The sequence below is a fragment of the Meleagris gallopavo genome, chromosome 1 (genome assembly GCF_000146605.3).
Source record: "Meleagris gallopavo isolate NT-WF06-2002-E0010 breed Aviagen turkey brand Nicholas breeding stock chromosome 1, Turkey_5.1, whole genome shotgun sequence".
Taxonomy (NCBI): Eukaryota; Metazoa; Chordata; class Aves; order Galliformes; family Phasianidae; genus Meleagris; species Meleagris gallopavo.
In genome coordinates, this window is record NC_015011.2 from 107,911,657 (window position 1) to 107,983,745 (window position 72,089).

At 40.3% G+C, this 72,089-nt stretch overlaps 2 protein-coding genes across 2 annotated transcripts; both read right to left on the reverse strand.

Annotated features, from left to right (window-relative positions):
• Nucleotides 1–539: 539 nt before the first annotated feature.
• Nucleotides 540–24,204, reverse strand: LOC104914487 (V-set domain-containing T-cell activation inhibitor 1-like). Its single transcript, XM_010724182.3, has 4 exons — nucleotides 24,053–24,204; nucleotides 6,462–6,536; nucleotides 5,998–6,047; nucleotides 540–1,810 (listed from the first exon to the last, which is right to left on the reverse strand). The coding sequence occupies exons 2-4, from the start codon at nucleotides 6,467–6,469 to the stop codon at nucleotides 1,446–1,448; spliced, it is 423 nt and encodes a 140-aa protein (XP_010722484.1). The 5' UTR covers nucleotides 6,470–6,536; nucleotides 24,053–24,204; the 3' UTR covers nucleotides 540–1,445.
• Nucleotides 24,205–35,332: 11,128 nt separating this feature from the next.
• LOC100539282 (ICOS ligand) lies at nucleotides 35,333–47,256 on the reverse strand. Its single transcript, XM_010724172.3, has 6 exons — nucleotides 47,044–47,256; nucleotides 45,016–45,056; nucleotides 42,892–43,254; nucleotides 42,025–42,309; nucleotides 40,820–40,996; nucleotides 35,333–37,784 (listed from the first exon to the last, which is right to left on the reverse strand). The coding sequence occupies exons 1-6, from the start codon at nucleotides 47,055–47,057 to the stop codon at nucleotides 37,774–37,776; spliced, it is 891 nt and encodes a 296-aa protein (XP_010722474.1). The 5' UTR covers nucleotides 47,058–47,256; the 3' UTR covers nucleotides 35,333–37,773.
• Nucleotides 47,257–72,089: the final 24,833 nt, after the last annotated feature.

Consider the following 72,089-nt stretch of genomic DNA (forward strand, 5'->3'; position numbering starts at 1 on the left):
GTGTCCCTATTCATTGCAGGGGAATTGGGTTAAATGGCCATTAAGGTTCCCTTCCCACTCAATGTTATGACTTTATGGAGACCACTGGCACTTCAGTATGTTTGTTTCTGTGGTCTCCCTCTGTGTTAGTGGTGAAGATGTTTTTCCCTGTTCAAGGAGCTGTACCTAAGTTTGTATTTTGTTTGATGTGTCTTGGACTTTCTCTATTCAGCACAGCTTATCTCTCTCTCAAATTCAAATTCAAATAATTTAATTGATTAAAGCTAATTGCTTAGGCACTTAGCAGGTAAAGGATTATTGCCTTACTGGAAGACTGATGTTTCTCCTCAATGCTAGGTGAGTCTGGGAAAAACAACCCACAATAATCAAAGTTATTTGTTTTAGCTTAGGAAATAGGACCAGTAATCAATTTAAGGGTTAGTATTTCTTCTGAGAAAGAACATTTGTCAAACAAAAGCTTAAATTTGGTTACAAAATTAAATCAGAGGAAAAGATGCTTTACAGCTCCCAAAAATGAATTGATGAAAACAGTTTGGTTCTGCATTTTCAAATAAATAAATAAAATAAAATAAAATAAAAATAAAAAATTAATTTTGAAAGATGTAGCACATTAATTTTGCTAGTATTTCAGTTTACATTTCTAAAACATTTGTCTCTTGAGAATTACATGCTTTAAAACAAGGATATTAAAGAGTTCATATTGCTTGAAACCAAGTCTTTGTTTCAAGCTGAATGAAATGCGTGGTTGACCGCAACGAAGGTTTCCAGCTGATCTCTTCAAGCAACCTTAACAGACAAGGATTTATTTTGATTTTTATCCCCTTTCTTAATTTGCTTTTTTTAGTCAGTCAGCTGGTCAAACCAAATAGCCCACCATTCACTGGCTACACGTGTAGGCAATGCAAGCAAATTGCTTGAGTTGCTTGGCATTGTTTAAGCACGTGTTGTGGTCTTGGTTGCTTTCCTAGGAAGAAAAATAATATCCTCATGGTAGGAGTCCAGCCTTGCAATCAGATCCAGGCCTTCCAGACCAGGGAAAAGGTAATTAGCAACCGTCTTGTTTGGAACGTGGACTTTGGATTGCCAGCAATCTGCTTCACAGATGCAAGAACAAATAATGAAATAAACTTTGCATTTCTCTGGGGACAAAATGAATCCTGGGCAGTACAGAGCCTTCAGTAACCAAATGCTTACAAGTCTGGGAGAGCTCATTAAAGTATCTAGGGAGGAGGAGGAGCCAGGCAGCGTGGAGTCCTTGGGAATCCTGCTACTTCTGCAGACATTTTGTGCTGATGCATATCAAAGATGCTTTATTCAATTCCCTTTACATTTTTTTCCAAGAAAAGGAAGGAATAGAGAGAAGCTGAGTGAAGATTTGCTTTAAAAGTTGAGCCAAATCAATTGCTGTATGTGGCTTGTCAGCAAGAAATGCTGCCCTCAGCTCCTTACCTCCGAATTAAGAAAAAATTCTTACCTGATACTTCGAGCTTAATTTTAAATTTCTGTGTTTGATGCCCAGACTGGCTGTAGATGCAACTATACACAGCTTCATCCTGTGGCTGGACGTTGGAGAGCTTTAAGGAAAAGTTGCCGTGCTTCACCTCACTTGAAAAAAGACTGGTTCTGCCTTCGTATTGCTTATCCTGAAACTTCAGATCATTGCACCCTTCATGAAAGAAATGCACTAAGTCATCCTCTTTCTGCCAGTAGAGCTTCGAGTAGGAAATGTTCAGCTCTTCTGGAGGGGTGATGCTGCAAGGCAACACAACAGTTTCTCCCACAAATGCATGGCATGTCACATCTGGTTGACCTGGAATACAAACAGACAACTTCCTTATCACAGAGCAGTGCTAGGGACACTGAGTTTCCTATAACTTGGCTTCCTCGTGTTGTTACAGCCTCTCTTTCCCCTTTCTGACAGTGTCCTGCTCCCAGCCAGACAGGAGGGAACACGGACTGCATCAGGACTAAGGGCCCTCTGTGCTCAGTGCCCAGCTGAAGAGAAGTGCAGAGGATGGGTGCTGCTTGACTCTGTCTGCTTAGCTGACGATTTTTCTCTTGGCTTCTGGGAACAGTAATCTTTGACTTTAACTGTAAGACAGTTTAAATCAATCAGCTCAAAAGGGCAGAAAGTGATGCAGGGAAGTGGAGACAGGATAAAGTGGTTAAACAACTTTTGGGTAGGGAGGAAGTCTGTCTGAACAAAAAAGGAGAAATATGAAAAGGATGTTGCACTGTCAATAGGAAAGTTCTGGAAGAGTCTGATCCTCTCTGCTACCCTCAGTGCATCTGCTCGTGGCTCTGGATTCATAAGTAAGGTGCAGGCTCTGGCTTGGAGGACCTGACATAATGAAGATAGCCTGACAGAACAAAGCTGCTTTTTGTAAGTCTATGCGCAAGCAATCAAGGCTGCTACTGACACTTGTGTCCTGGCTTCTCCTACTCTTCGGTGTATTTATTCTCCCAGCATCCCTAAGAGATTCCCCCAGTAGCTAAATGAATTTTGCAAGAACTCAGGGAGATGCAGCCTTAAGGCTGCTCTCAATAAGTTCTCCCAGTGTGTATAGATATGTGGGATTGCCCTGACCCAGCTGCAGCACCTTGCGCTTGGCCTTGTTGAACCTTATGAAGTTCACATGGGCCCACTTCTCAGGCCTATAATGTTGAACAACTTATTAGGCTTACAAAACCTGACTAGATTTTAGTGTTATATTTTCAGGTAATAACATTGCAGGTTGGAAAAAGGCAATGCATAGTTAGCTTTTTTTGTTGTTTTGTTTTTTTTTTTAATAAAACCAAGATTTTCAAGACATGGACAACAAGGTATTTACAGCATAGAGTGAAATTAATGCTTTGACCGAACCTATTTCATAAAACAACGTTGTGAATTAAAACACAGATTAATTTGAATGGGAAGCTTCCATCTCCAGCAGGGAGCTAAAACAAAATCAGCAGGAGTTTGGGATTGTGGCAGGAATAAAAGTTAAATCTCACTGTGAAAGAACTCAGTCTGCTTTCATGGCCAAAATACTGTGAAGCATATGGGGTAATTATCAGACTAAATACAGAAATAAATGTTTTCTTGGTGGCATTGTTGCCATTCTTGTGTAGGCCTGTAAACACACGAGATTGCTACATATATTGGGCTAAAGACTAAAATGAGTCCCAGTTCTCTCTTCAAGTCGCTGATGCCAGCCAGAGCTTTGCTGGTTACACACCCAGGCCTCTGTTTTTATAATTATTTGTATCTGTTTTGAAGCCTGCTTGTTTTTAGAGCGTGTACATTGAGACAGATATAAAAGCAGAAGGAAAACTATCATTCAGATTGCTAAATGGCCAGGATAAGTATCTTCCATTAAACCTTTCTACTCAACATATGCTTTCCTTAGGTTTGCAAATTTTTCAGCTGAAAATCCCAGTCCTCTTTCACCCAGCAATTTAAACCTCTAGCTGGTAAAAACACATATCCCTAGAGCTACTTCTATTTGTAATTGCAAAGAGATTCCTCCTGTTGTGCAGAAAGCTTAATTGCTTTCTGATTGCATCAAGTCATTGATGACATTCTTAATTGGGACCCAAATTACAGTAATATAATATCATCACAGAATGGCTCACATTGAAGGAACCTTAAAGTTCACCTATTTCCAATCCTGTGTCATGGGCAGGGTTGCCCTCCCCCCAGCTCAGGCTGCCCAGGGTCCCATCCAACCTGGCCTTGAGCACCTCCAGGGATGGAGCACCACAGCTTCTCTGGGCAGCTGTGCCAGCACCTCACTGCCCTCTGAACGAAGAATTTCCTCCTAACATCTAACCTAAATCTTCCTTCTTTCAGTTTAAATACATGGGGGACCTCATCCTATCACTACCTGAGTAAGAAGTTGGTCTCCCAAATAATGGCCATAATATTTTATTCTTAATAAAGTCCAGCACCCACTACACACTTTCTGTTAGAGCAAACCTTACCCCGTATGCCCCAAGGGGATTGCCTCCACCCTGTGATTAGCAGCTTTCCCCAGTGCTATATTGGCTGTATCCTGCACACCTGGAAGAGCTGAAGGAGGGAAAGGGTGAGAAAGAGAGCAGCCTCAGCTCTGAAGAGCCTCTCCTATCTATCTCCAGACTGTGATCACTTCTAAATTTGATAAGTACTTCAGCTTTCCTTTTGTCTCTTCAGCTTCTTTTTGAATGCTGAGAACAGCATACGTGAGCCTAGCATAGCTCTTCCTTTCACGTGTGATGCAGAATGCACACCTCATAACGCTTCCAGCGAGTGTATGAACACGAGGGCTCCAATCCACCTTGCCCTACTCTTCCAGCTGATGAAATCAGGGCAGCAAGAAGCTGTAAGAAGTGGCTTTGTTGCCACCAAGAACAGGTGGCTGAAATTTGGCTTTAATGAACCAATTAACAGAGCCTACAGGTCTGTGAGATCTTTATTAGGTGGGAAAAGCAGGCCCAGATGTAAATTGAGTGTGAAAGCCACCCTTGAGAAGGAGGTAGATGTTACTGGTGAGATGGTGTTTTGTTAAGCTTCTTGTAAAGATCCTCACTACAGCAGAAGATGTGGATGTAGAGCATTCAGTAGTCCAGAGGCTGAAACTCTTTTGAGGTGAACATCAGGGCCGCTGGAATCCTGCTGCTGGGGCATGTGGAGTATGGTGAGTAGTGCTCATCTGATCTGCCTGTGAAGCTCTGTGTGGGGTTTTGGGCAAAAATGCTTTCTGGTACACAGCTTGTACCTGTAGGTAGAAGACTCATGTGTAACATGTGGCTTGGGCTTGTTTTATGTCTCTGTTCTTTTAAAAGCACCTTGCTTTAAATACTGGCAAAAACAAACAAACAAAAAACCATGACCAAAATGCTGAGATGATCAATGTGAATTAGAGTGATAATCTAACCAATTAATGTGATTTCTATAACAAATAGGTACTGTTGCTTCCGCAACAGTGTGATACAGAGGTGCTTGTAAGGACTGGGCTTTCTTGTTGTTCTCTCCTCCCACTCCTGGGGATGATATGAGGTAACTGGTTGTACTGAAGGGAAATGCAGTACCAGTAGGAGATCTACAGTTTGCGCCTTGTGGAAAAGGGCCTGGTGGATGGAAAGCTCTTGTATCTCTCTCTCTCTCTCTCCTCTTCTCACTGATAATACTACTGTGTTTCTGATATTAAATGAAAGAAGCTTCAGAAGTAATGGGTTAAGTAGAGAAATACTGAACTTGAACTTCCTTATTTACAGGGACAAAAATGAGTCAAAGCTCAAAATGCTTGCAGGTGTGTTCATCTTTAGTTGCCATAGGCTTTTCATGAAGTATATGTTTTGCATGTAAGAATGAGACACCTTTAGATAAATAGAGAAACCTTAACTCTGTGTAGAGTTCTTAATATTGTTAAGTTTCATCTTCAGAAGGAGAAATTACAGGAAGTTGTCCCTATGGCTTGTAGAAAACTTTCTTATTGATATGAACTTCTTCTATAAGAAAGATTGTGATAACTAGTCTATGTAATTCCAAAAGTCAAACTGCTAGAACTAGGCAGCAAATGTGCCAAGGCTCAGGGAAAGAGAGGGATCTTGGGCTGTGGTCCATTTGTTTACCTGGTTACTCCCGTGGATTCATTACACTCCTGAATTTCTAAGTTAACTTCAAAAGGGATACAAGGTGGTCAGGATTGCAGAGAATAAGATTCCAACCCATCCTTAATTTTATGGAAATGGCAGAGTGTTTTAAGGATATGGCTCAGATAATCTTTACAGGTGGAGGTTTGTGGGCTGGAAACGCCTACACCTCAAAAACCCTTATTTCAGATATAGTTTATCTCAAAGTTATTGCCTCCACTTGTAAGTCTTGGACTGTGATGAAATAAATTCAGAGCAAAACACAGCACACACTTGTTTGTTTTGCTTGAAGGTTCTTAGTGAATCGTTATCATAAGTGTTTATGTATTCGTGTGTAAATATTTCCACAACTCTTGGATGTGTGTATTATTGTATATTTACCTCTGGTTAGAGATGTAATCAGCAAGCAAGCAAACATCCAGACAGTCACCCTAGTAAAGTGAGAGAAATAGAAATTCTGAGTACTTCATCAGAAGGCTAGAGCAGAGGTCATAAACATGAAATGGGGCACAAGTTCTGCTAGAGAAAATAACTTCCTCATCTTTGAAGAGAATTTGGATACAAAAGTGAATGGCTTATCGTTCCTGGCTTGATTTGTCATCTTGTCTTGGTGTGGGGTGTAAGTCCTGCCTGTAGACCTAAGCTTTCTTGGTGGTCATGATGGGATGAGTTTCAGTCACAAGTGCAAGACCCATACTTCCCTCTTGCGTTCTCATGTGGGCAAAGTTAATGGCATACGTGTAGCCATAATTTTCTCCTTGGGATTATTTTCTTTTGGCAATTAAAAGAAATTCCCTCTGCCAACAAGCTTCAGCTGTTTTGCAATACAAGAAAACGTAGCTTACCATTTCATTTTTTAGGTTTGCTGGCCCTTAGGAATCCTTCCACGTTGCTGACTTCACGTGGTGCTCCTTTGGTCTCTAGAAAACCAAAAGAATGAAAGATATTCTAATGTTTGCTGCCATAAGCATTTCTATAGATGGGAATAAGGTATTTTTATTGCTCAGTTTTTGGTGGTTCAATCTCTATTTTTACACTCTGTGTGTACAATACCAGGAACTTATTTTCATGGGTGGGATGGGTGTGAGTCATTACCCATGCTGTTGCAGTTCCTGAGCTTTCAGTCTACTGTTGGGAATTCTTGCTCTGTAGCTAATGGAGATCAGAGAAGGTGGTGAAACCTAGAGGGTGTTGTGTTGATGAAGAGGTGTAAATACTGTATCTCAGACTCTACCAAACATGACTCCCGTTGGCATATCTACCAGCAAAACACAGCTCTAGATAATAAGCTGTAGGAGAAATACTGGTTGAAAGAGCTTTTTTGAGGAGGCTGTTAAATCAGATACTTTATTTTTTTTTTAATCTCGCTGAGAAAGGATAAAACAAATGGGTTTTTGGGCTTCCTCTTGCCATCCTTTCAGCATCTTGTAACTTAGGAAATACAAACAAGTGAGTAGTGGCTTCTCCCCGTTGTGCTTCAGAGATGATGCTAATGGTGAAAGTAGTGGTTTAACCGCGGTAGTCATCTTTTCAGAGTTAGTTCTGTGTGGGAAGGGAGAAAGTTCTGCCTACCATTTTTGGTGAAATGGTGCTGCTTGGGGTAAGCGAGGCCCCCAAATGGTGGGGAGCCCACTAGTCCCTCAAGGGCTGAAGCTTGTGCACTCGTTCTCTAAATCTAGTAACAGAGCTGGATTTCTGTGCTCTTCCGTTATGGTCAAGCTCTGCTTAATTTACCAGCCCCTTTCTGATACTCAGTGCAAGTCTTTGTTGAGAGCAGGAACTGAATGCCAGCTGGGATTCCTGTCCTGGTCCTACATCCTCCTCCTTCCTGCTATGGTGCTGTGGCTGGACTGGGAAAGGTTGAATTTGAGCTATTACATTGTGATGGATGTCTTCTGTGTTGGAAAGCTCAGTCATCTCCCAGACTGGTCAGTATAAGCCGTGTGTAATGCAAGAGTTAAACTCAGCATGTGTGACTGATGTTTGAGAGCTGGTGGAAGGCTGCTGGTGGGCTGTTCTGTGGTGGCTTGAGATGAGCAAGCAGGGGATGTGTTCTGGTTGATGTAACTGATGTAGGGAAGGATTTGGTTCAGAAGAGAAACTATCGAGAATTACTTGCTTGTTTGAATTTTCTCATAGATCCTAACCAGAATAGTCTGCACGTCTGACAAACTTCCACTGTGGTTGCCAAGCCCAGGGGAGAAGTCCTGAAATCAGACCTAAATATCAAATTGTATCTGAATTGCATGAGAACCTTTATATTTCTTGCCACCCACGTGATTTTGCTACTTCCCCACTGAAACTTAAACTTATGCCTAAAAATTAGCAAGGAAGGTGTTGTTTGATATGAAGAACAAGACATAAAACTACAGGATTGTTCTAGCTGGAACACCTGGCCCTTAATTTATCTTACCAGGATGAGATTCTGCTGGAGTAACATTTTCTGAATTAAGCTGACACTGCTTGAAATGTCAATGTCTATGCAGAACCTCCACCAGGATTGTTCTTGGTATGCTAAAGGAGACCTGTTTCAGTCTGTGCAGTGCAGCCCATATGTTTCAGTCACCAGACAGAAAAGCATTCAAAGCTATTACTTTGTTCAGTCTTTCACATCTTTATTTTAACTTTTTTTTTTGAAGTGCTGGCTTAAATGAAACGGAAGCTGAGGAAACTACTGCATTTCAAACTTAAGAATTAATCCACTATCCATTAATGTGATGAAGTAATTATTAAGACATTGCTTTGAGATGCTAGAACGATTAACTGAGTAAGACTTTTTAATGAAGAATCATTTCTAGAAGAATTACAACACTAAGTACCGCTTCTTTTTAGCACACTAACTTACTTGAAGTAGTTAAGGCACGCACAGTGATTAAAGCATATGATTAAATTGCAAAATTTGAACTTCTTGGCAATATCTTTGTCATGATGCAGACGTCAAATGGGTGTGAAGCTACTTACTGAACATGTTCATTCAGCCTGCAACATAATGCAATCAACCAAGAAGGAAAGCAACCAAATGTTCCAAGCACGTGCAGACTAGGGGGGCTTGGAAACAGAGAAAACAGATTCACATTCTTTCTTTCCATGGAGTGAGAATGGCACTGTTACTTTTGAAGGCTTTTTCCCCCTTGCAGGACTGATATGCTTCTTGTAAAGTGAGTTAGAATGGTATTTTCCAAGAGTGATCCGTTAACCCTGGAGATAATGTTGTTGCAGTGCATTAAGGATGCTGGTCAGGATAACTGGGAGAGCAGGAGGGGAAAATGCTTTTACTGTTAGAGGTATCCCTTACCTGTGCAGTGGAGCTGTGGAACTAGATGGTCTTTAAGGTCCCTTCCAATACAGACTATCTATGATTCTATGAATTGGTTGGTCTACTGAGCAATCTTTTCATTTGACTCGCTAACCTCCACTGCTGGCTCAGTATTATGTAATGGGAATCGAATGAATGGTGGCACAGGCTGGAGAAGGCACGTGTAGTTTAGAAAGGGCTGGCCCAAAGCATTTAGCAGATGAATGAAGGCCACTGTCAAGAAGGAAACAACTTGTTATGCACCTGGCAAAGCTTTGCAGCTTAGTCACTGATTGCTTCTTCAAGTGTGTATCCTACGTGACTTTCTTTACCTTATATGAACAAATCTGTGCTAACTGGCTCTTGTTAGTGAGAGGAGGGATGGGGAAGGAAAACTTTCTCCCCAGTTTAGTGAAACCCTGAGAGCATGTTCAGCAGAGTAATGTCATCTGTACTATTCCTTGTCCACACCATGGTAATTTTTTGTCATTTCTTTACATGCCCTCTGCCCGTGTAACTGCGCTGTCCTTTTATCTTTGCTAACAGAAGGCTTATGAGTTTGCAAGTGGAAGTTACTGCCTTCCTGGAGAGTGCTCTTATGGTGCAAGAATCTCTATCGAAACTGGGTAATGAACTCCAATCTGAAAGAAAGCTGTAATCAAACTGAGGTGTCAGTTAGACAGCTGTCCCATCATTTCTTTTAAGAAAAGAGTTTTAATGACATCAAGTGAGGGATAAGGTTGTCATACACCCAGATATGACCACGTCTTTCTCCTTCAAGGAGTTAAGGTAACTTACTTCAAAAGCTAATTTAGAAGTAATGTTCTGGGGATTTGTGAGCAATGACAATTAGTATTTTCATAAATGAACTGTTGGATAATCAATTCTCTCTGCTCAAGGTAGGCTGGGGGAGGGAAGATGCCCTTTGCCACATGGGGAGTGTCCCAATCCTCAGGCTGCAAATTGTGTTAGAGTAACAGCTGAGTTCTGAGCAAGACTTCTTCAGGTGCATTGTAGTGAACTTCCAGCACTGGTGAGAAGGGCTGGAGGCTGGCCTTGTTTCAAGGATTGTTTGGTTTAGTCATTTATAGCTGTTTGGAACTCCTGTACCTTGTCCTTTTCTCCCCGTGTACTCTGTTCGCACTTGCCCTCTTCCATCCCATGCTTTGGTCACACCACCTATGTGGTGGGGGTGGCACATAGTGGATAGAGTGCTGGATTTGGGCTTGCTCATGTTTTCCTATTCTGCTGGAATTTCCTGCTGCCTATATGAAGCACGTCAGGCTCTGGGGGCTGAATGTTTGTTATCGACTGCGTTATCTACTCTGCCAAGTCCTTCCTTCATGAGGTTAAAGAATGGAAGTGGTGGCATGTGATCTGTTCCCAGAGGAAAGCTGTATCCAAAGCAGAGTCCTACAGCAGAAAACCGCATCCATTCCCCTGACTTTGTATAAGCAGTGCTGGTAAGAAGAAATTTATCCATATGCATGGAAATAAAACAGGAATTAAGGTTATATCTAATTGTAGTATGCAGGATTCAAACTCACGTGCACCTTCCCAAAGACTTGGAGCAACATAGCTGAAGTCTGGTTATGCCTGGCCAAAAAGGGAACATATCCAAGTTAGCACTTTGCATGAGTGTTCTGGTTTCTAGACTTAATTCTTGATTTCAGAATAACCTAATATCTCTCAGACTGAAGTTGTTCTTGGCTTTGCAAGATAGGACAGTTTGGGTGGCCTAGCGGGGGACTGATGCTAAATATGGCACGTTTCATTTCAAGTTTCAGAAGGAAGGAAGCATGCTCTCAGTATGTGTGTCAGTAAATCTCAACACTGATCAAATATTGCTCCTATCTTGTGGTTATTGGGCAGTTTCATTTTATATTGGGTCTGAGTGAATTCTCAGGCAACTAAGATCCCTGTGATCCATGTTTCCAGACCTCACTTGAGAGGAGTTTCAATGGTTCCCTCAGCTGAAGGGCCAATGCAGGGACTGGAAGGACCAATAAAAGGACCAGGTGGATGTCTGGAGATCTTTGAGATATTTTAGGCTGCTGCCTGTGGGGTCTGTCAGACAAGTCAACTGCCAGTAATGTTTGATAGTGTGAATGTATCCCGTTCTCTTGAAGCACGTTCTGTCCTTTAAGTATTGTGACTTTTGTGCTAGATTTAGCAATGAGGTTTGCAAGAAATACAGCTGCCCTACAGAATGTCAGGGCAGTGCCTGTCATTTGTCTTGCATCTGAGGGCAAAGGCTTGATTTAGGGAGCCACTTCTGTGCTCTTAATCCTGAAGAAATCTTCTCAGTCTCACCAATCCCCATCTTGCACATCCTAAGTTCTGTTGGGTTTCTGAATGTTGTAGATTCAAATCTCTTTGGGTGGAAGCTCAGAAAGCATAGCCCAACTAGTACCCGGTGTGTCCTGATCTTTGCCTGCTTTGCATTTGCTGGGTGAGGCTTATTCCCTGTGACTGGTGATGTATGGTGGTCTCATGCCCTTTTATGAAACTTATGAAGACAGACCAAGAAGTTGCTGTTCCTTTTTGTGAGGAAGCTGCCAGAGAGACACCGCAAGTTCCTCTTTCTCCCAATTTCTTTGTCGTCTTCTGAGAGTTTCCACTGCTCTTTGACCATTCCAATAAAATGTCTCTTTTGATGAATACATTCTTAAGAAGAATAAAGAACTGCTCTTCCAAGAGATTGCAGTTACATGAGACAGGCAGATGTGCTTCTACGTTTTGTTCTAGAAAACCTAAGCTTTAAAGAACTGATGCAGAAAGAAGTGAAAGGATTCAGCATTGTATATTTTTCTTCCTTTTTTCTGTCTCCAAAGATAACTACTGTCTGAATAAATGGTTCCAGTTGTCCCTGCCCGTCATCTTGTTTTACTGTTGTATAAACTTTGAAGATAGAGGTATTCTGAAATAAAGTGTTAACATGGAACAAGGATTTTCATTTTTGATTCTTCGCTTGATTTTTTCTTTTTTTTTTTCCTTCTGATATTTGCTTAAACTGATGGTGGAATCAGTGTCATTATCTGATTCTGGAGCACTCTGTTCAATGGCAGCTGATGCTGAGGCACATCTGTGTGAGGAGTCCTGAAGGTATTAATTGAAGTCAGTAAAACTATTTCTTGGACTCCCACTGACTGACAATAATAGTAGTATGCTGGGTGGTCTGAAGGTTTTTTTTTTTTTTAGGAAAATGAGACTTGGTTTTGAAGAGAGATGATCTGAGCTGTGTTACTGCTACCTCTTAAGAGTAAGGAGCTCAACTTCTACAAAGATGATTCTTAATGGGTGTCTAGTTATTGCCATTATCTTTTTTTCTTATTATATCTTACAGTTTAGTCAACTCATACTGCCTGAGAATGTGTATGAGTTCAATGTTTTTGCTGGTCATAAGCAGAGGAGAAATGTCTGCAGGCTATGTTGGGGGGGGTTCAAAAAAAAAGAGGGAAATGAAGTTTTCTCACTGCCTTTCCTCCCAGGTACTTAAATTACTTTTTTTCCTTTAGGCAGTATGTCAAATGATGTGAATTCTTCTATGTAGTTTCTCATTAAATGGACGTGGCCAAGGATAACTGAGATGGATCGAAATATGGGGGAGGTTCTTGGACTTTATGGGTGTGGCTTTCAGGTATTTCTCCTTGGTCTTTGATATCTCTCTTGTGTGGCATTTCCCTCCCACTGTTGGTATAACTTATTTTATAGGTGTGAGCTTTGCGCACACCTTGAGCTGGGCCTGCTCTCTGCTGACACAGGGGTGTGGTCTGACCTCACATTTGTCCTACCAGGCCTTGGTTTCACCACCTGCTCACAGCTGATAAGCCTCTCAAGAAGATCTGTGCTTATGAGCATTATCTTTGTTCTCCATATCACCTGTATGATGTCTTGAGAGAGCACAGCGGAACGAACACAGATCTTAAAGGGATATAACAAGAACTGAACTGCTGAACCTGAAGGAAGAACTTAACTGAGCTTTTCATACTGGAAAGCACCAAAGCAGGAAATAACAATTTTGTGCAAGTTTGGGGTGATAGCCTTAGCTGTGTCTTGTTCAACTTATCATCTATTTACAAGGATTTTTATTCCTCTTCAGTCAGCAGTTATCTCTCACAATAAGGTCAGATTATTTAAAAAAGAAAAAAAAAAACCCTTAAGAAATGTCATTGGTCTGAAGAAGGGAAGAGGAAAAATCCCTCCCTTTTGAACTTTCAGATTCGTGGAGTGGATAAAGCCCAGTCACAAGAGATAGGGAGAAAGGGAAATTCTGAGGGACTTTCTTAGGAAGCAGAAGGGAAACTGTTTCAGGCTCAGAGGGTTGCTTTGAGTGAATAGCTTAGTCAATAAATTGTCCTTGGTTTTGTTTGATGTCTTGGGTAGGAGGAAGTGCAATGCAGTATCTCCAGAGAATTTCCATTCTCCAAAGCTGCTGCCTACTTTGGCACTGAAACAGCTTTGGAAAATCCTGCCCTTTAGATTTTTTTTTTTTCTGGCAACTGTTGCTAACAACAGGCTCATGGGACTGTAGAGGCTGCCCATTGCTTTTCTGGGCATGAGTCTTCTCTCTGACTTTAATTCACGTATTGTAGAAACCACTTTTCTTCAAGACACGCTGGTGTTATTAGTGATATGCACACACAATTTCACATAGGTATACTAGTTAGCTTTCTCTTTTATGTCAGACCTGTTCCTAGAGTACATGTTTCCTTCCCAGACTGTGACACTACAGTCTATTGGATCGATGCTTCCCAATAGGTGAGATCAGGAGGGAAAGTGTAGAGCAGATGAAATTCAGTATTTACAGCGAAGCTTTGAGCTTTAGAGGTAAAAGAGACCAATTGGTTGCTATTGTGTTTCCTATATTGGGCATGTAGATGCTGAGAATAGCGCGTATGAAAATGAAAGATCAGAATACCAGGATAAGAGGAGAAAAATTAAACTGAGATTAGCCTAGGTTTGCATAGCATGTTATGGCTCTTCCTGGGAACATAGCATTGCTTTGACTGAACTGGCCGAGCTTAGTGCTGGGCACCTCTCAGAGGCCATAAATGTCCAGAGAATGAACTCTGTGGTAATAGCTCTTCCAAGTGAGAGGAACCACTGAATCACATCCTGGTTTATTTTCCTAAGCTATATAATGCAACTCATTGAACATACTTAGAAGCAACTGTTCATCGTAAAGCTTTTATAGTGCCAGAACAAATCTGGAGATCAACTGAAGGTATTAACTCACTGATGTCTGTCACTAATCCCAAAGGAGCTAGTCTGAGCTGTTGTCTTGTTTGCTAAGGAAACTGAAGTTCTGTGGGTTTCATTTGATGATTCTTCAGTTTTTTTTTAATTGTTGCTGCAGTTCACATGAGAACTCTTCTGGGGAGGGAGAAGTGGTTTACAGAACAAATTCCCCAGGACTAATTCACATCATGTACACCTTTGTCATAACAAAGGATATTCCTACAGGCTCTAGTGGCAACTTTCTTTCCCCAAAAGGCAATTGAGTGCAGTGAATGCAAATAACTAACAAAGAGGAGACTTTTTCCCTTTTGCAGGAATCGCTACTGGTCTTCTTCATAGTTACCCAATAAAATGCACAGAGCGCTTGTGAAGTGTAAACTTCATTCTAGTAAAATCATTAAGGCCTAATGGTTCAAGGGCTCTTGAACCAGTGACAAAAATAAAGCTGGCAGTTGCCAAATACTACGAGCTTAGAAAATAAAACAATTGCCTACCCAGTGCCTGGACTGTTTTTACAAGGGTAAGTCTACAGCCTTCTACACTTTCTTTGGTATGGGAACTGAATGTTTCTCTTTAGATATGGCTCAGTTACAAATGTAAGAATTCTGATGTCTGATTAACTCCATTCCATCAGAGATGGGCACACAAAACAAACAAAAAACAACCACAAACCATTTCAAACAGGGTTGTCTAGCAATGCTTGAGAATGCTTGTGCTCATTTTTCTAAGCTATAAATAATCATTCTAAGTGAGATGAAACTTATGCGCATCCTATTAATTCAACATACAATATTGGTATCTAAAGGGGGGCTACAGAAAAGGAAGAGATGGATGCTTTAGCAGGATCTCTTGTAATAAGACAAAGGGAAATAGCTTCAAACTAAGAGAGGGAAGACTTGGAGATTGGATGTAAGACTTCTTATTTTTACAATAAGAGTGTTGATGCACTGGCACAGATTGCCCAGAGAAGTGGTGGATGTCCTGTCCCTGGAGAAACTGAGATCAGGCTGAATGGAGCTCTGAGCAACCTGATGTAGCTGTAGGGTGTCCCTGTCATTGCAGGGTAATTGGGCCAGATGATCTTTAAGGGTCTCTTCCAACTCAAACAATTCTATGCAACATAAGCGTTTTTTTTCCTATTCATATAATGGAGTCATAAGCACTTCCTGCAAGCCCTCTACTCTGGAATATTTCTCAGTTTTTCTTAAAGCTTTAAGACTTAGTTGTTAATGGTTAGTTTAGATCCAGTTCAACTGAATCATTTTACAACAGTCTTTCAAGTATTGTGAACATGATCAGATACTGCCTCTTTTCTGTCCCCAAAGTGCCTGTGTCTGTTATCAGTAATATTACTTTTTTTCCTATCTCTAGTCATGATGATACAAGAAGTTGCTGGATTCTTTTCAAAGAAGCAAGATTGGGGTTTGAATTATACACAAGGAAAGATAACTAGGACAGAGTTCTAGGGAAATAAAGCTGATGTTACTACAACAGCAGTACAGGTTACATTACAGAAGTTGCCCAAGGAACAGCTACCAGCAGTCAAGTTAGGAATACAACATCCAATGCAAAAATTAGTTGGTACTTACATCTCTGGGCTGTGAGAGAAAAGATTAGCTAGTTCTTTGAATTTATGAAATAGAAATTGGGAACCCAATATGCAAAATAAGGGTCCCAAGAACTATGTGGGAGGATTTAAGTCCTGAAAGTTGCTGACAAGGGGAGGAGCAGTCCTTAGTCTGCTCTTCTATAATGGTATATCTCAGTGATAATGGAGCTCTGTTAGTAAGTTGTTTCATTTCCTCAAGTGAGTCTTGCTTCATTTGTGGTGACAAAATCCTTTCACCAGTTACCGTGTTTAATACAACAGAGCATGATATTTGTCATCTGGAAGTAGGCCACAGGTGAAAGCAAGCAGGTGTTGTCAAGTGTGTGAATGCTACCCAGATGTCTTGTGTTGCAGTGGCATATGATTGTCTAATAGCAGACCAGGAGGGCATCCTGAGCATTTTAACAGAGACTACTTCAGATGTGGCTCTGGCCCCAAATGCCTTAGTAATGAGTCATTGGATCAACACTGTACAATTCTGCTATAAATGAAGCTTGCTGGTGAGGTAGTCAAATATGACATATATTAGTAGAGCAGTGTGCAGGGAGTTAGCCCTTCTCAATGTCAGAGATGCTGAACAAAACTTTAAGTTTATGCTGTTTTAAACATGAAGGTAAATAGTGACTTCAAAAGAAAGAGGAGCAGTTTGCACCAAGTCACCAGTTTTCATGCTGTGAAAGGCCAACCTGACCTCTCTGTGGTTCTACACTTTCATTATAGGAAATCCCCTGTGAAAGTTGGGTAAACCTAACTTTACTGTGTATTTCCAACCAGCCATAAACTGAAAGTTGAGGATATGAAAAGCACATCCTAAATAAGGCCTGCAATTTTGGCAGTGTGTAACATGACCTATTGTTTGCTCTATAGGCCTCACCTTTCTCCATTAGGTAAATTCTGTGGTTAAATGAGATTATCATCCATAGCAGGTGGGAATTACAGGTACTGTCAAATATATTTGTAATCAGTGAGTTGATTTAAAGTAAAATCATCTCAAATGTTGAAGGGATATAGTTTGTATGCTTCTACAGTTCTGCCAACAGCAGCTTCCTTCCTATGCAGGAGGCAGGCACCCAGCGCACTCTTTGAGAAGTGGCTGGAGTCCGAGGAAGGAGCCACCAACTAGTGAGGATTGGCAGCTGCTGTTCTGGGAGCTGGAGGCAGCTTCTCCATGGTTTCTTTACCCCTTCTTACCTCTTCCCAGCCCTTCTTCCTCTCTGTTTCACAGCAGTAAGAGTGACTGAGCCCCTCTCATCTCTGATCATGTCATGGCATAACTCTGCATCTTTTAATATCTTTTCTGATACTGTCAGCCAATATATATTATTCAGGAGGTTACCCAAAATCCAGGCTGATTTTGTAGTTCTAGGGCCAGCATTCTCAAATGTTTCTGTCTACATATCCTAAAGATGTTGGGCATCCCAGCTGTGGTATTTCTTAAGAAAAAAACAAACCTGTGCACACTTGTATCTTCTGACTGTGTCTACTTCAGTCATCTCCTAAGGTGTATTTAACCAAATAAAGTGAGCATGTTATAACACCTTGTCTGTGTTAATCATGTGCATTCTGAGGACTGCAGACATCAGCAAACAGCCCTGCTCTCCGTAAGCAAGTGCAAGACAAGAAACATGCTATTTGAAGAGATAAGTGTTTGTGTCATTTGTTTTTGTGTTATTTAGAGAGAATTTTGTGGTTTATTCAGGTTTCTCTAACTAAAAACTCCCGGTACTCTTCTGAAAGAAATTAATTTCCTTAATTCAGTCCTTGTGAAAGACTCATTTAAAATCATTGGCCAAATCCTTTAAGTTGCATTTATCCATGCACAAAATGCAGAGGTAGGCTGTATCTGGAGTGGGTCTCTGACACCTTGTAGTATGCCCTAGTTACTTTGTTAGGATTGAAAGCTTGTCTAGTCTTGCACATATCAAAGAACTTTTGAGTGTTTTTGGGATACAGTCAAAACCTCTGAAAACACAGAATTCTACCTACAGCTGTTAGAGCTAGAGTAAATGCTTGCTTCTCTGTTTTGTCATCAGATTTTAGGGAGATTTTAGGGGTTTCTATGGTGATGACTAACAAAGCTGTATCCAGGTGTGCTTTTGTTATTTTAGTAGAACACTTGGTTTGGTGCTGAGCCTTTCTCCTGCTGTTGGCAAGAGATGTGTGCCCCAGGTGTCCCCTGGACTGCTGCTTGAATTCACGTCCTCTCTAACCAGTGATGATTAGTGAATACCCATCTTCTGGAGGTGGCCAAAACCTAAGTTCTGGGTATTCGTTGTAATATAAGACGCAACTTGAGGACTCACTGAAATGTCTGAACTTGTAGTCAGAACTTCACAGAAAAACTGATTTGGAAAGTCAGGATTCCTCCCATTTGTGTTTGCATCATAGTAAAAAGAGACAACGTATTCAGTGAGAACTTCAAGTCGGATATCAGGACAAATTTCTTCTCGGCCTGTTCCAGTGACTCACAGCTCCATCCTGGGAGATGGTGGAGTTGCTGTCCTCTGAGGTTTTTAAGGAAAGGGAATAGATGTAGTACTTAGGGATATGGTTTAGTGGGTAATATTGATGGCAGGTGAATGGGTGGACTAGTAATCCTAGAGGTCTTTTCCGACCTTTATGATTCTATGAACTTGAGTTGTTTAATTTGTGATGATGATAGGGAGGCTGCCTACTGCTTAACCAAGCTGTGTCTTGTTATTTCATGTGGGAAAGTGAGAAGTGTTTAATCGAACTCTGGCAGATGCATTTCTACCTCTGACAGGAAAAAGGTTGTGATGGCCTTGGACATGAAAGTACAAAGTTTAAGTTGTTATGGCACTGTACTGACTTCACTGACAGCTGCCATCTGTCTCTAAAGATCCAAATGAAGTATTTCTTCCTTGAGCACCTTTAAATATCATTAAACATCATTGCTGCCCTTTTTGTAGACACAAATGTCTGTTATCTCTGAGATTGTTATGGAATGAACGATCCTTTTCCCCTGCCCTTGCTGACATGCTAGTGAAAGCAAGCTAGCAATGATTTGATCTAATTGGTACTGTGCCCTCTGTTTTAACTGAGTGCATGCTTATGCGTTTAAACAGGAAAAATCACTCATAGAAAGCAGTAAAACTATGTAAACTTCAGATGGGTTAGTTTTGAAGACTTCCTCTGAGCACTTATGAAAATCTTCAGAAGTTTAATACTGATCTCATGCTTCCATATCAAAGCTCTTGGATCCCTGTCTTCCCGCTGGTTAGGATTTGAAGAATCTCACTTTGTTGCTCATATATCTTACAGTCTCCTGATTTCTGAGGTCCTCAGAGCTGATCTTGGCACATCTGTGACTGTTTAAGTAGAGGACTAGACTAAGAATGCTATGTGTTGGTCTTTCATAACCCTTAATTCGAGCTGTAAACAGTCATTTAGGAGATTAAATTGAAATGGCAGCTGGAGAAGGACTGTGGGCTCTTTAGAGCCACTCTAAAAGTGGAAGCCAGAGCTCTTAGGAACTGAAGAAATCTTATTTGTAAACAGTAGTTCAGGGCAGGCAAAATGTCTGAGTACACCACTTGCAACCTCTCAGACACCAGAGCCATCTGACCCTGGTCTAAATGGGGTAAGTGAGCTGATGGTGGGCTTGGCTATGGCTTGTACTGCTTCAGCCCTTAAAGCTGTTCCTCCTAAACTCTCCTGCAATTCAGGCTGCAAATGCAAGGGGGTCTGGAGCTAAAGTAGTATGGTAACATCTATACGTCTATCAGCGGTTGCTCTTGACAAGGAATTTATGGATAGGCTCTGTTTTATTCCTCTCAACGTAGAAAAGAAGCAAGGGTGGGGGGAAATGATAATAAAACTAAATGATCAAGGCTATTCAAACTTGAATCCTTCTCTGCCTTCTGACATGTGAAACAGTGTGTAGCTTGGATGAAGTAGGGCCGGTAGAACTGTATGTCACTTTTGAATCTGAATCAAGATGTTCAGCTATAGCTATGAAACCATTCAGAAGATGCATTTAAATTGATGTGATGATTTCATACCATGACTACTACGAAACATGCAGCTATACTGAAGTCCTCAAAGGGTGAAATGAATTGTATGGAGGTAATCTTTGAGGGCAAAAGTATTTTTCTTGTCTTTGAGGAAATTGGAATCCCCCAGGCCAATGAGCCATGAAACACTGTTAGCTCTTTAATTAGGTAGTTTTACTTTTAATTTGAGAATAGGCTTTCATCTAAGGTGTGGTTCAGCCAGATGGTGCCATAAATTGACTGTGTTTACCAAGGCATTGCTACACTTCTTGGTCTTAATATGTCTATGTTGTGGGCCAAAGAGTTTTTATGGAATTAAGTTTCCCTGGAGTATACTTACTGAGTGGATGACAATGAAAATCAATGTGCTCTTTTTTGCTTTCTTCCCCAGTGAGGAGGGAAGAAATAGGGAAGATAGTAGTCAAAATAGGAAAGAAGTTGTAATTACTTGAGGAAGTGTTGAGCTCCTGCTTGCTAGCTTGGCACAGCTATAAGAAAAACTGTCTTACAGATGAGACTCTTTCAGAGAAACCTTTTACCTTCAAAATTATTTTTTTTCCCCTCTCTCCCAGCAGGACACTGGGAAAATAAGAGATGTGCATAACATGGGCACCTCAAGGGGCTTTCATTCCTATCTTCTCAACTGACTGTAGTGGTCTTTTGTCAAGAAAGAGTCTTTACTTACCTCATTGGGGTGGGGGTAAGAAGCAAACAATGAAATGAAACAGACTCTGCGAAAGAATATTTTGCTGTAGAAGCCATTAAAGGGTATTCTAAGTTCTGCTGAGCTATGTATTCATGACACTGTCTTCAAAAACCTATTGGAAACATAACTCCAGTGCAGTTGCTACAAGATGTGCAGATGTCTGAGACAGTATTCTTACCAGTGTTGTGTGTTTTGCTAATGGACTGGTACTGTGTGGTTGCATGCTGTGTGTGTGCTTATCCTGTACCCAATGCTGAGCTGCCCCAGGCAGCAGTGTTGCTAACTAGCTGTAACTGCCAGCTGCCAGGAAAACAATGCTTGCAGCTCAGGCAGACAGGGAGCATTAATGACTGTGAGGAGTGTATGGGAGTGAACTAGGGTAACATCCTGGCTCTTGTTGGTGTGTGGTAGAGCTGGAGAAGCAGAGACGCTCCCTATTGCAATTTCTTCTCATCTCTGGGATTTCACAAATGTTTCTGGGCATCTTTACCCCTCCTTTCACCTCCCTGCTGCTTTTGAACCCTTGAACAGGTATTTCTGGCAGAGGATGTGGAGATGAGAACAGTGAAGATTAGGCACTGTTCAAGGCCTTTCCTTGAATAGGTAATAAGAGTACATGGTAACCACAAAATCCATGTGTTTTGCGTACAGGTCATTGCTGTTTGTCTGCTACAATCGGAAATAACATCAGCTCTGGCTAAGCTGAGTACCTAAAACACACCAGTTCTGCTGATGTATACAATAATAAATTTGCATGTACACAAAGATACGGAAAGCAAAACACAATAATTCCCTGCAAGCCCTGGAAATCTTAAAGGAATCTTTAAGGAAACAACCTTAGTTCAAACTTGGTTGCATCAGCAAGGGAAATCTAAAGAGTTTTGGATGCTCTTCCCTTTCCTGAGGTCAAGAAAAAGTAATCCTTTCTTCTTAGATGTGCTGGCAAGGATTGATTTGGCTCTGACTCCAGAAGCTCTCTAACCATGGTGGCAACTGACATTGCCCTGGCAAGGTTGCTTAGATGGGAGCTTGAAAGCAAGCTTGCTGTTACAAACAGCTGTTGGCTCTAATCTTAAGCACTTGGCAATTCATAACATGGGAAACTCAGAGGTTGGGAAATAACATCTGGGAAGCCAGAGGAGAAGAGACTACTCTGCCTTCAAACATACTTAGCTGAGAAATAATTAGTTGCTAAGTCCAACTGTAATTTGATTCATAAACTTGAGAAAGCAAGCAAAGAGCTGTCCCCTTAAACCCATTGTGCTTGGCGCTTATGGCAAGCTTGCAGGAAAATGGAACGTGTGTGTGGGGGGAGAGGGGGAAATAAGCTGAAACTTAATATATGCACAAGAAGGCATTGGAAGGCAAAGGGTGGGGTGGTGATGTGGGAGGAGGAAATATCTGCAAAATTAAGTTGTAGAAATAATTTAAAGCAACTCAAAAACTAGTATCTTCTAGGTGAAATAATTTCTGGTGTTAGCTCTTGAGGCTTCTATATCTGTAGGGATGGCTTCTCCCTACCATCTGCAAAGAGATGTACACTGTGGCAGTGACTGAACTGAAGCAGCATCTGTTGCCAGAGATGCTGTTATGCTCCAATCAGAAAAGTTATGTTGGGTTGAGCTTTTCTGATTTGCATGTGGGGAATTTTTTTCTGTGACCACTTCTAAAGCAAAAACAAGCGGTAACCCACAGATGGGAATGAAAACCTTCTGTCTTGAAGAAGGTTAGCTCTGGGATGTTGGGACTTCTTAGGAAGTCCAAATTGAACTTTGAATGCAGTTACATCCTAGTAAGAGGTTGTGTAATTCAACATGCACGAAGCCAAATCTTCCATGCCTGGAGATGGTCTAGCTCAGAGTTCTTGAGCTCTCTATATAATTATTTTTCTTAAATTGTTCATGCTGGAGGAAGACAGGATTATTCTGAGCAATCTGTATTCTTAAAGATCAGTAGGTACACTGAGACTTTTGCACTTCAGGACTTGTGTTCTAGTCCTTCTAGAATAGACAGATAATGACTGAAGGATACATGCTTCTTTCAGTCTTACTAGGGCATGCAGCCAGAGACCCTGTCTCACAAGCAGCAGTTTATTACATCTGACTTCAAGTAATATGGGGACAGACTGTATAGAAGGACACATCTGTGCTGATCTCTGCCTTTACATTGCTTACACCTCTGCTATCAAGTTAAACTGAAAACATTAGCAAGCTTTGGCTGCGCTAAATGATCTTAAAGCTCTTTTCTAATCTTAATTGTTCTATAATTCTTTTTGTTTTGATGAAGACCAAAATCTATTGTTGTATAGTTTCACTGTGCCCTCAGGATTCAGTTTTAGTCAGTTGGTGAAATACTTCTGTCAGTTTAGTCTTCACAAAGGCGAAACTGTCTGGCTCAAGCTGGCTCTAAAGTTTCCCTAATTCCATGTTCACACAGACCTGGGAGAAATTTGACCTCGTGGCATCAGTTGCTTTGTATTTTTCCAGTATTTATCTTCTACCTTATTCTCTCCCTGCATTGCCTTTGGGGAGTACTGTCCCTTCTCCAGAAGGGACAAGCTACCAAGAATACAAGAAGATTATAAAGAAAAAAGATAGTCCTAAATGCCCTCCCGTGTGGTATTCTGTATGCATCTGTGGTTCCATTTCTTCATATTAACTGAACTTTAAAAACTTTTCATCAAAATGAAATGGTAACAAGCTCTTCTGAGTCCTGCATGTAGTGCAGTATCTTATCTTACTTTCCAAAGTTCATAAATGCTCACCATAAAAACCATGGTCACTTATAACAGGCAAGGCTTTGCCTACATCATTTGTTCACACTGTTTCTTGTACTTTTATTCTTGCACGTGATTTCTTTGGCAGCTGCAAACTGATATGTCATAGTGTAGTGTTGTGCATGTGTACGTGCAGCTCAGTGCAATGGGACTTGTTTCCCTCCTTGGGTAATAGCACCTTAATAGCTCCATATGCTGCCAGCTTGTAAACAAAGTATTTCCAGAACCTGAAAAGTTACAATGGATTTCATTTTTGGTGTGACTAATACACTGGAAGTCTTGTTTGAGCCTTTTCTTTCTTGGATGATGCCTTGAGGTATTGTGTGATTACGTGCAGCCTAGCTTTCATTTTCTTCACTAAACTAGAACTGCTCAGTCACTCCTGCCGGTATGTTGCTTTTTTGACTGAGGATAATAAAAGACAAAGAGCAGCAACAAAGGCAAAACTGTGCCAGTTGACTAAATTAATTTGAGATACCTTTTGGGGTGTTAGGTGACAGCTATGAAAGCTGCTGTTTGTTTTACCCATAACGTTAGACTCACTTTTCATCTTTGCATAATGCACAAGGGTACTCCAGCTGCCAGCAGCTGAAGGGAGTGAAGCTGCAGAGCAGGAAAGCTTAAACCAGAAACCATTCAAACTGTATTGTCTCCAGCAAGCTGCTATTTTACAACAAGGAAAAAGGTGTTTTCTCCCTGTGTCCGCATTGTCTGAAGCAATTATAAAAGACATGAGCCAAAAAGGCATAGCTACTGCAGTTCTAATACAAGTCAGAAAACCTGGTATCTTACTTACATGGGATTTCTTGCTGTCCTCTTTGAAGTGGCTGGAATTTCAATCTGCTGCTCCGAGGAGCTTCTGCTTTAGATAAGGAAGTGCTGAAGCAAGGCAGGATGTGAAGCAGTGACTCAGATATGTAGGCTGAGTCTCTTGGCTGCTGAGGAAGGAAGGGAATTACTGAGGGTGCTCACTGTGGCAAGCTCAGCTGATGTCAGTCTTGTTAGCTACCACTGCACCAGAATAATCAAAGCTCTGGAGCGTTGTTCCACCTTTCCTCTTTTCATTGCAACATAGGGCTTGTGGTAGGCCATGGTAAGAAAGCATTCCTGAAGATCACAAGTCTTGAGATGTGGCATACAGAGAGAGAGGATCCATAAAATATGACATAAGTCTCAAATGTAGTGACGTGACTACTGAAGATCAATCTGCACCCTTTTGATGGTGTGGAGTTGTCCTGAGACTTAATTAATTTAAAATACAGGATGAGGGAGTACGTGATAGGAAAACATTGAGTGAGTTGTTCTTAGTGGCACATATTTCATGATTTCACTTAATGGACAGGAACATCAGCTGCCTGTGCAATGTTTTGGTATTGCAGCATTTTCTAGAAGGACTATCTACCTCTTGTCCTCTGAAATGTGCATCTATACCAAGAAGCATTTATTTTCAAGAACGTGTTGCTAGAGCATGCTTAGGTAAGGATTTTGGTAATGCTTCTGAAAACAGCCCTTGCTACTTAGTTCAGGTACTTGAGACGTTGGTTCTTTACATAAGGAAAAGAAAATATTTTCTTGTTTGTTTTTTCTGGTTTTGAAAATAAATGAACATAACAGTTATCTGGCAATTGGTGTTAAATATATTTCTGTCCAGTACACCTGAACTCAGTTTCCAGGCATGCCTTTCAATCATAGTAAAAAATTAAATGAATAAAAGATACACAACTATAATAGTCTATCTCTTACTCTGAAGATGAGCCCTGTTTCAATGGCTTTCAACTTTCAACGTACAAGCACCAAGCATTGACTAGTTCTTATTTTCTCAGCAAATCTTGGTTTTAAAAAATAAGGAGACAGACTTTTTATTTTTGAGGGATCTCCTGTTTGTCTTGCTGGGCTGCCATCCTTGATGGGGGTACTTAGTGCTCTCTGCTGTGTTATTTCATGATGGGTTTTAAGTTTTCCTTTGTGATTGCTAACACAGCTATCACTCACTGAGGTTTCTGTTGCACATAACTATGTTATTGTACAATTCAGCACTTCAAAAATGAAAAAATGGATTAGAGTCTCTTTAGTTATCCTCTCTGCAGATTTCTGGGTATTCTTACCATTGAATTTAGTCCTTCTGGCATCTCCCTTTGTCTATTTTAAAGCCTCTACACTCTGATATAGGTGTTTGCACATGCACCCAATAATGTACTGCTAGCGTTGAACTTCACATTGTGTAAATGTTCTGTAAAAGGCATACAAACTGATTTGAAATGACTAGCATTCCAGACAGTGTTCTCCTCCTTCATTTCAGATCCTTTTCCATTTAGACTAAGCAAAGAGTTTACTGGTGCTGGATGAAATTAAATATCAGTATTCAACTCTCATACGCTAAAGTTTAAGCAGCTTTTTTGTACAAGTCTGTCTTTTTTTTTGTTTTTTTTTTTTTAGTATCAAGCTGTCTTTGATTATTTAACTTCTGGCTTGATACTAAAAAAAAGAAACTCTAGGAGGTCATGTTTCCTTGTGTTAGAAAGCCAAAACAAACAAACAAACAACCCAAATCATGCCCTACTTAATGGTTTGATAAGTAATACTTGATAAATAAGTCAACTTCATGATAGTATTCCAGTAATTATGCTGTAGAGGAATAACTTATTCTCTTTTATATTGCTGATGATTGTAAGTATTTCACTTTTGGAAAGCTTTGAATGGCTGATACATCTTGCATTAGCAGAAAGTGCTAAGACAACTCAGAGGAAAATTCTTCTGAGTGCATTCAAGTTTGGCACTGAAGCACAACACTAGAATACTTCTGAGAATAAAATTCTGATAAATCATGAAAACATCTATAGTTGTGTTCATGTAATGAGAAAAATACTATTTTTTTTTTCTTGCTCTTCTGAAGCTTATTTTGTCATGGAAAAATACTCTGAGAGCTCTTATGTGAAACAAGCAGAAGTGTTGTCCATGTTAACAAAACTGCTGAAATCAGTCTCTCAGGCAAGTCCAACTCCAAGTAAAAGAAAATCATTCCATAAACAAGTTCAAGATTTTGGAGTGTTTCTTATATTAATTCCTTCCTTGTGTGCTTGAAACATTTCTGAGATATTATGCAACCAAACGTAACCTTATAACATCAGCTGAACTAAGACTTTATGTGCTCATTGACTTCAGTAGCCTTTTTTTCAGTACATACCCTATCAAGTCCTATTTCAGTAAATACTCTGTTTTTCTTGAATTTGGTCTTTGAAGAAGTGTACTAACATTGTGATGAAGAATAAAGCACGAAAGTTTTCTAGCACAAAAATCCTGAGAACTGAAATCTGCTGTGTTCTAGCATTGTGTCTCAATATCCTGTCTCTTCTATTTCACCACTTGCTCACTTAATTGATGCACTTCTATCTTGCATAAATAGGCAGCAGATCATAGAATAAAAATGGTTTGGGTTGGAAGGTACCTTAAAGATCATCTAGTTCCAATCCCTCTGTCATGGGCGAAGTTACCAACCACTAAATCTGGCAGTAGGTCAGGCTGCTCAGATCTGGATTGTCAATGCATTCTCTCTCAAAACTGTTCAATATATGAAAGGTGTCCTAAATATGTGTCTTCCAATGGTCTGAAATGAAGGCTATGTGGCAGGTGGGCATGGACACATGCCTATTACTTAATTTGATTTTTCGGTGATTAAGTTGAAGTGCTTACAAGGATAAGCCATGCTGGTATATACAACGTTTTTTGAAGCTTGTAAATTCCTGTTAAAAAAAGGTGTATTGCAATTGTTTGGTGTTGCACAGTGCCACAGTGAGCATAGTTAAGTATGAAATTAAAAGTTTAGTTGGCAAGAATGTAGAATTGGTTTATAACTATTTATTTTGACAGAGGACTGAATTACTGAATGAGGATGATTTTTCTTGTTTAACTTTTTTTTTTTAACTTTCAATTCTCTCTCTTCAATACAGTCCCATTAAACTTAGCATGAATTGAGTTACTTGAAGGAGATTGCTGTTATGGTTGAACAATTCATTGAAGTTCTCTAAAAATCCAACCATTAGTCTTCCAGGATCACAGGATAGTTGATATTGAAAGTCTCTGATGCAACCTCTTTGTTCTGAAAACACTTGAACTGGTTGTTCAAATGACTTTTGAATACCTCCGAGGAAGAAGACTCCAAAGTCTCTCTGGGAAACCTGTGCCAGTGTTTGATTATCTGCACAGAAAATGTTTCCTTGTATTCACGTGGAACCTCCTGTGTTCCTATTTGTCTTATTCTTGGAATTAAGCACCCATGAAAAAAGCCTGACTCCAGCCTCTTTGCTACCTTCCTTCAGGTATTTATAGACTTCGACATAATTCTCCCTTAAACTCTTCTTCTCCAGCCTGAACAGCTCTCTTCTTTTTCTAACAGAAAAGGTACTCCAGTCCATTAATTACTCTACTGGCCACTCACTGGACTCTTCAGTATGTCCATGTCTGTCTTGTTCTAGGAATCACAGAACTGGACCCAGTATTCAGAGTGTGGCCTCACCAGTGCTGAGTAGAAGGGAAGGATTACCTCCCTCAACATGTTGGCAACACGTGTACTGGTGTCTGATATTATTTCTCTCCAGATGCAAGATTTTCCACTCTTTGAAATTTGAGGTACCTTTCAGCCCATTCCTTTAGTGTGAAGTTCTTTATAGACATCAGCATGCCCATCTAATGTGTATCAACCATTCCTATTGGTTCTGTTCCTTCAACCAATATGCTGAAGGAATACTCTTCCTCATTATTCAGATCATTAATGTAGATGTTGAAAAGGACTGGGCCTAATATTAACCTAATATTAACCCTGAGGTACTCCACTTGTTACTGACGAATTTGTTCCTTAATCCTCCAGCCCTGACCTCAACAGCCTGTCTATGAGATGATGGGAAATTGTTTAGTCTTACTCAAGTTATGGCAGACACTATCCATTGGTTTCCTATTGTTTACCAGGCCTCTCACTTCATTTTAGATGGCTATCAGATTAGTCAAGTATGACTTCCCTTTGTGAATCCACACTGACTACTACTAATGGCTTCACCTGGAAATGGTTTCCAGAACTAGCAGCTCCATTATCTTCCCAAGGATGGAGGTGAAACTGGCTGGCCTGTAGTTTCCTGAGTCCTATTTCTTGCTCTTCTTGAAGACAGTAGCGCCAATTTTTTTCCCCTCAGTCACCAGGTACTTTTTCTCAATAACTATGACTGTTTAAGGGTGACCTCAAAGAGATATCAGCCAGCTCTCTCAGCGCTTGTGAGTGAATTCTATCAGGGCCTATGGACTTATAAACCACCAGTTTGCATAGGTATTCCTTAACCTGATGCTCTTCCATCAGGGGCACTTCTTCCTTAGTCTGGATTTTTCCTCTGATCTCTGGGGCCTAGAATTCCTGAAAGCTGGCCTTGATGGTACAAACTGAAGCAAAGAAGGTGTATTTAGTACCTCAATATTTTTCATGTCCCTTATAACCAGATCTCTTGTCTCCTTTGGCAGTGGGCCCACATTTTTCTTTTCCTTGAATTTTTTTTTTTTTTTACCTAATGTACTTGAAGTTGTTGTTGTCTTTGATATCTGTGGTTATAATTAATTTAATAATGGCATTTGGCTTATCTAATTTCATCCTTACATGCTTGAACAATGTCTCTTGTCTTCCTCACAGGCTACTCATCCTTCTTTCTGCCCTCTGTAGGCTTCCTTTTTTGTTATGAGTTTTGACATAAGCTTTTTGATCATGCATGCAGGTCTCTTGGCTCTTTTGCCTGACTTTGTTCTTGTTGGGATGGACAGAACATGAATACGATGAGATGAGCTATGAGTCTAACATCAAATATTTAAGCAGGCTCATGCATTAAAGATCATTGTTCCTAATGCCCTGGTTTTTAGTCTCTGTAACTACTCAGTTCAGTGTTTGGAGATATTCAGTAAGGCAGTAGCACTTCTGTGCGTTACTTTTAGGTTGTATAAACTTCTTAATTTTCTCTTTTTCTGCCTCTTCCCTAGTTGTGGTATTCTTTGTATTTACTAAAAGACTCCCAGTGGAAGAAAAACATGGTCTCCTTTTCCAAAGAATGCAAAAACCCGCTTATAAAACTTCTAGCTTTGTTGCAAAATATAGTTGGTTACACACCTGCTCAAACACTATGAATCAAATATTTTTCCAAGTCAAACTAGAAATTTTGACCATGTACAGATAGATGAGTAGGAGAACGAAGGGAGAGTTTATGTTAATCTCCAGTGCTTGGAATCTAAAATGTAATAGTGTAATGCTGTAGAGCAGGCAAGGAATGGGCAATGTTTCTTTGAGTGCTATGTTAGCATGTTGTAACCTTGCAATTTTCCTCTTTTATTTTTCTCTTCCCCTTGTGTTAGTAGTCATTCTGCTTGTGGCCCTGCTGGCAGACTACTCCCCAGAAAAGTAAGTCACGCAACTTTGGCTGTTACGCATAACTAATCATTAACACTGGTAATGTTACCTGGTGTTATCAATAAAATTGAATTTTTCTTCCTTTCCTCCTTTTTGTTATCAGATAAACTAAGTGATACAGTCAAGTTCATGTCAGAAGGAAAGTGTGAACTCCAAGCAAAAGACAAGAAAGTTAGTTTTTTGAATGAGGCGGCAATTCTCATAATCTCTGATTTCGTTTTACTGAACTTATTTCTTCTTCAGTCCAGGTGGAAACAAAGGCTACTCACATTGGGCTGGTGAACATTAGGATCTGTATACTTTAACTGGTGTTTTGAGTTCAGCTGTAGAGCAAAGCTTTCCAACCTGCAAGAAACATTCCCAGTTGTGATTAATTTCAGTAGTTTCCACTGGTTAGAGGTAATGTGGTCCATTTGTGTCACATGGCCAGGACTCTTCTAAGGGTTAGGGAAGACACAGATGTGAAGAAATAGGAGCCTGTATTGGCTTTTGAATCATTTAAGCAACTCTGAAGTCCTTTCACGATGCAACTAGAGCAGCAAAAATGAAGTATGATCATTTGCAGATGAAGAAGTGACAGTCAGCAGTGTTGTCATTTCAGATGAGAAATGTTCCTCCGTGTCCTGACAGTAACAAATATGTGGCATGAACACATACATGGCTGAGATCTAACGAGCTGACTGTTCAAGCAGAAATTGAGCCTGACTGTGAGAAAGGAATGAGCGCAAAGTTGATCTCTTGCTATTTTGTCAGCCTGATCCCCAAGGGACAAAGTTTCCAGGCTGACTGATGAGCTGCTTGTACTTCTGAGATCACTTCTGCTCTTGTGTCAGATGTGGATGGCTGCCCAGGTGTTCAGGATGCCAAATGCTCTGCAATTCTTGTTATTTCTATGAGTGTGTTCATGGTTTTATTTGCTTCTGAGATTTCCTAGGGAAGAGTAAGGAGCACTGGGAAGTCGAATGTGTATATTGTTGTAGGCATCTCTGTTTTCCTTGCTGCTCAAGTGGGATGTGGCCTTACCTGGTTGGTTAGATAGGCAGGAGCTGAGTGAGCTGGGGATGACAACACACTTGCTGTCATTTCTGTCACCTTCCAACCTTATTTATGGCTGTAATGAAATAATTGGGAATGTAACTGGTTTCTTCTCTGGCTTGGTAACTCTATATGCTCTGAATGCCTGGCCTGTGCTCTCTGTCAGGGGGAGACAAGTATGTTGGAATTTCAGTGCAGCCATTGTAATGTTATCAGCAGTCCTTAAGAGCAATCAGAATAGTTAATTGGAGAAACGTGTCTTTCATTTTTACATGGTAGGGAAACTGTGAAATCCAACCACAACCTGCTTCAACCTGCTTAAAACTTGGTCTATGCAACACTAAGTAAGCTGCGTGGTGTCTTGTGTGACTTCTGCCAAATCTGATGCACGTGCTTCTAAGCACAAGCAATGGAATGGTTGCATGCAAGATAACAGCTCTCTGTGCATGACCCTCTTCCTATAGACTTCTTTTTTGGGTTTGCAATGTGCACATGTTTAGTATGCCACTGAGCAAACACTTTGTAATGGGAGAATCCTGAAGAAATATTTCTCCAGAGCACACTGGCCTCTGCCTATGAAAAGCATCAGTTTTAGCTACATTTGAAAAGAGGAATCACAATTTTTTGTTAGTTTGAATGTTCAAGCAGGCTCTGATATCTACTTGTTTAACTTGTTGTTTTTGCCAACTCACAGGGAGCATCATCAAAGAGACACAAGGAGAACTTGTTTTGATAGTGAATAGCAGTGCTGGCTTTGACTTGTCTTGGGGAAGGTGTGCAGTGTGGGAGTATTGTTCAGCTCTATCCTCCTTTGAAAGCAAAATGTCTGAACAAAGCAGTGGCATTGGAGTAGTGTCTGTGCTTGGTCTATGCCAGTTCTATTGCTCAGATAAGGACAGATGTTTGTTGCAGGAGCCGTATTGTTCATCTTTCAAAATCTGACCTTCATTTAGTATGCTACTCCACTGCATTTACCTTCCCCGATCTCCTATAAGAAAAGCAAGCATGACAAGAAGGAGAATAGAAACAAACTGTTCCAATACTGCAAGGAACGTTTTACTAAGAGGTACATGTGTTTACGTATAATGGAATCAAATGCAATATGTTTGTTTAATCACAGAAATTTGTGTGTGTATAAGGAGCATTAATTTACATATTTACAAAGGGCAAAAGTAGCAAATTACAATATTTCCATACTACTTAGTGTAGTGCCTCAGCTCTAATCACAATCATTGATTATGTAATCATCATCGTCTGAATGTTCTAAAAGGCTTTGGTTTTAACTCATCTGTATAAGTCAAAAGGAACTGAAGTTGAAAATATGCTTTCCCCCTCAGGATCCTATCTCACAAACTAGGAATACAGAAAATAATGTTAAGTGCTGGCTGGAGGACATCAACTTGTCTGCCAGTCAAAAGAGTTAATTATCCCACTGTGTTTAGCACTGATGTGGCCTCACTTTGAATATTGTTAAGGTCCCTGAATACTTCCAGAGAAGGGCAGCAGGATTGGTAAGAAGGGTTTATTTCTTGTTATTTCTTGTGAGGGCAGGCTGACGTGTCCCATCTGGAGAAAAGGATGCCTCATTGCTTTCTGCAGCTCCCTTAGGAGGGGAAGCAAAGGGAAAGGTTAGACTCTGCCCCTTGCTTACAAGCAGTGATACAACACATGAAAATGGCAATGAACTGCACCAGAGGAGGTTCAGACTGAACACTGGGAGAAACATATTTTCCCTGAAGGCGATCAAACATTGGAACAGGCTTCCTACCAGGGTGGTTGATGCCCCATGAAGTCAGTTTTCAAGGGACATCTGATTAATGCCTTAAAAATATGCTTTAAGTCTTGGTTAGCCCCAGAATGATCAGGCAGCTGGATTTGATCTCTGAAGGTCCTTAACTATTCCATTTTTCTATTTTTATCCTGTTCTTACCTTTGTGCAATTATGCTGACTGCTTGCATGGAGTTTCCAGCCAATAGATAAATGTTATGGTTATTTGTCGTCTACAGGCTGACCGATTTATCCCTTCCCAGCATCTGAGTGTGCAGTGATTAAGACTTTATTACACTGTGTAAAACATTGTAGGCAATGGATAAGTGTGCTGGGCTTTAAAGCTAGACCTTCATAAGAGGGCATAAGGATCCACTTCCAGCTTCACAACAAAATTCCTGCCTGGGATCTGTCTGAATACACAACCATAGAAGGTTGGAAAAGACCTCTAAAATCACGCAGTCCAACAGCAGCCCATCACTCTATGCCTACTGCCTGTGTTCCTCAGTGCCACATCCACACGGCTCTTGAATACCTCCAGGGATGGTGACTCCACCGCCTCCCTGGGCAGCCTGTGCCACTGCCTCACCGTTCTTTCTGAGAATTTTTTGCTAATATCCAACTGAAACCTCCTCTGGTGCACTTTGAGACCATTGCCTCTCATTCTCAGTAATCTCCTCCTCTCGGAGACTATTTAAAAAAAGAAAATAAATTCCTTCCTTCCATGGCTACCCCCAAAGGCTTCTGAGAAGCATGTGGATAGGGGCACACTTCTATGCCGGATTCTGTGGGGCTACTAGGAGTTCACCATGGGGACATACAAGTTTTATTGCAAAAACTGGGTCTTCCCAGGGAAAGTAGGTAACACATGAATGATCTCTCCTTTCCCAGGGCAGAAGGCCTGCTGACGCAGTAAACATAGCCTCAGGGTTTAGCGGTCAATAACCTTTTCTTTTGTCAAATTTTCTGTTTCTGAGGAACTGTTCGAATGTTTGTTCATTTAGAAATCATTTTCCATCCAGATATGCTATGGCTTGCTAGGAATTGCTCAAAAGTGAAGTTAAAACACATTGTCTGAATCTTGTCAGCAGTTGCTGCTTTGCCAAAAATGCTCACAAAAGGCACTGGCTTGCTTTCTTTGTGCCTGATGATTCTTGTGGTTGATGACTCCAGCCAGATAGATGATATGCTTGTTCATAAGAACTGTGCCGAAGGCCTAGTTTGTTCTAAAAAGTAAACATTCCCATACTGCATGGTGAAGTTTTGCTGGGCTGGTGCAGATGAAGACTTTTTTTCCCTCTCTTCATTCTTCCAGCTCTCAGCTGGATAAAGCTGTTCCATGAGCCATGAGCAGCAATTTAGCAGGCAGGTCTGCCTCATGAATGGACTGAACATTTAAATCCACTAAATACAAACAAAACCCTGAGGTTAAACACTTGTGTGGGATGATGCCAGGAGTCTATGAGACCTTCCTGGAGTGCTGGCTCCTGGCCACTTTGTACAGAAAAAATCAGTAAATTTCACCAGAAGGGACTAGAAGTTCCTGGTCAGTGGCCAGAACTCTTGACTGGTTCAGAAGATTGGCAACCATGACAGGGCTGGATTTTCCTCATAATTCTGATAAGAGAATTCATTAATGTATTTTTAATTAGAGAGCAACTTCCTGAGCTGCAGCCAGTGCCAGGTGTATATAGAAACATCAGAATATATGTGGAAAGTAAAGAAGCACTTAAAGAAGACAATGTCTATAATGGAACTTTTGGTAATTTGCTAATATGGAGCCTCTCAAGGCCAGGTTGGATGGAGCCCTGGGCAGCCTGATGGTGAGTGGCAGCCCTACCCACAGCAGGGGTAGGGGTTGGGTGGTCTCTGGAATGACTGTGATTCCAGTGTTGCTGATATTTCATCGTACTGATCTGTGCTGGCTGTCTAATGATGTGTCCAATATAAAGTGATAAAGGTGCTTGGTGTTTGCCTCATTCTAAAGGCAGCTACACTTCTCTGGGAGAAGTTCAGACTTTTTGTCTTCCTTCTTTCATGTCTTTTTAATTAATTAATTAGCCATAGATATGAGAAGAATGATCTTGGCATTTTGCAAAAGCAGTTTGTACTAAGGTTTTCGGATGTAATATGAGCAGTGAGTAAAAGTGGCTAGGAACACAGTTATTGAAGTGGAAAAAAGGAAAGTATTTTTCAATTTTTAGCTCACACAAATTAAAAGATTTAAATAAAAATCCAATACTCTAAGGATGGATTTAGATCACTCAGTAGCAACGTATGTTTTCTCTTGGGGCTTTCCATTTGTGGTTTACCAGCCATCCCACAATGAAAGCCTTTCGCTTTTCTGTGAAAGTCCATTTCTTCGAGTCTTCCCACAGCACAACAGAAGTGATGTTTTTCTGTGCAAGGTGTTTAAGTTACTTGGGAGGTAGGGTATCATGCTGATATCTTTAATGGAAGGAAACAGAATGATGTTGATGTTCAAGTGCAACACCAGCTTGGGACAGTGCAGCGAAGGGTTTTGGTTCTAGAAGTGGCAGTGATTATTGTACCTTTGCTCTGTTAGGGGTTCCTAAGATGGGTGAGCAAAGGATGTGTCAGCCCAGGCTTTGTGCTATTTTTGAGCTACTGCACAGCTTATGTTCCACTTGTTCAAGGAGTAGAGCAAGATGTAGCACAAGCTTGCAGAGTTTCTGTGTTTCATCAGTCCCTTCTCATCTGAGGGCTTTGGAAAGGACCGCTTGCATGCCTAGAGGAGTCCAGTTGACAGTGCCTTAGCTGAGGCATCGTTCTGTTGCAGCTTATCTTGGTTGTGCTGATAGACTTAGTGAAACATAATGAAGGATTAATAGGCTTTTATTTATAATATAAACATAGTATGTGATGACAAGCTGTTATTACAGAATTTCCAAGTAACAAACAACTGTCATCTTGGATTTTCTTGCCTCCAAAAACAGCTGGAAACTTAAACCAGTTGAAAGTATGGATTTTGCAAGAGCAAGCTGTTGCACATAGATGTATTCACTATCTATCGTGAAGTAAAGCCAGAAGTAAGAACTTCTCTGATCTAAATATTCTCAACAGCAAACTGTGGAGTGATTGCTAGGTCACCCCTTACATCTCTGAAGCACTATGGTTTTTTGTACTGGTAGAATACGAAGGAGGAAAACTGTTTTTATAGAAGACTTCTGTCAGTTACAGTGGCACTAAAAAGTTACCCAAAATGACTTCACAGGATAGAGAGTGAGAAAATGGCTCACTGAACCACCAGGAAATGGTTGCCCTTCACATCTGTGCAGGTGGCAGTCACATTTCAAATGTGTTCGCAAGCTTGCCTTCTGTCTTCAGCAAACACTGAATAGATTTTGCCTGAAGACTATGGGCTCAGAAGATATCGAACACCATTAGATTAATGGACAAGAGATAAGCGAGAAAAAGTGGGCACTTAAGATTACTGACATGCTGTAAGTTACTTAATCTGAAACATATTGTGAGCTAAATGCCCTGCCTGATAGGGTATGTTATGGTTGTAAATAGGAATGCAAGATGTGGCAAAAATGGAATTAATAAATAAAAGAACAGCTTTCACAGACACTAAAAGTTAACAAATATACAATGCTTTTCTAACATGAATAGATAAAATGTTTTTAAAACATTATCATACACAGTTATTTGCAGCCAAAACAGGAGACATGAACAGTTATTTAGTTGTAGCTTGGACTTTCTTTTTTTTTTTTTTTAATTTTTCTATCCTACTCAAACTGGGGAGTGAGCTCAGATTGCATCAAGTAAGAGCTGTACTTATCCTTCCCTCACTACTATGTAGTGAGCCCACATAGGGGTACTGTTTCAACAGAAATGTCACCAAATGGGTCTGGGTTTTGCACAAAGGAAGAAAAAGATAATTTATTTTTGCTTTACTAGGATTTGAAAGCTGATCTTGATTTAAAACAAATAAACAAAAACTTCCTAACTCCTGCTTGACACCGGACAGCCTTCTCTATGTGGAGCTGGGACAAACAAGGCTGTGACTGTAGAAATAGTAGAATTTTAGTCTAGCAACTGCTGCAGGAGTTTTTCCAGGACTCAGTATTAAAATCATTACCACCATGATTTATTCTCCTCCAAAATTTTAGGCTATCAGTCACATTTACTGTTTGTGATCTTCATCTATTTGCTCCAGCTCAATCGGAGCTGAACCAGTAAGGCACAGATGATGGCACGTGAAAGAAAATGCCATTCTTCACTTTTCTTCCCTTTCTTTCCTTTAGCCATCAACACATCAAGAACATTCGTAGTTAACATATTGCTTTGCACTCCTTTTTCTACGGTGAAAGGATGAGACAAGAAGAAGCATTAAAAAAAAAAAAAATCAGTTCAAAACTCTCCCTGTGTGCTGCTGGCCTTAAATAAAGACAAGCTGAATTGAACAGAGCCTGAATATGGATTTCTTGTTTCATCCAGGCAGATATATGTTGAGGTAACCTGACATCAACATAGGAGAGAGCACTGTTTTTAATCTGTTTTCCACAGATTGTTCTTTCACACAGTAAGCACCAGCTTCTGTAGAAAGTTGAAGTCTCCTTTTTGGTAAAATATTCAGTAAAGAGTAAAATTTTGATATTAAGTGCCTTTAAAGGAGAGTTATTTTTGTTCACACATTCAGTGCTTAACCCAGTCATGGCAAAACCTATTTTATTAGGACCAGGTCAATATAGTCTAGCTCATTCTGTACATAATAACATGTAGCTGGTGAAACCAATGACAGAATGTACTGTAGATAGAGAAAGGTGGAAAAAGTTACAAATCTCACTTTGTAGAAAGTCCTTCGGTTTTCTTTTCCTCCTCATTTTTAGCTGCCTCTTCACATTCAGTAGTCATTGTCAGCGTAAGGAGAAGGAAACAGAACTTCCCATGCTCCTGAAACATGGCCACTTGTACTCAAAACAAATTCCTCAGTGGTGATGACGAGAGGCTCCAGAACAGCATAGCTAAGTGCGAGGCTCACTGCTCTTCCCCAGTTTAAGAGCTCAAAACACTGGCAGGCTATCACTGAAAACCATCTGAAGAAGTTAGCAGGTGTTGAGACACAGCTCCTAGTCAGAACAGGAATCCAATGGAATCTTGTTTTTTCTTCTGTTGAAGAAGCTTTTTGCCATCAATCTTGGCACACTCTGCAGAAACCTGTAGCTTGTATTACAAGCAATGCTGCTGCTGAGACAAGGGGTGATGCTCCTCTTGATGCACCTCCAGCTGCTTGAGTTGTTGGCAGATGTTCCCATTAGATAGGTGCTGTAAAAACAAAATGACTGATTTTTAGAAAAAAAGTTAAAAAATAAAACCAACAAAAGCCCACATAAATAATCATCTCCTAGTGTTATTTTTCATTTACAATTGATGGAATGAGCTGCTAAGCTATAAGAAAGGGATGTCAGTGACATTTTTGGTTTCTTTTAAGATAATCTCAGATAAAGAGATCATGGAATATCCCTAGTTGGTAGGAACCCATAAGAATCATCAAGTCCTACTCTTGGTTCCACTAAAAATCAGACACACTATATGTAGTCAAAAGAAACCAGCTTCTTGAGGCAGCTCTATAGCAGTAGAGGGATCTCTCTGGACAGCAGTCCAGAACAGCAGTTTTGGATTCAGGTCTGAATTTCTCCTGAGTGGATCATCTTGCCCCAACAACTGCACTGCACAGCTGGAGAGACTAAATCTTATGGAGATGAAGTTACGCTTCTTTGCAGCTTGTCTTCCTCCCATTTCCAAAATCTCTTTCTAATAGCAGCTAGTCTCAGTAGGTGATTCTTGTTTTTGTGGTATTCAGGATTCCACCTCTCAAAGCAATCTGATCTTCGTGGTCAAATCACCAGAAGCAGAAACATATCAGTGTTGAAAAGCAGAATGCCATGGCAGAGCTTCCTGGTGAGTGCGACCTCTGCAGTGCCTTACTCCCTATCACATAGTGCACTTGAAAATCTCTGGTGACAGTTGAATCGAGATGGAATTTCTCCAAGAGACCTCTTCTTACCCCAGGGATGCTCCAGATACTTCTAGGATATTTATCATGTTTTCTTCATTATTTAAAACAAACAAACAAACAAACAAAAACAAAAAAAAAACAGGCCAACAACATTCTTGGGCTGATGGAGACTTGATAGCCTGTTGCAGTGCTCAACTATTTCCCTTAGAAAAGCTGTTTTCCTAACATGCAGTTTAAATCTTCTTTGTTTAAATCCATTGTGCCTGAAAGCATGTTGTCCGTGGGGTTAGGACAATAAATAACTTGTCCTCTATAAGGACCCTCCAAAGAAGATTGTTGTTTTGTCTGCATGTTTTTGTTTACAGTGGAAAAGCCAAGGACAACTAATTTTTTCATCAGTGATTGTATTCCCTGGATCACCCTCATTTCTCTGGTTTTGGTCTAAGTTGCCCCCAAATTAGGATGACCAAAAGATTTAGCACCCCATCCCTTCGGTGTCTTCCACAGCTCTGTTAGCAGAAAATTGCCCTTGGAGGCGTGACAGATTCTGATAGTAAGAAAATATAAAAGCAGCTGTCCCAGTTCCTCTTCCACAAATGGTGCAGAGTTGTGCCAAGGAAAATACAGTGTTTGCAAGGCGTCTTTGTTTTGTTTTTTATTAAACAAATTTTGCTATAGCAGCTTTCAATATAAAATAAATATTTACTTTTATTTATGTCACAGGATTTTTTTCTAGTTATGGGTAAGCCCAGAAATCTAATTGCATAGGGCCTGGTATAAGTCAGAGGAGGAGAAGGTTGATATTTAGTAAACTGCTAGGATTTATGCTAATGCAACGTGTAGGAATGAAGAAGAAATTGTTTCTTATCTGAAGAGATAAAAGTCATCCTTCTTTCTACGTTACCCTCTGTGGGAAACAGTGCAGTGTCTGTTGATATTTAGCAAACACAGCTTTTGTGGATCAGACTGTGATTGCATGATGGGTCTGGAAAACAATTGCCCATTGATCCAGATTGCATGATTACAACATTAGTTCTTGGCATTTTTCTTTTTAAGGGTTATTTTGCTTCTGCTGGGTATTATCAGTTGATGCATTCACTGCATCTGCTAATGCAGACTATGCTTTCTAGTGTTTCAAATATTACAAGCTTTGGTAGAACCACAGTATTTTGTGTCTGTTCTGTAAAGACTGCTAATGGTCATTTGCTTCAGCAAAAATTACCAAATTAATAGGCAAATATTTCATGCCCTTTGTGCACTCAAAAGTTGGCTGTGCTGAGCTTGTTTTTCTAAATGTCTTGGATTTTTTATTCAATTTTTTTTTTACCCTTACTATACAATAAATTGTTAAACATGCTGTCGTCTTGGTTATGAAAATGCTGAAGGTCTGAACCTTGTTTTTCTTTGGAAATGAGTAATTAGTGTTTATTTATTTATTTTAATTGGCTGTGTACAGGCTCAAGTTCATAGACGTAAAGTAAATTATCTGTCTGTGTAGCTAAGCAAAAGACTTTCAAGGATGTGACACCTAAGAAAGCAGGGAACAACCATTTTATCATGGGTATTGATATGATCAGTGATCATTGTTATCTAGGCTTAAGGAATCAGCATTTAAAACAATTTGTCAAGTTTTGCCACAGTATCTGTACAGCAGTTACAAAGTTGAGGGGGAGGTGGCTCCGCCTGCATGCTCAATGTCCTTACCCACTGCTTGTCTCTTTTATCCAAAACCTTCAAGAAGCATGTTATTGGAAGTGGAACACTCAAGCCACTTTTGGCAACACAGAGTTTGAGGAAAGGGCTGAGAGATGTACAAGGCCATTGCTTTACATCCTTGAGTTCATATAATTCAGTAAATCTAACCCGAAGGCCTTGAGCTCAGCATGAGTGATGAACCTATGATGTTAAGTCATCCTTGTGTCAAATACAGTAACGTATTTCTAGTACAGATTTTTGCTGTCTTCATTCTGTTGGACATCTATCGAAATAAAGTGTTTTAAGTGTGTAGGGTAATCAAAATCCTTATACTGTCAAAATTAGTATTAAACAACATCCACCAAAGCTGAGGGTTCAATCTGATACATGCTCTTTGGACAGCAAAATGGGCTCCATACTCTATTTCCTTATGGTCTAGGTCATTGTTTCAGCAAGGATAGATTTTTTGGGCTTGAACTGCACTGCTCCATGTTTTAGAAAAGAGTTGCCCAGCTCAACTCATAGGCTGTTTCTGAAGGAAGAACGTGGCCTCTATCAGCTCCTGCAGCCGCTCGGTAAGAGCTTTACCCCGCTTGACCCAAGTCTTCCCTGGAGATTTAGTCACACAAATAAAGGGCCTCGTTACCTGTGTACGACACTAGTTGAGAGGACCTCCGTTTCCACAGCCAGCAGATTAACACAGACAGAAAAGCCATCAGAATGACAACTGACACAACTGCAGCTGCTTGAGCACCTTGTCCGCTTTTTGCCTGGTCTTTATGACTTCCTGTGCTGGAACCATTGATTTGCATCTCCTCTGTGTCTAGAATAAAATAGAAAAAGGATGCAATAAGTTGTAAATTTGCTCATTTCATATCAGGCAACGATGTGACTACGTCTTACACACAAAAAAAACCTGAGGGACTAATTATTTCTGTTATTCCTCTCACTGTGGTTATGAAGGTATCCTTTTGAGCAAGGCCCATCTCTAGCTTAGACAATTTGTTAATATAATCGTACAGTGCCACTTCATCCCCCCCTTGTCATCGTATTGCACACTTCTTCATTTTCATTCTTCCTTCCTGCCAGTCTCAGGACATGGCATGTTAGAGCTGGGAAAGAAGGTGGTGGGAGCCAGGACCAAGAATTGCAAGGAGACTGAACAGCCACCTCGGGAAAAGTTCTACCACTCCAAATAGCTTATCTCCATAGCTATTTAGGGACTGTGACATTCACTGTTGGTCTTGTAGCTGTAACTTTTTTAGAGCTCTTATTTTTTAATAGCTTTCAAATTTTGTGAAAAATAGTGCCTAAATATTTGTGTTCCTACTATTGGTCACTAATATCAGCTGTAAATAGCCTATTGCACTTGTGTTGCTCTATTGGGGTAATGGTAACTGTTAGCTACAAGCCTACTGTAAGCAGCGCACTGAGTTGACCTGAGTTTTGGGGACTGAAAGCAGAACTTCAAAACTAGACAAAGCACAGAGCAAACATGAGTGCTACAAAGCCATCAGACAGAGAGTTCAGGTATTGCAGATCAACTGCATGGCACCATTTGAAGAGTAATCTAATGCAAGGAACCCAAAGGTAGAGTCTAGTGACTGCCTTGAAAAATAGAGCTACTCAGTTCTATTGTCATGACATGCTCAATGGGGTGCTAGGTTTATTTCTGAATAATAAATTCTACAGCTAAGAATACTTAGGGAAAAACTGAGCTTTCTTATTTTTTTTTTTTTAACTTACTGCATTTTTTTTTCATGCCCCTTGTTAGTGCATCTTCACAGACAGAGCCATACTGATTGATATATTTGCTATCTAGAAAACAGAAGGTGTCACAGAGGAACTTACAGTTGGCTGATGTGTTTTCCTGCAGTATTTTATTTTCTATGAAGCACTCTATTTGCATATCAGAAGTTGCTTTAACCTTCAGTGTGCTCAAAACACTGTAAGTGCCGTTGGGATGTTGGGTGATATTAAAATCTGACTGAGACAGGCGTGTGTTGTCTGTTCTATTTATCCAATAAACATTTGGTTCAGGGTATCCGTTGTCAGATCTGCAGCTGAAAGTCACCTCTTCTCCAGTGTTGTAACTGTTTCTTTTAGGCCCACTGAGTATTGGTTGGCTGTAACTAGCTGGAGAGAAAGGGAAAAGGAAATGGTTGTCACAACTTTGAGATGTATTGAAAAGATAGAATCTCAACGTGGATTCTGAATCAGAAGCTCTGGGTTACATGAGACCCTCACAACTTGAAAGGAAAACATTTGTGGGCTTGGTACATAAGCCAAGGTTCTGTGAGAACTGCTGGGAGGGCAGAAAGCTGATACCAGTTTCAAAGGATGAAATCAAGTTCCTAAACTGCCATGACCCAATTATCTGCTAGTGCATTGATGACATATTCATCAATTTCAGAATAATGACTGTACGGCATATTTATGACAAACAAGTTGAGAAGAAACAAGTGAACAACACTGGATGAATGGTTGTTACAACTGTAGATTCTCTATTGGTAACATTTAAAGTAAGTAAATTTCATCACTGCAAAGTACTGAAGTAGAATACAGAATATCCCAAGGTGGAAGGGACCCATAAAGGATCACTGAGTCCAAGCTATGTTTCCAACATTAGTACATGCTTAAAGACACTATGAAAATGGCACTAACTAAAAACACTAGAATTAGAATTCGGGCAAACGTGCAAGCAGTAACAGTTCTTACCTGCTAGGCTTAGAACCACTTGCTCTTGGTGAATCACTCTGGTATATTCAATTGTCTGCATCACTATACATCGGTAGGTATGTTCATCGCTTTGTCTGACATTAAATAGTAGTAGAGAAAAATTGCCATCTCCTAGTTTATCCCAGAATAACTGAGTCCTGTTTTTAAACTGACTGCACTGCAGACTTTCATTGTCTTGACCAGAGATCAGTGCATGCACTACTGAACATGGCTCTGTATCTTCATCATCAGCTATTTGCCAGTATACTCGCAGATTGTCTAAGCTGAATTCTCTTCCTGGATAAATGCAACTCAGTCTAACATTGTCTCCAGGTTTACTGATGATCTTCTCCAGCGCAGTAACTGCAAAAATAAAAAGAGTGGGAGAATAAGGGGAAGTTGCATAGTAAAAAAAGGTTTTTTTGTTTTTTTCTTCTTTTTTTCACGTACATTCTACCACAATTGGATTCAAAGGGGAATGGCCTCGTGTTGTACCAGGATAGGCTCAGGTTGGATATTAGGAAATATTTTTCTCTGAAAGATTGGTGAGGCAGTGGTACAGACTGCCCAGGGAGGTGGTGGAGTCACCATCCCTGGAGGTGTTCAAGAGCCGTGTGGATGTGGCACTGAGGAACACAGGCAGTAGGCATGGTGGCAGCAGATAGATGGGAAGACTAGATGATCTTAGTGGTCTTTTCCAACATTAATGATTTAATGATTCAGTGACTCCAGTATTTGTATTCTAACAAGTGATGATGCTCACTTCAGTCATTCCTTCTTCTTGACCTGCTTCTCTTCATCAATGGTTAATTCTGTGTATCTATTTGTCTGTGTATTTTCCAAAGGGACCTTTTACAGTATACAGCATTCTGCTTATTTATTCCACCACGGGCCAACCAGTCTAACTGTTCCCAGCCCCATGGCTGGAGGAGGACAGTTAGACTAAACTGGCTACAGACACATTTGTTTGAATAAGAAAAATGCCATAGGGAAATCACAAGGACTGGAAATACAGGTAAGAGAGTGCTACTGCTATTTTTAGACCAAAATAAAAAAGGCAGGTAAAAAAAAACAACAAACAAACAACAAACAACCAGGGTGTGTCTCAAAGTGGGCATGTCCATACTTGTTAACGTTTTTTATTACATACATGCGTCACCCTCTGAACAAATAAACTAGCATGCCCATATACAGCTTAGACACTTATAGTCCCTGAGAGCCACCTGAGATAGGACAGCACCATATTTGGCTCTCAGTGCACTTTTCCAGGCCTCTGGTAGGACAGATGAAGCCTCTTCTTCTGGTGAGTAAGTGGTTTCAGAATGAGCTCACTCACTTCTGAAGGGTTGGGCATCTGGCTTAAAAACAGTGCGGGGAGGAAAGCTGTGTCTGCTTCCAGGCCCATGACCTTTCCTGGGCACAAAGAGAAGCAGCAGGGTTGAATAGCAGCGGGGATGTTGCTCAGACCTGGGGAGACTCCTTGAAGCAGTGGGAAAAGTGATGCTGCAAAAAGCATTGCCTGGAGGCACCTTCTTTACTGGTCTTCCATAGGATAGGCCAGTCAGCATACATTGAGGCAAACTGGTACAGTTTGTCCTGTTTTTGCGGACGCGGAGTTTCCTTGATGACATTACATGCTTCCCAGTCATCGAGGAAGAATGGAGAAACATCTCTGGAAATATTTAAATATCACCAGGTGATGTTCTTTAAACTTATCTTTATTCTGAAAGCGAAGTTTAGAAGTGTAGTGGATGATGTGCTGGACACTCAACACAGTAATGGATAATTAAGGCATATTACGAGTGCTGACTTGATGCAAGCACATGAGATTGGTTATAAGCATCCACTTCTAAGGACTTCTATTGGTGCTTAGACATAAATAAGTGGGGATGTCTGTGAAGCAAGCAGAGAAATTTGAGTAAAACTGCTACCATTCCTTGCTAGTCTATATATGAAACAGGCAGAAACTGATCTTCATTCCCTGATGTGTGTCACAGGAACATCTCATTGAGGAATTCTCATGAGTTTGCTGAAAACACGCAGGTGTTTAAATTGTAATCTGCTTATTTGGCCAAGAACTTCAAAGAAGGGCAAATTCATTTTAACTTAGGGTTCTCAACTTACCAGCTCTCAGGATGTGAAGGAACAGTAACAGAAATCTGTAACTAAAAGAAAAAGCAAACAAATGTTACAAAATAGGTGTTAGTTTCTGGATTGTTTACATAAAAGATAAGCATAATATTGATTGTTTCAGTAGTGTAGAAGTGGATAAATAAAGTAACAATGACAATTATGCAAATTCCCCTTAGAGTATTTGCATTTTTGACAGCTGCCAAGCTTCTTGTGCAAACAACATAACTGGGGGTGGGTGGCTGAGGCCACAAATAGAAGCAAAGTGCACTGATATAGGAATCCAGAGCAGAATAGCTGATGTTGTGCCCATCTTTCCTGCTGAAGGCAAACCACCTGGATGGATGGGAGGCCCCACTATCCCTGCCTTGTACCCAAGTCACTAGAAGGCGAGCAGCTGCAGGGCGAGATTTGGGTCAGAGCCTTGCATCCTGTTGTTTGGAGTTATGACCCTGCAAGCAGCAGTGTGTTTTCTGCCCTCAATAAAACATATAAACAGGAAACAGTGATAGTGTGGAGTCATTCAAAGGTTTCGATGGAAACCTTTGAATGACCTGTTCTATTCCTTTGGAGAAGTAAACAATGAGGGACCTCCCCAGTGGAGTTGTACCTGATAGCTGATAAAAGAAAACCCAGTTTGACTTACCTATAAAGCCCGAGTAATCTAATAGGGCTTTGAGAAAGATAGAAGTGTAGCACTCAGTTTAGCAAATCTGCAGTCAGCCTGAAGTGCAAGTCTCTCACGTGTGTGTAACTAAATACTCCAAGGAGGCAGCTTTGCTTGCGTTCCTGGCAGCAACTTTGGGTGTGTGTGGTTTCATGTTGTATTTCTGCTGTATTCACCTTCTGCAGGAGTATCTGTGTATCTTGTGCCAAGCTTGTAAATGTCTGCTTCAAAGCTCACCTGAGTGTATTTCTTAATCCCGGGTTGTATTTGTTTTGCTGTTCCCCACCCTAGTTAGAAATTCTGGATATGGCAAGTCATTTGCATTAAATGGAGAATTCCAATTGATCGCTTGTTGTGCAGGGAATTTCCCATTGGAGTTATTTGCGTATATCAATGAATTCTTAGTTAATCAGCCAGAATCCACTTTTTAATAAGTACGAGTAAATCTGATTTGTTGGTTCAGTAGATTATGCCTCATATACTGTTGGACAGACCTATGGATGCTCATTCTCTGAGGATTTTGCAGCTGTGGCTGTGTGGGCTGTCTCAGCCCAAATCTTCCCCTTAATGCCAAGCTCCTGTTGGAACGGGGAGGTGCTCTTGCCTGCAGAGAGCAGTGAAATCTCTCTTTGCACTGTACGTATGTGCAGCTGATGCGTTCAACACACTAACCCCCTAGTATCATTCTTTTTAAAAAATTATTATTGTTTTAAGGGTAGTGTAAGGTTTTTCTCCTTTTTTTTCCCACACCTTCTTCTTCTGCTACTCTTTTTTTAATATCATGTGAAATGGGAGAAAGTTGTACTTCCTCTTTCATACATTCTTGCTCAGTGAGTTAACTCTTTCTACCAGCATCTCAGCTTTTTCACGAGCTACTTATTCTACAGTCAAAAGACAGTGCTGTTCTGGCACAAAATAGCCCGATAAAAGCTGACCTCATGCTTGCAATAATGGCTTCGGGCTTTTGTTCCGTCCGTGCGCTTTACGTTTTTATCCCTAGTGTGGTAGCAACATCTTTTTTCCATTGCTGTCGTTGATAAATGGACTGTCTGTGACGCTTTGCTACTCCTCCGCTGTTCAGACAGCACCAATCCATGCCATCGAAACCAGCGGCCCCTCTCTCATTCATCCGTCGCCCACACCCGAGCATATAAACGCTCCATAAAAAAAACTCTACGCACCGCGGGCACGCGATGGGCTGACAGCCCACACACCGCTCCCCCCGTCAGGCTGCGGGATTGGGGTTAGCAGATACCCGGCTGCCCAATACCCCCGAACCCCTTCAGTTACTCCCGCCTTGCTGAGGACCCCCGTGGGGTTCCCGCCCCCGGCCGCGCGCTCGCCCGCTTACTCACCCGCGCCGCCTCATCGCTGCAGCTGGCTGAGCCGCACTATGCCTTGCCGGCTAGCCCGGGTCACGCCATTCCTCTTCCCCCTCCTCCACCGGGGATTTCCGCCTGCCGCGGGGCTGGGACTGGCTAAGGCCAGCCCAGGGCTCGGGGCATTGCCCTCCCCGCCGCTTTGGGGCTGGAGCTGGAGGTGGGAAGGTGGAGCGGGGGGAGCCCCGTCTGAGTGGAGTTGGGACAGGGTTGTGTAATCTTGCCAGCCGATGGAAAGCTGCCCCCGGGTCGCTGGGACTCGGCTGCCAAATGACGTTTCAAAACGACTTTCAAGAGAGATTAGGTTTATTGTTGGTAGGATTGGACTGATGATCTTAGAGGTCTTTTCCAACCTTAATGATTATTGTCTAATTAGTAAACGACTGTAAGTGATATTCGAGGTGGCACGTGATCATGCTTAGAAGGTGGAAGATCTAAGTTGGCTTTAAAAGTGCTCTGATAAAGGTGTTGTAGCCGTAGTCAGATGTTTGAAAGCCACGGTTCCCATTCAACCCATTTTGCATCTGGCTCCATCTCAGTGCTGGTGTTTGGTGCGTTTGCTGTGAGCCTCCTTCCAGCTGGGCCACCTCTGCAGCCTCCTGTCACCCCCATGACACACAGCACAAAGCTCTGTGCTGAGAATGCATGCTTCAGTGTTGATCACTAAAAATGATCGCTGCACTAATATTTGTTTGGGTTTGGTTTTCGAGTCGCCCTGGGAACACCAAATATTTTGTTCATGAGGAGCAAGAAACTCCAGAATTAGCTAAGACTGTAGGCCTAGTAGTTGGTAACTCTGTCCATGGCAGGGGATTGGACCTAGATGATCTTTAAGCTTCATACAAAAACAAACCATTTCTTGATTCTGTCATTCTAAATGCTATTTCCATTGCTAGCCCTGGGCAAGGAGGAGGACTCAGCTTCAGGTGTATGAGCTAACACTCCTTCACCCTATCTACACACTATTGATACACTGCACATCGTTAACCTGGTTCTGGTAGAGCTGACTTAAACTTATGTTGTACTTAAAGATAGACAAGAATTACAGTTGGTACAGAACATGTTGTTAGCAGTCAATTTATGTCTTGCAATGAAACATCATAGAATCACAGAATGGTTTGGGTCAGAAGGGATCCATTCTGTCCCAACCCCTGCTGTGGGCAGGGCTGCCACCCACTAGCTCAGGCTGCCCAGAGCCCCATCCAACCTTGCCTTGAGCACCTCCAGGGATGGGGCATTCATCACAGCTGATGGGTAGTCATCACAACTGGTCATCCTTGTTCTTCCTCACTAGCCATGTGGCAAAAAAAAATAACATAGAGTCAGAAAAGGGTTGGAAAGAAGAGCAGAGCTTGCGTGAGAAGGCTGATCACAGTTTCCTGAAAAGGTGTTATGGGGATTCATTGCTCTGATCACAGGTAAAAAGCTTGTTTGCTAGCACACGAGGTAACACATCAAAGACACTGTTGTAGAAATGGAGTGAGTTCACATGCTTTGGAGTGTAAAATGCTTTTTGGACAATTTTTTGCTATGTTTTAATGCATTAACAGTAAGAACTGCAAGAGAGCAGCCACAGCTGAAGACCAAACTCAAACCTAAATGCAGAGACCTTTGGATAAGGAAAAGGAATGTTTGTTCCTGACCATCCAGCTGTAGATGTTGGTTTCCAGGTCAACTTCTTCAGCATGCCATTTCTTACCTCTCACAGAACACGTTAGGAATGAAAAAATCCATTCGTGCTCAGCCTAGATGCCAGTGAGTAGCAGAATCTTGACTGAGATGCATAAAGTGACTCATCTCTTGTTAGAACTAAAATATTAGGGTATATAGGTTCTACCAAAACTAACTTCAAGCCTCAGTCTTCCTAAAAGGTAGTAAGATTATATTCATTTGTACAAATAATATCTCTGTTTCTGATCACTACAGTTTTCTGGGAAGAGAGCTAATGAAATTCTAATAATTGATAATAATGCTTAAGAGCCATCTTTGCAATAGCTGAACAGGTGAAATATTTTCAAACACAAATATGTTTATATAAAAAGTCAATATTTATTCTGTGAACACAGGTATAAAGTGCAATGGAGATATTTGCTCTTCAAATAAAAAAAAATATGTATTAATCTCACTGATTATCAGTAAGGATTTTAAAAAGAAGGTTACAAGAAAAAATACTGTTGGTCATTTTGTGGATCTAAGTGTAACTTATGTATGCTTTTATGTTAAAATTATGTTGCCAATGAGCTCTGAGTTGAGATACTCAATGTTGAGTTGACTACTCAGTCTACTGAGGGTACGTCTGTTAATGAGGGTGGATAGTGATAGGACAAGGGGGAATGGTTTTAAACTAAGACCCCTAAGACTAAGGGGAGATTTAGGTTAGATATTAGGAAGAAGTTTTTCACTCAGAAGGTGGTGACACACAGGAACAGGTTGCCCAAGGAGGCTGTGGATACCCCATCCCTGGAGGCATTCAAGGCTAGGCTGGATGTGGCTCTGGGCAGCCTGGTCTGGTGGTTGGTGACCCTGCACATAGCAGGGGGGTTGAAACTGAATTGTCATTGTGTGGTCCTTTTCAACCCAGGCCACTTTATGATTCTATGATATAAAAGCACATTAAGCATGAGTTTGGAAACTGATACAGTGTTCTGAACAAGCAACTAAAATGGATTGTATAGAAAGCTGTTTTTAAAGCAGATGTTATAGGAAGCAGTATTTTTCGTAGTACAGTAGGAACCAATGAATGTTTGTATTTCTATAAACACTCGCTATGAACTAAAACATCAATAGTAGTACCTCAAAATTATACAGAGATTTGTCTAGACTGAAATAATTCCATCACATAACTAAAGAATCTTGCAGATTTTGCAAAATACTCTTTGGTATGAAAATATTTTTCCTTGAAGAAAAACAATGTTATCCAGAAATTTTGTTAGGCCAAAACAATGCCCATCACATAATCGAAAAAAAGAATTTAATGTTGTCTTCAGAATTAGGAAATATAACATTTAGAAAAAGGTTTGTATCTCCTCATAGCACAGTACAGTAGGAAACCATGTAATGCAACAGGATGTGCTTTGAATGCCAAGTAGTGAGGAACAGAAACTGAAATCTCTCAGTTTTATGTTGTTTATTTAATTATTTTATTGAAAATGTTACCACTACTTGGAGGCTTGATAATAACTATAGTTCCATTTTATTTTAAAAAGTTGGTCTGCTTAAATGGCTCAAAATTTCCCTTGGATATCACCTGCAATAGAGTGTAGAGAACATATACTACAGCTTACAGCTTCTGCAAGTGTGTTTATAGGACAGTTGGGTGGTTTGGCTGAATTCCCCTAAAAGCCCGATCTTGTAGGAGATGTGGTCAGAATATTCAGACAAAATCTGTAATTGGTGTCTTAGAGTGAATAGTGTTGCAGTTAGAGGCACATCATTAGCCATCTTCCAATGAGTACAGATGGTGGATCTACCTGGGAATACCATCTGGTTCTGTATATGTTGTCATGTCAGGAAATGTAGTCATGGTTGTGCATGTTCTTGCCCTAGAAAACTAAAAAGAAGCAATACTACATAGCTCATTAAATGACGATCAGTTTCTCCAGCATCACTCGTTGCGTTACTGTTTCCAGTAGGCAATCTTTTGTAAAATTTTAATTTCAGCACTCCTGACCACTTTATTTCTTTTTTATTTTATTTCTCCCCTTGCACATGTGCCTAACTAATATTTTGATATGTTCTCTTCTTTCTTTTCCCACCACTGGCATTGGTATGATGCAATGTATGCAAGCTTTGATGAAGTAATGTGCGCTATTGTTACTATTGCAGCTGAGATAAGAAAGACAAGTGATGTCTTACTTCTCAGTTTTGTTTTCGGCTTATTGATTGTAGCTTTATTTTTCCTGTTGAAGTCAAGAGTTCAGACGTACAAGTAAAGCATCATCTGACATATTGCTTAATAGTGGAGGTTTAGAAGGAAAAAACCGAGAAAGTATTCAAAAGAGGTCAAGACGATAACGTGATCTTGTCTGGACAAATTTCGGATATAGCTCTTCCAGCCTTTCATTTCTGAAGTAGAGATTTTGAAGACCTTACTCTTTTCTATTAAAAGGAGTCACGATCTGCTACAACATCGTGATATTTAAGATGTTTTCTTCTCTGTAATAATACAGATGTAATCTATCTGGTCTAAAACAGGATGTGAACCAGCATGGTGTCATTTCCTGTGTGTGCACTGCCCATGCTCATGCTACTTCCCTGAAGTCTCCAGGAAAGCAGTGAGAAAGCAATGAGATCTGCCCCATGATGACATGCTTGCTAGGCAATTCTCATCGAGCAGCTGGAGCACTGCAAGTCCCTATGTCAGCCTACCCCAGGGTAACTTTCCCATTTGTCCAGGTGATGAGGGGAGCAGAGGAGAGCAGTTGCTCTGGTACCTGGGGCTGCATGCTGGCCTGGGGTAGCCAAGGGGTCAAGGACATAAACTTGTGCAGGGCTGCTCTTCCAAAAGCTTAAGGGCCCTTATAAGATCTCAAGATGTGCCTCTGGCTATGAGCAGTTCTGAGCCTGGAAACTCTATGTAAACTTGGTCATGAAATAATCTTGGTCATGTACTAAATTTTTTTTTCAGAGGATACTAGGATGCCACTGTTTTGGGCAATGCAGAAACATGGAATGCATGCTTGCCCATGTTAAGAGTCAAAGAACTGATGCAGAAACACTTGGTTAGTCTTGCTGAACAGTCAACACTGCAAAGCAGGCATTGATTCCTGATATTGTGACAATCAAGGGGACTCCGCTCTGTACACAAGAGGGCTAGTTTCAGAGCTTCATCTTCCCCAAACATCAGTGCCTCCGGGCACTCTTTCAGCCAAAAGACTCTCTGGAAAAAAAAAGAACTCCCCCCCCAAAAAACAACAACAACAACAACAAAACAACTCACCCTGAATTTGCTTTTTAATACTCCATACCTGAATAACAAGGAAACCACCTAGCCTCCAGGACTCACATATTTCCCTGCTGCCTCACACCAGCTTTTTCAGATGCTGTCACTCTGATCCTAAAGATGATAGCAGGGACAACAGCCACTAGGGAGAATCTGGTGCATCTACCCCCATGAATATTCCACTTATCCCCTGTATTTTTTGGAATCTGTATTTGACATAGTGACTTTGCAGAGGCTAAAAGTACCATGAAAACTGCTGTTTTCACTCTTGTAGGTCACCAAATAGCCCTGGTTTCTTCAGTGAAGGCTTGGCTAGAGCATTGCTTGCAGAAAGATGTCCAGGTTTAACCTACAACCCCCATGAAAAGCAGATCTTTTAGATCCTTTATGAGAATGGTTGGTTTGTTCCCAGAACTAATCATTCATACTATTCAGAAATCCTTCCTCACTCCCCCTAGTTTTGCTTCCAGGATTTGAATTTTTTTATTTTATTTTATTTTTTTTTTTGTGCATGTGTGCTAGTTTGTAACACAGTTAATGTTAGCACAAAGAGAAAGAGATAAAATATTACCTCTGAAAGACAAATATTTTATTTATTTAAAGTACTGTGTAGTCATTTAGCCTTTGAGTTCTGAGAATGCAAACATGGGCACCCTTTGTGTGCCCAGGGCCATAAAGACCACAGTGAATTACAGGCAGGCTATAATTAACAGGATAATTTTTAGAGATAAGTGCATTAAATAATTGAGGAAAAGGCTATTCAGAAAATAGAGGCATACTATTTCATGAAGAAATGAAATCACAAAGACAAATTTTATCAAAGTATTTAAATTTGTAGTCTAAATATTTGAGATATTTCAGTCTTAGTTTTCTGCAGCACTTGTTATGAGTTGTTTCTCCCTAATGTATATGAATACCCACGTATTTATGTTCACATGTGTTTGGCCCACTGGAAGACTGCAAGGACGGGGCTGCTGGTGTGTTTATAACCGTGTTCCTTTTCTGTCCTCTGTCTGAAAACCTTAGGAGACAAGATCCCCAGAGCATTGTTTGTACCTTCTCTGACCATTTAAGGGACTGACACACCTCCTGTCATCAGTCGTCATTTCCCTTATCTCACTGACTTTCTAAAATGAAGTAGGACTAAGGCAGATCAGTTTTGTGCTGTTGTATGTCTTCTTGAAACCTTGCATCTGTTTCAGATCAGTTGCTAATATTTAGCATGTTTTGGCTATGGAAGGGAAGACAACTTATGATCGCATAGCTCCTGATAGAAGTTTGCAAGGCAACTTTTCTGTAGACTAAAAGACTGTGTCTATTTTCCTTCCCTTAGTAGTTTTTGCCTCTTCTTGGAATATAATTATCATCCTTGGTGTGAAGAAGCATTGCTCTTACAGTTTATCATCTGATAGATTTATTTACTGTTGCTCTTAATAGGTAGTCAGTTGCATATTGATTATATTTTAGAGAGGGGAAGGAATCCCGTCATTCATATAGCTGTACAGCAGATGCAAACCTCATTAGTCTTCACTTTCAAATTATCAGGCCAATGTGAAGGGAAATGCACAATGAGCACATACTTGAGGCCAGCATGTCTCCACAAGAAAGGCAAGCTGATGTTATGTTATTGTGCTCCAGCTTTCCCATAATCATTCCTTTATGAAAACCTTCCACATTGCTGTTGGAGGTTGAAAAACAAAGCATTGGTAATGCAAACTGTTGGAACTCATTGGTAGCACAACATGCATTGCTGAGGCAACACAAAATTTGGTAGAAATTTATCTCTTACTTTTGCATGCTGCACAGAGATTTTCAGTCAGACTTTAATTTGCTGGAATAAAAAGTGTGAAAGGATATGCAGTAAGAATGTTTATCTACCCTACCCGCATAAATTTTATCGTGTAACCACCTGTTCTTCCATTCATGGCCATACAATATTTTCCTGGAATTACAGTTGGAAGGATCTCAGTCAAGCATGCCTGTGCTGTAACTTCCTCTCCTGCCTTCACATGCATACGAGTTCCTCACTACGACTTGCATGTACTGCCCATGCCTGTCCACCCACACAACCACAAAGCAGAAGAGGCTGTAACAAACAAAGACAAAAATGGTGTAGTATCTTCTCTGTGACATAATGGAAAAAATCACGCAGACTATTGTGCACTTCTGAAAAATGAGAGCCACTAGCTGAAAGTATCTGAGGTAGTACCGAAGTGCATAGACCGTTCATTTACTGACACTCACAGATAGCATCTGTTCTTAACTGGAATGTTACTAGGTTTGCCAACAATGGAAATCATTGAGCAATATTTGGGATATTCCTGTCTCTGAAAGTTCTTCTACTTGGATCACAGAATAAAGCATACATCTGTCATGTGCTTACAAACATTTGCAATTGTGCTACTTCCTTGCAGTTATTCAAGGCATTATTATCTTCATCTTTAAACTAGAATCCATGCTAGTAACATTTTTTCAGCCAACTGCAAACCTCAACAATTTATATGGACTGTGAATATCCCCATGCAGAGGTCCTCTGGCTGTTGGATGTATTTGTTCTTGTAATACCCCCTTAACAGCATGATTTAATTTTCAGTATGAACCTTATCTTTGGTTCATGTTTCCATCTGTAATTTGTGTGGAGCCAGTCCTGGAGGAAGATATCCATAGAACATTCTTATTGTTCCTATTGCAAAAAAGTATTTGGAAAGTCATTAAAAGGAAAACGAGTCCTGCAGGGGAGGATATCTGCCTCAAAGCATTTAAAAAAAAGGTTTTTTTGTTTTGTTTTTTTTTTTTGTCTAATAGTCATATTTCATAGAAAAGATTAACTTTCTTTTGACCCATGGTAGATTGAGAAAACTTATAAGAAGTTTTTTATGAGAATGCTGCAGGAATTGATTGTGTTTCTCTGTGTTCAGCATGATGTAGCCTGAATTTGCAAATATGATGATGTCCAGATGTTGAATATGTAATGGGCCATATGGTTGGCAGGACACTACTCCACTGAGGGAGTGCTCCATGCTAAGAAGAGTGAGGTCTGGTGAGAGTGGTCACACACTCTACTCATCCCTCAGCAAATGACTTCATCAATGAGATGAGAGTCTTTGAACCTGGGCTGAGGCTATAAGGTAAATTAGTCTGGAAGTCTCATATCTAGAAGGTGCCCACAGAGTTCAGTCTCCTACCAGCTCACAAGTCATCAGTAGATGACAATGGTATTAGCTTTTACAGTTGTCTGTATGGCCTTTTCCTCTAGTACTGAATGTTCGACAGTAAAGTAATAGTGTAGCCTCTCATCTGTTGCCAGACTGGAAGTGAACTGACTCTACCAGAAGAAAACAGTAACCTACCCATGGGATTCCACTGGTTAGTTTGCTCTAGTTTCTGTTTTCATGTCAGCACTCAAGAGACTATGCTTTCTGATAATTATCTTGTTTCTATTCACATGTGAATAATCTTTCCAATACGCTGTTAGAAAAAAAGAAAATGTTCTCAAATATACTCACAGAATGTTTTTTCCCCCTGTTATTTCACCGAAGACAGATCAACACTTGACAACTGTTGAATGAAAAATCTTGCTTCATTTTCAGATCTACAGTGCTTTGAAATGTTTGAAACGTTCCTCTTTTCTTAGTTAGAAGTAACCGTTACTTAATTGTTTGAAACCATTCAGAAGAAAAGCATTTTGATATGGTAATATCTATATAAAAGACAGAATGTCTACTGCTGTAGGTTTCTATCCTCCAAGTGAGTAGGTCATACAACTGAGTACATGCAAGGTTCGGTATGTAAGTACACCAATAAGGTATTTACAAGACCAAGACTTCAGTGGTTACAAATCATCACAAAAATTAACAAATACATACTCTCTCTATGAAGCTAGTGAAATAGCTTAAAGATATTCTCAGCAAATCCTGCCTCATACCAAAAGAAAGACAGTAACACAGTTGTAGGAGAAATTTGTTTATTTATTTATTTTACAACACCTTGAAAAAGAATGTGAATAGACAAAATTGCAGTCTAGTTCTGAGCCAAGGACACTGGGAATCAACAAGACAGTCCTGTTTTCTTCAGTGAGCTTTGGACCATTTTTTATTATTGAAATGCCTCTGAAATCTGGCAAGTTTGGTATATTCAGGATCCCTGATCTGAAAGGCAGTCTTTACTAGCCAGCAGTGGCTGCAACTCTTACCTGCTTGCAGATATAACTGTGCTTGCAAATATTTACTGAGCAGTTCCCCTAGTATGAGTGAAGACTATGAGTGTGTATTTTAAGCACATCAGTAGACAGTGTTAGCAAATGCAGCTATTGTGTTAAGAACGTTTACCATGTTCCTGAAAGTTGCAGGGATGTTTTTACTGTGATTGTGGTAGATACTGAAAATACTGGATCTTAGTCATGATTGCACCCAAACATCTGCTCGTGATTTAGCTAAATAAAAAATGTGACCTTATTGTCTTTTGTCAGCCTTGAAGAAGGAAAATAAGCATATTTTGTTTGTTGAGGGAAGAGTCCAAAATGTTTTAACAGGATTTTCATTGTATGCCTGTGGGACAGTGATGATGAAGTCATTTACAGTTTATCTGTTAATTTAATTTATTTAATTAAGAGATATTCTTTTAAAAAGAAGTTCTGGGAAGACATTAGTTCTCAAAAATAATTTAAAAATTCTGGCAAAGCAGGAAATATGAAGCAATCCTGTCTAGTTGCTGTGTTACTCCTAAAAGCATTATGTCAATTGGAAATTATGTATGTTTAAAATGGCAGCCCTGCCTGTGGCAGGGAGGTTGGAGCTTGATGATCCTTGAGGTGCCTTTCGACCTAAGCCATTCTATGATTCTATGAGAATAGCTGACATCTTACTATTGAATGTATATAGCACAGAGATCTTTGGCACTTTCACCCTGAGAACAATGCCATGGTGTTTCAGATGAGGTGACAAAAATGTTAAAAGACCCAAACCAAGGAAGTTAGTGGATACGATCTACCAGAGGATCAGATCCTAACATGGTTTTAAAGAACACACGCATTATAGTGTATGCATTGTTTTTCAGTAGTAAGACTAAGAGGATGAGAGGAATAGCTGAGTGTTTAATTAGAGAAACTGGGGACAGAGTGAGACATACTCTGTATCGTTGGCTCTAGACTCATATGGCTGCCTTACAGGAGCGGTTTCAAACTAAGCTACCAAAGTCACAGGAAGTCATTTTATCCATCTCTAAACATCTTCTAGGAGATTCTGAATTTTCAGCTCAACTTTACCCTCAAATATAGGACAATTATAGAAATACAACAATCAGATTTTTGTAGCTGAAGAACTCTTCTTAGAAAAGCATACATATCTCCCCTTGCTAGTCACCTCTGATTTGTTGTTTCCCACAGTTATCACATCATGGATGCTATCTTTCTCTCAATTTGGGAAATGGAGATGGGTCTGGCATTTGAGCATTTCTGGAACATTTATATTTTGAAGAAAAAATTGCAACTCAAAAATGTATGAAGTTGATGAAGAAGACAGTGTTTCTGATGTTACTGAGTTGACTATGACCTTTAAAAAAATAAAAGTTCTTTAAACATTATCCTGAGCTCTCTCTTTCTGGTGAATTCTAGAGAGTAACTGCTCTTTCAGGGGTCATTTCCCTTCTCTTCTAGCCATCTTCTGCCCAGAATTCTTTATAAAGAGACAAAGATTTTGTAATCAGGTTCTCTAAGCACATTCCTAGCGTGATATTAAGCAGCGAAACATTTGAAAATCTTTGCCATTGCTTCATAAAAAGGAACAACACGCATAAACTAGACTCTTCACCCTAGAGACAGGGAGAGGAAGAGAATGTGAAAATGGTTCTTCAATATTTAACTCCTAAAAAAACGGTATTACAATAATTGAAAAAACTTGTTGTTTTCCCTTTGGAAATCTCAGACTCAAGAAGTAAGAGAGAGAATCTGGGGATGGAAGGCTTCCCTAGAATTGAGGAGTAGATGATCAGTACCACTCTCTATAATCTTTTAAAGGTCCTGGTGAATGGGAGAGGTGCCTGAAGACTGGAGGATAGCCAATGTCACTCCAGTCTTCAGAAAGACTTCATAATATATCTCAAAGAGAGAACTTTGCAAGTGACATTCAAGTGACATTCAGTACAAGGTTACAGATTTCAGGAAGCAGACACTGAGATCACTTGCAATCCCAAGGCCAGTGCAAGATTAGAGGAGAATCTGAGATGAATTTTGTGTTGTTCTCAGTATTTTCAAGTGATGCAGTCTTCTGAGACTCTCTGAGGCAGTAGAGCATAAGGCACACCATTTACTGACATCTGGTAATGTCCTCAGGCTCGCAAAAATGAATTAATAAAAATGCAAGTGCAAAAGAATGTGTAAGATAGATTTTGCATAGGATTAGTCAGTCATAAATAAGTCCTTCTAAAGAAACCCTGCAAAATAAAGTGGATTGAGAAGATTGTATGCTGCGATTCTGATGCAATTCCCATTTACCAACCTCAAACCAAATTGTCAGCAGACAAGACTGCCTGCAGTACTTAAGACTCCATAGATGAGAAATCTATACACATATAACCCTTGCATATATAAAGTGTTGATAAGTTGGTGTCATAAAAACAGTCTTTCCAGTCCTTAATATCTTGGCCATGAAGGGCAGGGACCATTAGAAGGATTGTTTCGGCATGAAAAACTTCCTATTAGGAAATATTTTATGTTTTTTACTGAACAGTTCTGTGTTAACAAATACTTTTTGATTTTGAATCAAGGTATTTAGGCTGGCTGTGATGCATTAGGTTTGTATGTATATCATAGCTCACTAAGAGTAGCGTACATTCTACCATATGTACTGTTTTCTCTATAAAACCAGTGACAATGAATTTGCCCATGGTTTCATACCATGTTTGTTTGCTAACTCAAAGGTTTTTTAGAAATGTGAACACCCTGGAGGTGCTCAAGGCCAGGTTGGATGGGGCCTTGGACAGCCGGAGCTGGTGAGGGGCAGCCCTGCTCGTGGCAGAGGTTGGGGCTGGGTGGGCTTTGAGATCTGTTCCAATCTATACCATTTTATGATTCTATGCAGTATTTTCAAAAAGGGAGAGGACACTATTTTTTGCCCTCATGTGGATGAGGCAGATAAATCCCAAGATGATTCTGCTGTGAGCTGATAAATGGCTTTGCATAATTGTCTGAGTGCTTCAAGTAGTCTGTTGAGGATAATGATGCATACTTGGTTGGAGTTATTTAGCATTAGCTGTTGGTTTAGAGTTCCCAGGAGACCAGGTTTGAAGTGGTACTGTCTGTGGATTGCACACTGCTGTCAGCTCCTCTCCCTGGGGACATGGCTGCATGTGTGTAGGCAGTCTGCTCTCCCTTAGCTAATCCATCCTCCCAGCACATGCTCTCCTATGCAACTTAGTGCTCCTGAGGACCTGAGCTGCCTTTAAAACAGTCGCAAGTACTTTGCATGCTCAGAGCAGCCGAGTTGTTAGGTAATGATTTCAGGAGTCACTATTTTACGTGTGGGAGATAAGGATGCAGCCACCACTTAAGAGAGATTTGTGGTTACTATACTTCATAAGCAGGTTTCATTTTCTAAACCCAATTTCATGTGTTGGCCTGCACGCTGGATGCTGCATGACTTCCATCTGCCTGTGGACTGAACCCTATTGCATGTGGTAAAAAGGCAGCAGATCCAAACCCAACCTCCATACTAACCCAGCACAGAAGGGACAATTGCACATGGTATTAATTTGAATGAATGGCTGGGCTTCATGGCAATGCCTTCTCACCAAAGCCATAGCAGAACATTTGTGTGGGTGTGCAGAGAGACAGCAAAGCAGCGTGATTTATGTTGACTTGATTCTCCTGTTGCTTAAGGGGAAGAACACAGAGAAAATAGATTCTCTCTGGCCCTTACAGTGTTGTGAACGAGTTTGATAAGATGCTTGTCTGTTGCAGAGGTCCACTGGGAATGAGTCACAAGGAGTGTTTTAACTCCAAGTGAGCTATCACAAGGATAATGGATGTTAAGGAAAATATCCTGTGCTACCCATACTTACATTCACTGCAGCTATTTGCTACAACTGACAGATCTTGGCTTCCCCCTTATGGGGACTGGGAAACAGACAGGAGCAGGCAGAAGCTTCACCAACTTCCTGCGTGCTCTAGAACTTTGAGACTGTGCTTTGATGGTTTGGAAAAGGTGTCCTGGTGGGATGAAATCTGCTGTGCTAATATTTTTATCTGTGTAAAATGCAAGGCTGCTTTGAAAGTAATGCCTCCTATTTATTATCATGGAAATTACAAAAGACACAAAAAACGGTAATACTATTTGATAGAGCAAATTCTCAACTACACAACAATATTAGTCAGCATAGTTACCACCATTAGATGATTCTCATGGATGATCTGATTGAGATGCTTTTCATTTTGTAGTGGTACACCTGTGCATGGCTGCCTGCACTGTGGTTTGTCCTTCATATCACTGTCACCACTGTTGAAATGTACCATCCACCTCCTCACTGTGCTCTGTGCTGATTTAAACTGACACATGGCTTAGCACCATGCAGTCATTCACTCACTTTTCCCCTTCCCAGTGGAATGGGGGAGAGAATCAGGGAAAAAAAATGGAGAACTCATTGGTTGAGATAAAACTATGGACATATATATGTATATATATATGAATGTATATAACAAGTGCTCTACAGGCAATTGCTCACCACCCCCCGAGCAGTGGGAGAGAGAGAGATGAACTCCCACTCGCTTCAAAACTCCTTCTGCAAGACATCGTATTGTATGGAATATCCTTTGGGCCAGTTTAAGTCAGCTGTCTTAATTCTGTTCCCTCCCAGCTCCTTGGGCCCTTCAGTGTGAATGGCCTTGGTTCTGCATGGAACTGCTTAGCAGCAGCTATAAACATCAGTGTGTTATCAGTATTGTTTTTCTCCTAGAACCAGTGTCAGTGAATGTCAGTGAGTGCAAGTTTTTCCCCATGGAAGAATTACCAATATCCACCTCTGATGTTGTGGCCAATATGCTAAAATGGGAGGCAGTGATTTTGGTTCAGCCCTTGTAATAAGAAAATGTAATAATAAAACTAAGGTTTAGTCATCAAAAAAAAAAAAAAAAAAGTTGAAAACATTTTAATTTGATCAACAGGGACAAACTTCATTGTTCTGGCAATGTGAATAGGAGCATTGTGTACGCTTCATAGAGAAGTTACACAAGGAAATAGCTTTTTCATTCTTTACTTAGAAAAAAAAATTCTTCAAGAACAATTGCCAAAAGTTGATTGAAAGTTCAGGGCTAATTGATTTTGATTCACTTCTTGGAAGAAAGAATGCAGATTTTCTTTAGAAAATGCAGGTATGTTATTATATACATGGACAAAGAAAGACAGCCTGAGCATAGATCTGGCATCTTTTTCAGTTAATCTATCAAAAGAAAACTCAGCTTTTTTACAGACTTCTGAGCGCAGACTTCAGCTGTGCATGCAATTTCATATTTCTCTTTAGTAGCCTAGGAGTTTTCAAGCACAGATAGATAAAACCTATCCAGTTATTCATAGCTTTAGCTGCCACAAAAGAACCAAGATGCACAAAGCCATCCAAACTGTTGCATTGTCTTGGTGTTGTAGAGGTCAATTTCCATGAATGGTTAAGATTAATGTTTTTCTTCCTCCTATTAAAATCAAACCCAGTGCAAGTATACTTGTCCCCTCAGAGGTATTTATATTTTAAACAGGAGATGTTTTTGGTTAAATGTGTCACTTTAAATGAATACAAGTTGAGGAAGACTCAAAAAGAAACTGCTATTTGTTTATGCAAAACTTGGTGGATAGTAGGTCTGAGGGCATGAGTCAGTCTGCACTTTCACTAATGGCAGCAATGCTACATGCATCCATAAGCCTGCTTACATATTTTATTTTAATTTCCAAAGACAACTGCTAGGGAAAGCCAGAGAGCTCTCACTGACTCAATTCAGCCTTGAGATAGGACCTAACTGTACTGAGAAAAAAACATCATTTCTTTTTGGGAACAAGAAGTAGAAACTATTCCTAAAAAAGAGTTCAATCATTTCACTAAGATAGTAAAGACTACACCCTCAGATAGGGCATCTGAGAAGACTAAATACTCTCAAAATCTGTCAGTTTAGCTACTGGGGAGAAAGAAATGCATTCATCAGTTTTCATGGAGTGTTCACGGTTGTTGCATTTGGTTGTTCTTCATGTTTATCCCCACAATCCTTTCCTGGATTGACTCTTCCCTCTTGAGGTGGGAAAGTCAGTGCTAAAGAAAGGTTTTTAATTTGGAATATTGATGTGCTTGGTGAAAAGCAATGTTGTAAGCGGGGTCCAGCCCCGTGAGTGGTAAGGAATCAAAATTTTGCCCCTGATTTCACCATGTCAAAGCTTTGCTTCATACATAGCTGGTGGGGGAGGAGGGGGGTGGAACAGTTTGGGGTTCAACAAGTCCAGAATCCTGCATGTGGGGAGAAACAACCACATGCATCAGTACAGGTTAGGGGACGATCATTTGGAGAGGAGGTCTGCAGTGAAAGACCTGGGTGTCCTGGTGGACAACAAGTTGGCCATGAGCCAGCAGTGTGCCCTTGTGGCCCAAAAGACCAGTGGTATCATGGGGTGCATTAAAAAAGGCATGGCCAGCAGGTTGAGAGAGGTTATCTCCCTCAACTCTGCCCTGGTGAGGCCACTGTCTGGAGTACTGTATCCCTGGGCTTCTCAATTCAAGAAAGAGGGAACTACTGGACAGAGTTTGGTTGAGGGCTACAAGGATGTTGAGGGTCCTGGAGCATCTCCCATATAAGGAATGACTGAGAGACCTGAGATTCTTCAGTTTGGAGAGGAGAAGACTGAGAGGGGATCTTATCAATGCTTATAAATCTCTAAAGGGCATGAGCCAACTGGATGAAGCCAGGGTCTCTTTGCTGGTGCCCAGTGACAGAACAAGAGACTATGGGCACAAACTTGAACATAGAAAGTTTCATATGAGTGTGAGGAAAAGATTCTTTACAGTGAGAGTAATGGTGCACTGGAACAGGCTGCCCAGAGAGGTTGTGGAGTCTTTTTCTCTGCAGATATTCAAAAACCACTTGGACACTTTCCTGTGTGACCTACTGTAAGGAACCTGCTTTAGTAGGAGGATTGGACTTGATGAAATCCAAAGGCCCCTTCCAACCTGTACAATTCTGTGATGCTGTTTTCTGGAGCCTGGAATTCTTCATTCTTCTCTTCTCTTAACCATCTTTGAATAATTTCTGTAATTTTAATACCTGACTGAAAATCAATGTCCTTGATAGAAAATCAAATGAGACAGTGCCTACAGAATCAGTGATACAAATGGTCACCAGACATTTATTTGTAGTTATTTGCTGAGAAACAGAATTGGGGTTTAAAACTCATGGCTTCTTCACTGGCTCTTTCCTAACTGCTGTCCCACAGATAATGGGTGGTGATATTTGATGAAAACCAGACTCCTAATGTGTAGGTGCACAAACCTGAATTAGAAGTTAAATAAAATAGAAAGTGGAAAACTGACCATATATTTGATAGGTCATTTCAGTGTGCTTGCACTCACAATATTTATGTCCCCTCTGGATTTGTGTAACTTGCTTTTCTGAGCCACACATCTGGTTGTGCTTTTCCAAGATCAGTTGAGAGATATTTCTCTCTTGTACGTAGCAATAGAGTTATCTTGTGGCTTTTTTTTTTCCCAAGGCTTTTTAATATTAAATAATTTGTACTTTTTAATTTTTTCAGCAGTCTACCAAGTGCTAACATTAAGAAGTTTGGCTGCTTTCCCAAGCTATGTCAGCCACTCTTGGCACTTAGTGAATAAATATGAAGTCTCTATTAAATAAGGGATGCATGTGAACATGGAAATTCCCAGAGTAGATGCAAATTTCAATTGTTCCTTACCTTTGTATCTAGTCCAAATTTTAAAATTCTGTCTGCGTGATCCTTGCTGTGCTTCCTTCCTACGTAGATACCCACTTTTTATATGTGAAGACCAAAAAGCTGAGAAGCTTGTTGTTTTCCAGTTAGTAGCTTGCATTTGTGCATGCGAATCATGCTTGTTAGAAATGCAAATCCAAGGCAGGCATGTGATGGAATGCATGTTTCTAAAATAGTGGTCTTTGCTGGAACTCTGAAAATGCTTAGCATTACTCAGAAATGTCTGGAGAAGTGTGCTGGCTATTTTTAGGCAGTAAGAATTCATGATTGCTTAATTCATGCCTTTCTAAATAGTGAATTAGGAAAATAACTGCTTTTACATGAGTCAGCTTTAGCACTGCTCCCAAAGGATTTGTCTTCTACTGTTACCTATCACCCACCTGCCATCCAAATCTCAATGACTTTTTGAGAGCAGGTTATTGCAGCTTTATTTGAAAACAAAAAGAACACACCACATATTTAATGAATGCTTTTAGCCCGACTAATTTCCCCTTGACTTTAAATCAAAATGTGTTCTGAGGACTGGCCATAACATGTGCCCCTCTAGAATTACAGACAGCAGTGGCAGATCACTTTCAACTTCATTCTTCTCTAGAATGTCTATCCTGAAGATCCAGCTAACATCTATGTTGCTGATAATTTTTCACAGAGTTGCATTTCTTAATTAAGTAATGACAACAGCATCCAATTATTTTCAGCATGCCAAGAAGAAATTTCCAGATTGCATAAGCTTTGAGGAACTAACAACATGCATGAAGTTTAAAACTGATGAATCACATGTGAAAGTATCAGTGAATCTAACTGTTATGACAGCTGCTTTATCTTATCATACTTTCTCTTCTCTTTAATAATCCCCTGTTTTCAGTTCCATCTTCAATTGATGGAACTGAAATAAAGAATAATGCTAGCGGGAGCCCTTGACTGAATTAACATAGCCTTGTTTCCTCCCTGCTGAGTGGCACCACCCACAGCATTTAACTTCTCTTTAGTTAGCTCAGTTTGTAACCCTGATCCAGTCTACTGAAAGTTTTTCTGGAGCAAATGGGAAACTCTATTTCTTCCACCATCTCAAACTGTGTTTATCTGTTTGCAGGGTGGCACACCAAATATTTTCCTCATGCATCAATTAAAACTTAATTGAGTATCCCTGCAATAACCCTGTATAAGCAAGACTCTTCAGAACTTCTTTCATATTTTGACTCTCAGTTGAAATGTGCCCTGCAGCTGTAAAATGATAGTCTTGTTTATTGAGCAAATTGTCTAAGACACTGTCTGCTTCTCCCCCTTCAGAGTTTTTCCTTTTGATGTGATATAAGGAGGAATTAGACCCATAATGTTCTAACTAGAGTCTTGGGAAAAGTATTAGCTTTTGTGCTGAGGGGTCTGTTGTACTAGTAGAGTACCATACTAATAGAGTATCATAGAGCACTGAAAGTAGAATAAGAATAGAGGTAGAATATCCTGGTGGAATGAAGGAGCACTTTGTGCTATAGATAAAGACATTGAAGATTACATGAGCGAAATAGGTACATATTGTGACAATAAGGCTGATCTACAATCCAAACAAATGCTCATAGCCAAAAAACTGAGGCAGAAAGGAGATCACAGAATTACAGAATTTTAGGGGCTGGAAGGGATCTCTAGAGATCATCAAGCCCAACTCCTGCCAAGGCAGTCTCCCTAGACTAGGTTTCACAGGTAAGCATCCAGGCAGATAGTGAATGTCAATTTATTGCATCAGTTTCATTTAAGATGCTGTCTAACATATGCGGTGTTACAACCTGACCTACATCTCTAGCCACTGTGCTAAAAGAAGCAGCTCAGACAATTAACTACAGTGGAGATCATGGAACTACTAATCATTAGTGTTAAAAGACATATTCTGTATTTTCTTGATCAAGTTAAGGAGTTGCAAGATCTGGAACTGACAAAGATATGTAGAAGATGAACCTTCAGACCTCATGCAAATCTTTTTGAAATCAGCAGGAAATTAGTACTTCAGTAGGAGGAAACAACCTAATTATCATATTGGACCTGTCACTTGAAAACAGATAGAAACACTTTATGGGCAAGGGTTAAAACATCTTAATGAAAACTAGCATGGCTTGGAGTTCACATTTCTTTATTGACCAACCAGGTCATCACAGAAAATTTTAATTATGAGGGAGAGTTTGTTGGAACTAATGAGTGCTAAATCAACAAATGAATTTCTTTATTGGTACAACAAGTGATTTTATGTTCTGCTAGAATGAGTGAGGAGTGTATTTGTTCTGTGCTTGTCCAATATTAATTGCAAATCAATAAAGAGAAAAGTTACAAGTCCTTAATGTGAGTAGTAGAATCTGAAATTGTACTAATAGATGCTTCTGTCAAAACCAGAGATTATTCCTATACAAAAAGTAAGGAAGAAAAGGAAATAATTTAATTTTGAATCAAAATACATCTAGCCTAAGTGTCTTGTGCTTTGATTTGACATAGCATGGAGTCAGAGTAAACAGAAAAAAGTCATGCCCATCTTTGAACTTAGCCGAATATTTGGGAGTTAAAGTGGAGATCCCTTGTTCATCTAGTAGCATTGTTCAGGCAGCATGTGACTCACCACACTGGTTGTGGATGCCCCATCCCTGGAGGCATTCAAGGCTGGATGTGGCTCTGGGCAGCCTGGTCTGGTGGTTGGTGATCCTGCACATAGCAGGGGGTTGAAACTAGATGATCATTGTGGTCCTTTTCAACCCAGGCCATTCTATGATTCTATGATGATTCTGTGATTGGTTGATGAACCGAGTGCATTTGCACTATAGTTGGGAGGTCCAATTGCAACAGGAGAATCCAACTGCATAGTTTGGCTTACTTACTAATTCACAATGAGGAGGTCTCATTTCACAGCTATCTCACCCACCCAGTTACGACTTCACGTCCTGTTCTCCCCCACATGCATCCTGCACAGCTTCTGTGGCACCTTGCCTGCTCCATGATCCAGTGTAGGATACAGGTAGTAGTCCTGCTGGGGACCAGCCATACTGTATTTTATGTTATAGGGAGATTTGGCTTCTGGTATAGCAAACATGCTATGAAAGAAACTGTAAATAAATAAATGTGGAAATGCATACAAAAATTTAAAGCTTCATCTTAGCCATGGGGTAATTTCTTTTCTGCGTTGGATCACTAGATCTCACCCAGACTGATCGGAGTGTGTCAGCTGGCTCTGTCATTTTCCGGTTGATGCAACCTGATGCATGACACTCAGTGCATCAGGTGATCCCCATGGCTCTGAGTGGGGAGATAGACTGCAGTGACTGCTTTGGGACTTTGGGTCCTGGGGCTGGTAGGTGGCAGGTCAGAGATGGGCCCTGGTTCCTTCCTACCCAGTGGCCAGAAAGCCAGAAAAAATCTTTTCTTGGGGCCAAAAAAACAGCCACCAAACACACCAGTTCTAGAGATTTTTACAATATTAAAATAGTAGTTGCGTTCTTCCTTAAACTTGATTATTCTCTCTGAGCAAGATAAGAGGAGGAAGAAGAAACTCATGAGGAAACTTAGGAAGCTTTGTAACTAAACGTTTGTGAAGATAGAATTTAAAAGAAATGGCTACTGTCATTAGGTAGAAGTGCTTTCGTGCTGCGAAAGGAGTATCTAGAGTGGCTCATATTTCAATCCAGAGTCATTATTCTTAGCAATCCTGAATATGAACAGCTCTTGTCATACCTATTAGACTAGCATACCATTAACTCTATTACTTGCTATACATTAGGCTAAAAAGCATGATATTTTTGTATTGCTACTTTTTCTTCTGCTTCTGATCCTACTCTGGTTTTCTGCCATTGCAATAATCTCACCCTCCATCTCTCTGCAGCTGTGCAACTGCGCCTGTACACTTCAAACATGCTGTGAGCTGGAGTCATACCTCAGAAACTGTTAAATGGAGAATATAAAAAAAATAAATAAAAAATAAAACCTATAGCTTGTTGCTTTGTATGAGAAAACAAAAACAAAAACATCAGTACTGTTTTGCACTGCCAGGAAAAGGGACAGAAGCACTGTTAGCACCATGTTCCCAAAGTTTTCACAATTTCTACCCACACTGAGATTGCCATTGTTTTCATAGATGTCTGTCTTGAACTGTTCTCACCTTCAAGGCAAATCCGTGAAATATGAAGAAGGAATAATATCTTGATGAAATATCTATGGGTATTGAGGAGATCAGTGTATGATCACCAGCACGTGCTATTAAAACGTAGCAATAAAGAAAGCATCACCTGAAAGCAGGTTAACTGGGAAGGAATTGCCCTTACGCTGTTCTACATTCTGCTCCGAAGGTGGAAATATATTACTGCATTACTTGATATCTTTACAGAAGACATTTTCTAGTTGGTGCTCATCGAATCTATTTTCAGGAAGGCTGGTCAGTGTTTTAAACATGCGTGTCTTCATAGTACCATCTGCTGGTACTTCACGAGTATTGTAGCCCGCAGCTTTGTCGCGCCTATACCCGCATGTTTCACAAGAGTGTCGAGGTTTGTTGGTATTCATTGCGCCCCGGTTGTGTTGTGGAGCTGTAATAGCATCTCATTAGCTAAGCTTCAATTTCGCATCCATTCATCCCAACAGTTTATTTTCTGAAAGCAATCCTTATTCACACTGTGAAAGCGATTCAAGGAAATGGGAATGTTTGCATTACAGGGAGAGAAGTGATGCTTGGCCCTTTATGTTCTTTGTATGTTCATCTATACCTCTGAGGCTGGGATTGTCTCTGTAATTTGCAGTGAAAGAGACTGAGCTCTACTAAGTCTGAGCAAAATGTGCCCAACTGGTTTAGTCTTGAATCTGTCAGTTTCAATGATAAATTTTTAATGTGTGTGTCTTCTCCTCGATCAAATGTGCTTTCATTCTTTCTATAAAATGAATGGATGGTCACATCTGAAGGAAAACAGTGATACTTTACATATTTTTTAAACCTATCTGTAGCATACAATTTTAGATCTGAACTCATTTTGAGTATGTTAAATAGGATGTTATGATTTTATTAATATTCCAGCTTTGAGCCAGTGGGTGAGTTGGGAAGGTCCAATGGCCTTTCCTCAGTAAAGATCAGCTTTTAAACCATAGCACAGTTTTGAATGTCCCATGTCTCCAAAAACAACAACAACAACAAAACAACCAAACAAACAATTCCCCTACTTCCATTCCCATTTTTTTTCTAAATACTTTAAAGGATTTAACATTTGAGTCTTGTTGACAACTTGGATGTTTCTAGAAAAAAAAAAAGTTTGAGCTCTATCTGAGATACAAAGGCATCAAAATGTCTCCAAAAATATATACACAAAGCAGTTAATATTCTTTCTACCCTTTCAGTGTTTCTGAAGATTTAACACTGCATTAAGCGAATGAAATACAATTACAGTGTAGGCTTATGTGAAGCAAAGAAATATGTTTCTGAAATAATCATTACTGTATGCAGACTGTTCATTCTCAGCAAAGGAAAGTGATGGAAAAAAATTTGATAACTAGTGTCTGAACCAGCAAGGTCTCCTAGCCAGTGGTATTGGTACTCTGTGTAGAGTGGAGGCAGAGAGTGATCATGAGGGAGGGGCAGAAATGAAGCACTAAGGACTGACCACTGCTCCTAATCCCCGTTCTCCTATGCTGCTCAAGGGAGGAGGTGTTTTTAGTTTGGTTTTAGTTTCTTACTTCTCTGGTCTGTTATTAATGTAATTTATTGCCTATTACTGTACCTTATATCAAGTCTTTCCCGTAATGGTAATAGGTGAGTGATCTCCCTATCTTTTTCTCTGGAGGCTCCATTCAGACTCCATAGCAAGATGCAAGATCTCGCACCTCAGGAAAGCTTTATTAACTGCAGGCACCTAAAGCAAGAAAGAAGAGCAATAAACTATTAGGTTAAAATGGAGAGTCTGAGGACAGTTATGGAAGGTTAGCATATGAACTCACATAAGATACTTTTTTTTTTACTGCTTTGCCATAAGTTTGATAGCTGCATGTTAGACCGTATATATTTATGCTTATAGCATTGCTGTGAAGTTTCAGTATTCTTCCTGTTTCAAAGGCAGAGGTGATGGTTCACCATCAGGTAGGGTTTCTAAGATTTACAAGAGATTTGAACTGGGAGCATCTACAGCCCATCTGCACACTAAGTCCTTTGTTGCAACCTCCTTTCTTTAGTACAGAAAGCTTGATGTGTCGCTTAATCTGTGTGAAGAACAGCATGTGTTTGCCAAATTTCTTGAATTTTTCAAGACAGTACATTTTGCAAAAGAGCTTAGCTCTAATTTAGGCAACAGAATAAGAGACTTTAAGAAAATCTGTTCCCAAATGTCAGTACCAACAGAGGATTTGGAGGGTTTGAGGTTATACAAAAGAGTATAACTTGGCTTTCATTCCTGTCAAATTTCGTGTGTGTAGGAGGTAAACTCAAACAACTGCCAACTACTTATTGGCAATTGGCTTGGGGCAGAGCTGTTAGTCTTCTACTTCATTTATGTTTAGCTCTGAGGCATCCACTTTTCTATTATTTTGCATCTGCTTTCAAAATTGTTTGAAATCCAATGAAATCTAAAGTTCAGTGAAGAACATGGTCTGAAGGCATGAGTTCCAATTTAAAATGACTTTGTAATCAACAAAACAAAACTGCTTCTCAAATCAGTTACCAATGTACAGCCCAGAGGCAAATCTATACCTAAAAGACACAGTGTACCTGCTGTTGAATGTACAGGATATGAAAACAACAATCTAGAGAATCATATTAATAATTTTGGTCTGACTCTCAAAGCAAGAGTTTCTGGGTCTACCCACAAAGTACTTACGCAGACTTGTGTTTTATTTTGTTTGTTTCACATCAGAGTATACAGTCCCATGGCATACAATCCTGTTGGCAGTCTGACCTCTAACAATCGGTAGCCCTGCCCACAGCAGAGGGTTGGAGCTCGATGATCTCTAAAGTCCCTTCCAATCAAAGCCATTCTATGATACACTTCAAGTAGGATGGACACACAAATATATAATTATAATATCTCTTTTGTACTCTTGTTTGAGAAGTTGTCTTAGCTGCAAACTAGAAAAAAAAGTCTCTGTTACCCAATAAACATATTTTGTTCTTGTAACATATTACACGTACAGAGAGTTTTCAATTCTTTTAGTTTTACTTATATGGATTCCAGCTGGTGGATTGCTCTCCACAACTCCTTTTAGTAAAATATGTTTTGCAATCACCTACTGTAATGTCACTGTTATCCCTATTTTTGTTATGAATTTTGTGTCTTGCCTCTATTAAATGGTGACAATGACCTGTCTTCTTTCTTCTTACTAATGTGTTTGCTTAAGGGGTGTTTGAGCAAAAATATATCTTGAGAGGTTGGTAACAATATGCTTAGACAAGGCAACAAGTCTGACAACTTTTCCTTACCTTCCTTTCCTTCCAGAAAAGATATCACCTTAGAGCCAAATCAGGATAAGACATAGCTATGAGGTTAGCTTCATTTATCTGTGTTCATCTTCAGATGTAATTCATTCTTTATACTTTGTATTTTGGTTTAAGACAACCACAAAAATTTGTCTCCTATTTAAAACTAAATATAATTTTTCAAGCATCCCTTTCTTCAAGGATGGGTGAAATCTTCAGGATGGTATATTTGTTCACTGAGTGCCAGGTGGCCAACTTGAAATGGGAGGGTGTTTCTCCCAAGGAGCTATCCCTGTGCTCCTGCCCTCAATGACATGGGTTTGTCAGCAGGCTAGGAGCAATGGAGGTGAAGAGTCTCCCTGTGGGCATTTTTTAGCCATAATCCCTTTGGTACAGAGCAGTGCAGAGGGGGAGAGGTTTGAGACTAGAAGTATTTAGAAATCACGCAGGTGCCATATGTTCTCCTTCAGTCCAGTGCTTTCACAACTATGCCTGAATAGTTAGTTTACCATAGTGAGGGCTCAGGTTCTGCCAGAAAAACTTTGGATTAGGGAGAGAAGGCCAATAGCCATATCCTTCCTGATGTTCACTTTCTGCCTGGTATCTCACTTTCTAGCAGCTCACTTCTATACTGCTAGATATCTTCCAATGTCAGAGGCCGTCATTTTTAATTCTGTAATGAGGCTCTTCAGTT

Coding starts and splice junctions, on each gene's coding strand:
- LOC104914487 (XM_010724182.3), bottom strand. Junction 1,811..5,997: donor GATTACATCTCTAACCAGAG/GTAAATATACAA, acceptor TTTGTATTCCAG/GTCAACCAGATGTGACATGC.
- LOC100539282 (XM_010724172.3), bottom strand. Junction 43,255..45,015: donor CCTTCACATCCTGAGAGCTG/GTAAGTTGAGAA, acceptor TTATTTTTGCAG/TTACTGCGCTGGAGAAGATC. Junction 40,997..42,024: donor GGAAAACACATCAGCCAACT/GTAAGTTCCTCT, acceptor ATTTTATTCTAG/ACACAGAGGAGATGCAAATC.